This window comes from Corythoichthys intestinalis, chromosome 8, assembly GCF_030265065.1.
Source record: "Corythoichthys intestinalis isolate RoL2023-P3 chromosome 8, ASM3026506v1, whole genome shotgun sequence".
In the NCBI taxonomy this organism is placed as follows: domain Eukaryota; kingdom Metazoa; phylum Chordata; class Actinopteri; order Syngnathiformes; family Syngnathidae; genus Corythoichthys; species Corythoichthys intestinalis.
In genome coordinates this window covers 4,514,901-4,586,989 of record NC_080402.1, presented here as the reverse complement: position 1 = coordinate 4,586,989, position 72,089 = coordinate 4,514,901, and the positions used below count along the sequence as shown (strand labels likewise).

The 72,089-nt window shown below is 37.7% G+C and overlaps 1 protein-coding gene across 1 annotated transcript; it reads left to right on the top strand.

Moving 5' to 3' along the window:
* The first annotated feature begins 38,088 nt into the window (after nt 1-38,088).
* LOC130921097 (bromodomain-containing protein DDB_G0278469-like) lies at nt 38,089-71,731 on the top strand. The gene is made up of 10 exons (XM_057844748.1): nt 38,089-38,222; nt 49,603-49,782; nt 51,661-51,759; nt 51,854-51,904; nt 51,987-52,066; nt 55,484-55,580; nt 55,737-55,856; nt 62,996-63,127; nt 64,570-64,668; nt 71,518-71,731. The coding sequence occupies exons 1-9, from the start codon at nt 38,189-38,191 to the stop codon at nt 64,620-64,622; spliced, it is 846 nt and encodes a 281-aa protein (XP_057700731.1). The 5' UTR covers nt 38,089-38,188; the 3' UTR covers nt 64,623-64,668; nt 71,518-71,731.
* Nucleotides 71,732-72,089: the final 358 nt, after the last annotated feature.

Sequence of the window (72,089 nt, the reverse complement as noted above, 5' to 3'; positions counted from 1 at the left end):
ACGTTTTTACATAATAGTATCACATTTTACATAAAAATGATTACATTTTGACATAATTATATGACATTTTACTTGATTGCATCAAATTTTTCATGATAGTAATCTCATTTTTACATGATAGCATCACATTTTTACTTATCACGTTTTTATATGATAAATCGGGTTTTTACATGATGGTATCAACTTTTACATGATAATTATCACGTTTTTACTTGCTTGTATCCAAATTTTTTCATGATAGTCATCACGGTTTTACATGACAGTATCACATTTTAACATAATAATTATCATGTTTTTACATGATAGTATGACATTTTTACTTGATTGTATCACATTCTTACATAATAATTATCACGTTTTTACATGATAGTATTACATTTTCACTTGAGTTTAATCGAAATTTTTCATGATAGTTATCCCATTTTTACATGATAACTAGCATGGTTTTGCATTATTGTTATCACGTTTTACATAATAGTATCACATTTTTACATGAAAATGATTACATTTTGACATAATTATATGACATTTTACTTGATTGCATCAAATTTTTCATGATAGTAATCACATTTTTACATGATAGCATCACATTTTTACTTATCACGTTTTTATATGATAAATCGGGTTTTTACATGATGGTATCACATTTTACATGATAATTATCATGTTTTTACTTGCTTGTATCCAAATTTTTTCATGATAGTAATCGCGGTTTTACATGACAGTATCACATTTTTACATATTAGTATCACGTTTTTACATGATATCACATTTTTACATAATTATCACGTTTTTCCATGATTTTATATTTTAGTTATCGCATTTTTACATAACTATCACGTTTTTACATGATAATTATCGCATTTTTTCGTGATAGTATCACATTTTTACATCATAACTATCATGTTTTTACATGATATAGCGTTTTTACATGACAATTATCACATTTTTACATGATAATTACTACATTTTTACATGAGAGTTATCACGTTTTTACATGATCGTTATCATGTTTTTGCATGCATTATGGTGAATGTTTCCCGATGTGTTTTCTGAATTAGTGTTTTTTTTTTGTTAGGTTTAAAGCATGAAAATAATATACATTCTAATTTTTTTTTTTATGTATTTGTTTTTTTTTTATTTAAAAAGTTAATATTTTCTTGTATTATTATTCATTTCATTTGAATGTTTTGATGTTGACCTTAAAATAATCTAAGTTTTAAGAGTAAGTATTCCCTTCTTAGATTAAAATAGATCAAAATGTGTTGAATATTACACTTAAATTATACTAAAAGTTCATATTCTACTTTATTGATTTCATTTTATTTATTCAAAATATATACTCTAAATTAAAAATCATAAGCTTAAACAAATTGGTCATTTGTCGCTAGGTAGAATTTGTGGGCACAATTGTTCTAGTTGAACCAATTCGTAAAAAATAAAGTGCCTACGAATTTTTATTGACAACTCGTGACAGGAGACTACATCGCCCTATGTAGCAGCAAATTAATAATAACGAATTTAACATCATTTTTAAGATCCAAATTACAAGTTGTTCACTTACTGCAAGGTAGAACTCCATTAAAGAAAAAACACTATGAATGACATTTCCTTGGTTATTTGCCGTTTTATATGACCAGTGTTTTTGTTGCTATGGACTATAGAAACATTTAGTATCAGAAGTGCGTTTCGGGTGGTCATGGCGTGTAATAGTCTTGTCATTTTTCATCAACATTCCCGCACACGCATGAGCCAGAGCCTACCGCACCCACCAAAACATCACTTGGGGTTCGCAGGAGATGATGACAGTCAAAAGGCACCAGCCGAGGAGAGGGTGGCAGACTCTCATGTGGGAGCCCACCCTCAAACCCCCTTCCTCGGGGCCCACTTAAATGAGATTTAATCAAAGGCATCTTGGCATTGCGGATGGAAAGTAGCCACAAACGTCGTCTTCAAATGGCTCGGGGTTGCTTGTGAAGGACGCCCGCCCTTGTTGAGATGACCAGGGGCCACGGAGACCGGGACCACACAACAATCAATGAGTTCCAACACATTATCTGACCTGGTTTGTGTACTCCATTGGATTTAGAACAAATTTAAAAATGGATCGCGATACATAGACAGGTCATGAAATCAAAGGTAATTAAAACTCTTGTTTTTCAAAACGAAACTAAAATGGTTATAACTAACTAAATAGCACAATTAGCAATTAATGAAACAAATGGAACGGTAACTGAAGAAATAATTAGCAGGATTTACATCTGTAGCGCCGCAATGCATGCTGGGAGGCATGAGGCATGTTGGATGGCAACAATGTTGACATCAGGTGGCAGCAAAGGTTGCCTGTATGTGATGGTCAAATGAAGCTTCTTGAAGCAATGAAGCTTTGCAACCAATTTGTTAAAAGCTGTTTCATTTGAACTGGTTCATTCAATTTGAAATGAATAACAAATTTTGTTATGCATTTTGTTCATATAGAAAATTCATATAATTTTCTTATAAACAAATAGTTGTTGGCCCATTCAAGACCACTTGAACCATGATGAAGCGTTGAACCAAAGCTTCATTGCTTCACTTGGCCATCAGACAACCTCCGCTGCCACCTGCTTTCAACACTGTTGTCGTGCAACATGCCTCTCAGCATGCAATGCGGCGCTGAAATAACATTTCAAGTTCATGTTCTGTGCTAATTATTCCTTCAGTTGCTCTTCCAGTTGTTTCATTAATTGCTAATTATGCTACTTTGTTTGTTGTTATGTGATCTTTTTTTCGTTGTTGTTCTGAAACCGTGAGTTTGATTGATGATGTGCATCTACTTCCATAATGCAAGCGTGAACTGTCTCGTGAGTGCCACAAAATAACAGGTGGCTAATCCGATCCCGGTCATATACTGCAATTTTTTTTTTATATTTACCCTATTAAAATGTACTTGACATGCTAGAAAACATTCAGGAAGCATAGTGCGAGAAAAACCTATTTACTTCCACAAATCAATTTGACGCCCCTTCAACAAGATGGCACCTTAGGCAAACCGCCTAGCTCGTCTATGACCAGAGGTCCAATATGAAATTAAATAGAAATTAATTGAGGATTTTTTTTTGGGGGGGGGGGTCAAAAATGTGGAATTATGGCAAATAAACAAGTATCAATGACAAAATTTCATGTCAGTTTTAGCACTTTGGAACGGTGAATCGGATGTCAAATACGGGAAAAAGTGAGTAGGGGAAAAAAATGCAGTACGGGCGTCACGTCGCGTAAAAACTCTGCGGTTTATCGTGAGTGCTCGGCGTGTGTGCGCCGTGTGAGTCAGCTGATCCCGCGTCTTAGATCAAATGTGTCAGACGCACCGAGCGAGATCACCAGCAGACGGTTTTCATTTGTCTGTCGGGTGGAAAATCTTCAGCACCAGCGGCAACGTGAGATAGCGCTGACGACAATGCGAAGAATCCACTTAGCGCTTGTGTCTTCTTAAACGTGGGAGCCAGATGCGGTTGAGGTTGGCAGCAAAAAAAAAATTGTGTAGTTTGGATGTCGATGACATATACAAATTGTTAGAAAAACAGCCTTTGAACTTAGATTTTTTTTTTTTTAAACTAGCTAAAACCTTTTTATCATGATTAACCTCTTGATTTAAGAACTGTACATCAAAAAGCATTGGAGGAATACTTAAACACATAAAAATAGTAATCAGTGAGTTGTCCGACGATTATGTTTTGACCGATATCCCGATACATGCAGTCGTGCACTTAACATATTATTGGTAATTGTATTGGATGCTTAAATAATTATAATGTAACAATTTGAAGATTTTCCAAATAAAATAAACATCCTTTAAATTTTTATTTTTTTTAATAGGAAAACAACTTATGACTAAACTGATTGTAAAAGTGCTAAAATAACGTCCCGTATAAGTAAATAAAATTGGAATGATCCAAAATGTACGGAGCCTCAAAAGGGATATCGACAGAAATAAAATAAGCAATCAAACTATCTGGTAAACATTAGCATTAGATAGCATTTAAGCTAATGGACTTTTGCTATGAAAGTTAGCCAATTGTAATAAACATTAGCATTATATAGCATTTAGGCTAGTGGACTTTTGCTATGCAAGTTAGCTAATTTTTGTCAACATTAGCATTATATAGGATTTAAGTTAGCTGACTTTTACCATGCAAGTTACCCAATTGTTGTCAACATTAGCATCATGTCAATGGAAATGAATGGAAAATTTGTTCATTAGAAATGAATGGGAAATTTTGTTCATTGGAAATGAATGGGAAATTTTGTTCATTAGAAATGAATGGGAAAGTTTTTGGCAAATTTTGGCGGGACGGTATGAAAAATGATAGCCTGCTGCGCTTCAATACACTGAAATTTTTGATGTGTCACTTCCTGTTGATTTGGGGACATTTCGGGGTCAATTCCTGTTGATTTGCGGGCATTTTGGAGTCACTCTCTGTTAATAACAGCTCATTTCTTGTTAATTGGGGGCACTTCAGGGTGTTTCCAGATGATAACGGGTCACTTCCTGTTGATCGCAGGTCACTTCCTGCCAATGGAATGGCAAATAGGGCCATCAGAAATGAATGGGAAATTTTGTTCATTAGAAATGAATGGGAAATTTTTTTCATTGGAAATGAATGGGGGGTTTTGGTCAATTTTGGGGGGACCGTACGAAATAGCCTGATGCGCTTCAATATACTGTGCTTCAGAATACATATCAGGTCAGTTCTTGTTGATTTGGAGGCACTTCAGGGTGTTTCCAATTGATAACGGTTCTCTTCCTGTTGATCACAGCTCACTTTCTGTCAATGGAAATGAATGGCAAATTTTGTTCATTGGAAATGAATGGGAAAGTTTTTGGCAAATTTTGGCAGAACTGTACAAAATAGCCTGATGCGCTTTAATGTACTGAAACTTTTGATGTGTCACTTCCTGTTGATTTGGGGGCATTTCAGGGTCACTTCCTGTTTGAATCTGGTCACTTCTTGTTGATTTGGGGGCATTTTGGTGTCACTTCCTGTTCATGTCAGGTCAATTCTTGTTGATTTGGATGCACATCAGGATGTTTCCAGTTAATAACGGGTCACTTCTTGTTGATCACAGGTCACTTCCTGTCAGTGTAAATGAATGGGAAATTTTGTTAATTGGAAACGAATAGGAATTGTTCTGGAAAATTTTGTCAGAAGCGTACAAAATAGCCTGATGCCTTTTAATGTACTGAAACTTTTGATATGTTACTTCCTGCTGATTTGAAGGCATTTTGGGGTCACTTCCTGTTTGTATTGGGTCACTTATTGTTGATTTGGGGGCATTTTGGTGTCACTTTCTGTTCATGTCAGGTCTATTGTTGTTGATTTGGATGCACTTCAGGGTGTTTCCAGTTGATAACGGGTCACTTCCTGTTGATCACAGGTCACTTCCTGTCAATGTAAATGAATGGGAAATTTTGTTAATTGGAAATGAATAGGAATGTTTCTGGCAAATTTTGTCAGAACCGTACAAAATAGCCTAATGCCCTTTCATGTAGTGAAACTTTTGATGTGTCACTTCCTGTTTATTTGGGGGCATTTCGGGGTCACTTCCTCTTTGAATCGAGTCACTTCTCGTTGATTTGGGGGCATTTTGGTGTCACTTCCTGCTCATGTCAGGTCAATTCTTGTTGATTTGGATGCACTTCAGGGTGTTTCCAGTTGAACTTCCTGTCGATGGAAATGAATGGGAAATTTTGTTCATTTGAAATGAATGGGAAATTTTGTCCATTTGAATTGAATGGGAAATTTTTTGGCAAATTCAATATCCTGATTCTTTTTATGTGTAAATGATGTAATTTTGACAAAACCTGTTGGACAAGTAGCATTTTGAAAAGTGTTTTTAATTTTTTTGGGGGGGGGGGGGGGGGGGGTCGAACGAAAGACAGCCAACGTCGCGCGAAAATTCCGGCCATTTTGGTGTATAAACGGTCAAACGGTTTTGGCTGGGAAGAAACCCCATTAAAGAAATACAATAGGGAAATATAATAGTTGTTAGCTTTTGCGCTACATGCAAATCTACCATAACAACAAACGTTCATATTTCATTGCCAGATTAGAAAATCTGCAGTTTTTAATCCGTATAATTGGACACAACAGTCGGACAATCCCATCACAGCCTTTCCGTACTTTAGCTTGTTGGCTAATCACAGTTCCGATTAATTTTGTTTTACGTGAAAGCGAGCAGGCAATGGTTGCCAGCAGGCGTAAAAACAAACGCGCGTCGTAAATGGTCTCACTTCCTGACAACAGCATGCCCCTTTTCTCACCTTGTAAAACTTGTTTATCTCATTTGAACCCCCCATCGCACCGAGCAATCGTCATTTTGCTCCGCTTTTGGAGTGTCACGCCGAGGGCCCGACGTCAGAAGCTACGCTAAATCGCCGCTGACAAGTTTCAGAACAGAACTGGAGGCGGCGGAAACGTGGGACGTAAGGGGGGAAAAATGAGTGTCCGGTAATGCGTCACTGATCCCGCTTTCATCTCCCTCCGATAAGTGCCATACCTAATCAGGTTAAAGCAGCGCATGCCGTGAAAAGAGGAGAGGAAATTCCGGCCAAAACGGTAACGTATCTGTTCCGCTCTCATGCGTCGCATTCCTCCGGCTAATTAGGAGTAAATATCTGACCCCGGAGAGAGAAAATGTCCACATTAGTCCAAAGTGAGGCAGTCGGTGTGGTCCATCTGTGCTCCCGCCACGGTCGCCGGCCCCCCCTTCCTCGCGCTAATTTTGTGCACAGATGACAAAAAACATGGCAAACTTCTCATCGGGTTGTTCTCATTTTTTCCATTAGGGTTCGTCATCACCGGATGCTCGTGTCGGATTATCCGCCGCCGAAGGCTGACGGGTCACGGTGCTGCTTTGGCGTCAATCAGGAAGCTAATTCATATATGTGGCATCCTAGATAGCAAAATACAGTATTGGCCCAAATAGAAGACAGCCCTGTTTATAAGACAACCCCCTCTTTTTCAAGACTCAAGTTTGAAAAAAGACATTTTGAACACCAAATTAATTTTTATACAGACAATAATTACAGTACATCTGAAACAAATGATTATAACAATATATCTGAGAGAAAAAGCATGTTATTTTGCCTCTTTCAAATCTTGATATGGAAACATTTAAATTTGTAAACTAAAGTGCAATCACATTCGTAAATGAATGGCTTCTGGTTTTTGAAATGTAAATAAATGGGAAATGGTGTTATACTTATATAGCGCTTTTCCACCTTTCAAGGCGCTCAAAGCGCTCTACACCAATCTATTGTAATATAACAACAAAATTGCAAAAACTGCATTAACCATCAAAGTGAAGTCTAACTGTAACTGTAGTCTTGAAACTAGAGCTGAAACGAATACTCGAGCAACTCGAGTAACTCGAGTTTAAAAACTGATCCAAGTAATTTTATTCACCTCGAGTAATCGTTTATTTTGACAGCTCTAATCATCACGTTTTGCTCGGACTACTTTTAATGCGGGACAACGCGTTGATGTCACGTGCGTAGAGGAAGAAGCAAAAAAAAAAAAAAAACCTTACTGCAGCCGCCGGCCCCTACAAACGACGCCGATGTTGCTAAATACTAGCCAGCACGATGGTTGGTAGCAGGTAGCGTCTGATGAGTCTCATAGAGATCACATGTATGTTGAACTAGATGCGTATTGACAGACTCGGCCGCGTCTGGGCAACGTTAGTAAACAGCCGCCATCTTAAAGCAGTAGAGCGCTAAGCGCTAATATAGAGCGCTAAAGCGCTAATAAATAAGATTAACGTTACTGTGACAATCTCACGTAACGTTAGCCCTGCGGAGAGCTAGGTTTCTATTAATTATGACCACTTTCGATGCGTGGCTAACGTGTCTTACATACAGGCTTTAACATAACATAGCGTTGTGGAGTGATGAGGATGTAAAATAAAAACTCAATAATGCTAACAATCAATTTTAGCTCAGTAGTCATTGCTGGATAAAACACCAAGTAGCACTAGTCCCTAATGTGCTCCAATACAGCCTGTATCATACATTTATTTTGAACACTGCAAAAACTCAAAATCCTATCAGGACTTACAGTTTAGACTAACTTAAAACTTAACTAGAACTTAAAAATGGCTTGACACAAATAGAAATTCAATTGAAACACGTGGGAAAAAATCCTAACTTTTAAGTGATGTGTGTTATCAAGCGTAAAGGCATTTTTAGGTGTGTATATATATATATATATATATATTTAATAAGGTCTAAAGGTTTTTTGAGTGAAAGCAGTGAATTAGTGTTTTTTTTTTATTCTAGTTACATCTGAGATGCAATTGTTGGCTGTTTTCAACAATATACATCGAAAATAAAGACATTGATTGACTGAAAATGGTTCAAGATTAGACGAAATGTCTTGTTTTCTCATGTATATTTATAATTGCTCCTCACCTAAAAATGTATTTGTTTTATCCGATTACTCGATTAATCGATAGAATTTTCAGTCGATTACTCGATTACTAAAATATTCGATAGTTGCAGCCCTACTTGAAACAAATCTGAATAAGGAAAAACATTGCAATAAAATAATGCAAACTGGTTAAACTTGAGAGTAGTTGAGATCTGTCATGACAGAACATCGCTTCAATGATATCTGGCATCATCTAGCGTCATAAATGGGTATAACGTCTCGACCGCGAATGTAAGACGAGCCCCACTTTTTCAGTCTTATTTCAATGCAAAAACCACCGTCTTATATTCGGGCCAATACAGTATAACTGGAGCAGACGTGGGCCAGATGTACTGCAAATTTTGGCCCAATTTCGTGAAACAGATCCGACCCAGTGTCTTTTGAACAATGGGCCAAACTCAGTAGGGATTCACTTGCCGGACCCGCAACCAGTTTTGTGCCAGAACTGGGCCGAAGTAGCAGACACGACATTAACTCATTTGCCCCCAAAATCTTATAAATACATTCTATTTTTATTGTTTCAGTGTCCCAAAGACGTATTTATACGCCTTTTACGTTTTTTTTTCCACAAGATATCGCTAGGTTCTGATGCAAGCAGAAGGCTGAAAATCCATTTTAAAGCAATAAAACTGGCCACTGGAGGGCAGTAGCGCATTTGGTAAGACCCGCAACCCGAATCAACGGAACGAACGGCCGGGCCGAATGGACGTCCAGGACGCTAGGCGGCGAACGACCGAGCAGAACAACCGGGAGGACGCACGGGATGCCAGGCGCTGGACGACCGAGCAGAACGACCGGGACCACCAGTGCAGCGGACGATGCCGTTGAGTCCGTGCTGTTCGCTGGGCATAGCCTGGATATTAGGACATTTCCAGGTAATTTCCTATTAATTTCAGCATTTCTGGGTCACTTCTTCATCAGTCACTTCCTGTTGATTTGAGGGTATTTTTGGTTAACTTCCAATTGATTTTGGGTCATTTTCTGTTGATTTGAGGGGATTTCCAGGTCACATCCTGTTGATGTCAAGGCATTTCCACCTATTAATCTCGGCTCACCTTCTGTTTATTTTGGGGCATTTCCGGGTCACTTCCTATTCATCATTCACTTCCTGTTAATTTTAGGGCATTTCCGGGTCACTTCTTGTTCATCAGTCACTTCATGTTGATTTTAGGGCATTTCCGAGTAAGTTCATGTTCATCAGTCCCTTCCTGTTAATTTTAGGGTATTTATGAGTAAATAACTATTTATTTCGGGTCACTTTCTGTTGATTTGGGGGCATTTCCGGGTCACTTGTTTTTCATCAGTCACTTCATGTTGATTTTAGGGCATTTCCGAGTAAGTTCATGTTCATCAGTCCCTTCCTGTTAATTTTAGGGTATTTATGAGTAAATAACTATTGATTTCGGGTCACTTTCCGTTGATTTGGGGGCATTTACAGGTCCCTTCCTGTTAATTTTAGGGTATTTATGAGTCAATACCTATTGATTTCGGGTTACTTTCCGTTGATTTGGGGGCATTTACAGGTCACTTCCTGTTGATTTTAGGGCATTTCCGGGTCACTTCTTGTTCATCAGTCACTTCATGTTGATTTTAGGGCATTTCCAGGTAACTTCATGTTCATCGGTACCTTCCTGTTAATTTTAGGGTATTTATGAGTCAATACCTATTGATTTCGGGTCACTTTCTGTTGATTTGGGGGCATTTACAGGTCACGTCCTGTTGATTTTGGGTTACTGAACAGCAAGTGACTCGAGAATGTCCCCAAATGAATAGAATGTGGCTCAAAAGGAAGTAACCTGTAAATGCCTTAAAATGAAATAAGAAGTTACTTGTAAGACTGTACAAGACTGGCCATTGACGGCATTAGACGTGTCCAATTCAGTCGAAATTAATTGGATGTCCAGCACCTTCAATAGCAGCCTTCTAATGGAAGATTTTGGTAGCTACCTCTTGGTCCTCTTTTCAAACTATATATTGATTCTTGGCAGGAGAATATCGATAACCTTTCATGCTACAACGTATCGCGATACATCACCTTTTCGGTATAATCTCACACCCCTAGCACAAAGGAACAAGAAGTTCCCAAAATGTTGAAATCAAGTGTTAACGAAAGGTTTTACGGCGTGACAAGACAAGACACATTTCGTCAAAGTGTCGAAGCATCTGCTTTTTGAAAGCCCTCGCACACAAATCGCCCGTCGGCCATTCAATTTAAAGCCGACATTCACGGTTGGCTTTTACGGAGCCTCCGGCCTCGTTTGACGTTTACGGTCCCCACTTCATTGTTCTGACAATATTTATGTTCTGTGACTCGTCTCTTCGAGCGCTCGGCGCTTCTGATTTTACGGCCTATTCGTTTGTTTTTTGGGGATCTCACACTTTTTCGGAGAATGTGTAAAAGCTGTTTTTGTATTAGGGTGAGAGCAGGATTTAAGTGGATCCAACTCATTTGAACTGAATGGTAGTGAATGACGATGCGTCAGTGGCGTTGATGGTAGTGGACGTTAATTACGGATTAGTGAGATTTTGCAACAGGTTTGCGTAGTTTGAAAAATTGAGTAAATGATGTAATTCTAGTCATCAGGTTGTCGGTGAGTATTGACTATGGGTGTGACAATACCGATTTGGCCCGAATATAAGACGGCCCTGATTATAAGACGACCCCCCTCTTTTTCAAGACTCAAGTTTGAAAAAAAAGACTTTTAGAACACCAAATTATTTTTTACACAGAAAATAATTACAGTACATCTGAAATAAATAATTATAACAATTAGGGTTGTTCCGATCATTTATTTTTTTTTTACTCCCGATCCGATTGTTTTATTTTGAGTATCTGCCGATCCCAATATTTCCCGATCCGATTGTTTTTTTTTTGCTCCAGACTCAATTTTAATCAATCCTCATAATTTTTCCCGATCATATACATTTTGGCAATGCATTAAGAAATTGCATTAAGAAAAAAATGAATAAAACTCGGATGAATATATACATTCAACATACAGTACATAAGTACTGTATTTGTTTATTACGACAATAAATCCTCAAGATGGCATTTACATTATTAACATTCTTTCTGTGAGAGGGATCCACGGATAGAAAGACTTGTGACTGTATATTGTGACTAAATATTGCCATCTAGTGTATTTGTTGAGCTTTCAGTAAATGATACTGTAGCCATGCCCAAATGCATGATGGGAAGTGGAACCATGACTGTGCGTAGTGCTACCAATGGATATATCTTCTCTGCGTTGGGAAGTAATATAGGGTGTTAAGAAAAAGATCAACAACTATCGTTCTTCCCCACATTGCTTCCCACGATATTTCTAATTATTGAGACAGGGATATAAAAGCTTTAGCCAATTGAAACGAGGCTCCAAAGACTGCCAAAATTCTCTCTATTCATTTTACGCTGCCTGTTAGCTCTATATCAATATCAAGATCAATTGCTACATTGCTTCCCATGGTATTTGTAATCATAGGGAGAGGGATTGTAAGACTTTAGCCAATTAAAAAAAGGCTTCAAAGGCAGCCAAAATTCACTGTACTCATTTTACGCTGCCTTTTATCTCTCTATATAGGTAAAACGGCGCCATTACAGACTGAGCGCGACAATGCGTGAGTGGATCGTACAGCGCATGCATTAATTACATCAAATATTTTAACGTGATACATTTGTAAAAAAAAAATTACCGCCGGTATCGGGAAATTTGATAACCCTACCTTAAGCCTAAACTAAAGACTCTGGATGAGTGTAACATATTATGTCTGTAATGTTAAATACAATTAGAATACGATTAAAAATATATATATATATGCATATTAAAAAAATGGCCGATATTTTTTGCCGATTCCGATACTTTGAAAATGACGTGATCGGACCCGATACCTCTAATAACAATATATTTGAGAGAAAAAGTATGTTATTTTGCCTCATTCAAATCTTAATATCTGAACATTTAAACATGGAAAATAAAGTGCAATCACATTCATAAATGAATGGCTTTAACTTCCTTCTTCTTCACCTGAACATAAAATACACGACAGCACACCCTGTGGCGAAACAATGTAGAACAGTTCCAATCAGTCATACAATAACACTCAACAGCTGGTTAACAGCAAAAGCATGTCATGTTCGTCATATAAATAATGATTTCTGGAGTTAATCCCACATACTTCAGAATTAATATTATAATATGTTGAGTAAATACCACATAAGACAGATTCTACACTAAGAATAGTTTTCAAATATGATTGGCAAAGAATAATTATTATAATTATTATACTACTATTATATACAGTGCCTTGCAAAAGTATTCGGCCCCCTTGAACCTTGCAACCTTTCGCCACATTTCAGGCTTCAAACATAAAGATATAAAATTTTTATTTTTTGTCAAGACTCAACAACAAGTGGGACACAATCGTGAAGTGGAACAACATTTATTGGATGATTTAAACTTTTTTAACAAATAAAAAACTGACAAGTGGGGCGTGCAATATTATTCGGCCCCCTTGCGTTAATACTTTGTAGCGCCACCTTTTGCTCCAATTACAGCTGCAAGTCGCTTGGGGTATGTTTCTATCAGTTTTGCACATCGAGAGACTGACATTCTTGCCCATACTTCCTTGCAAAACAGCTCGAGCTCAGTGAGGTTGGATGGAGAGTGTTTGTGAACTTCAGCTCTTTCCACAGATTTTCGATTGGATTCAGGTCTGGACTTTGACTTGGCCATTCTAACACCTGGATAAGTTTATTTTTGAACCATTCCATTGTAGATTTGGCTTTATGTTTTGGATCATTGTCCTGTTGGAAGATAAATCTCCGTCCCAGTCTCAGGTCTTGTGCAGATACCAACAGGTTTTCTTCCAGAATGTTCCTCTATTTGGCTGCATCCATCTTCCCATCAATTTTAACCATCTTCCCTGTCCCTGCTGAAGAAAAGCAGGCCCAAACCATGATGCTGCCACCACCATGTTTGACAGTGGGGATGGTGTGTTCAGGGTGATGAGCTGTGTTGCTTTTACGCCAAACATATCGTTTTGCATTCTGGCCAAAAAGTTCAAATTTGGTTTCATCTGACCAGAGCACCTTCTTCCACATGTTTGGTGTGTCTCCCAGGTGGCTTGTGGCAAACTTTAAACGAGACTTTTTATGGATATCTTTGAGAAATGGCTTTCTTCTTGCCACTCTTCCATAAAGGCCAGATTTGTGCAGTGTACGACTGATTGTTGTCCTATGGACAGACTCTACCACCTCAGCTGTAGATCTCTGCAGTTCATCCAGAGTGATCATGGGCTTCTTGGCTGCATCTCTGATCAGTTTTCTCCTTGTTTGAGAAGAAAGCTTGGAAGGACGGCCGGGTCTTGGTAGATTTGCAGTGGTCTGATGCTCCTTCCATTTCAATATGATGGCTTGCACAGTGCTCCTTGAGATGTTTAAGGCTTGGGAAATCTTTTTGTATCCAAATCTGGCTTTAAACTTCTCCACAACAGTATCTCGGACCTGCCTGGTGTGTTCCTTGGTTTTCATAATGCTCTCTGCACTTTAAACAGAACCCTGAGACTATCACAGAGCAGGTGCATTTATACGGAGACTTGATTACACACAGGTGGATTCTATTTATCATCATCGGTCATTTAGGACAACACTGGATCATTCAGAGATCCTCACGGAACTTCTGGAGTGAGTTTGCTGCACTAAAAGTAAAGGGGCCGAATAATATTGCACGCCCCACTTTTCAGTTTTTTATTCGTTAAAAAAGTTTAAATTATCCAATAAATGTTGGTCCACTTCACGACTGTGTCCCACTTGACTCTTGACAAAAAAATAAATAAATTTCAGATCTTTATGTTTGAAGCCTGAAATGTGGCGAAAGGTTGCAAGATTCAAGGGGGCCAAATACTTTTGCAAGGCACTGTAGAATATAAATTAAACAATTTCAAGATTGGGTGCCCCTAGTGGTCAGGGGCCCTAAGCAGCTGCATAGTCTGCATATAGGCTGGGCCGGCCCTGACCAGACACAAAATCAAGCTCCTTCCATGGCCATCTCAGTCCCCAGACCTTGTTTTGTTGGCAAAAGGGGGTTGTACCAAGTATTAACACCAAGGGTGCTAATAATTGTGACACACATTATTTGATGTCAAATAATTTTTTCTTTATGTAGGATTTTTTCCCCCACTGAATAAATGCACTTGTATTGAAGGTTGGATTTTTCTCTTTTTTCCATTAAGTTCCCATATTATTTGAATTTTTAAAAAAATTATTAGAAGCTAAAAAACATATCTTTTTCAGGGGTGCCATTAATTATGGAGGGCACTGTAACTAATAAAAGTACATATGATTGCAATTTTTGAGTCAGGACATTGGGATAATGTCAATATCACATAGTGATTGGAGGAGGCACCTGTGACTTCGATATGTACTCCTGCACGATTCAATTGCTATCCCGGCACGTATGACATCAACCACGTTTACTGTAACCCAAATTACACGGAATTATCATATTGTTCAGAACCTTGTCAGACATCACGTACAGGAAGCGAGCTCCAGATGAATATTCTCCGACGAATTAGTTGAAACGTCAGAGGCCCACCTGTATGGAACATCTACGTGTGTGTGTGTGTCTTATGCATCCACACAATCACATTGGAAGAATCACAGAAGGTGCGCAGATGTGCAACAAGCAGAGTTTTAGCACTTATTGCTTAAAACACACGATCCCGCAGGGAAGACTGATTGTACATCGGAATATTCATGATGATACGGATATTGATAAGCGTTAGGGTCGAGCTTGACAGCGCGTGATTGATTTTGTTTGCGTTGCGTGAAGAAATTCGGAAGCGGATCAATGTGAAGACCACCTTCCTTACATGTTTGGAGACCTCCCTGAGCGTGCATAGTTTAGCCGTTGAATTGCAAGCACTGTAACCGTAGTTGCTCCTTTGGGATCAAATAATGTATTTTAAAAATGATGCGCTCATTTAAAATCGATTTCTATAGAGTCGCAGATGGTGTTGACGTTCAGTGTTGACGTTCAGGGAAGTTGTTAACTGTATTTGGGGGATTCTCATGAAATCTATGCGTTACGGTAAAGTAGGATATTTACCCAAGCTAGCTTGAAATAGCAGAATGCTAGGATGACTCAGTCATTTTTTTCCATCAACAGTTTTCCCTCCTTAATATCTTATTTATAGTAGCCTATAAAAGTCTTAAAATATGTAATATTACATATTATAGTATAGTAATGATCAGCAATGGTGGGGAAGCAGGCATACAGTGGGGCAAATAAGTATTTAGTCAACCACTAATTGTGCAAGTTCTCCCACTTGAAAATATTAGAGAGGCCTGTAATTGTCAACATGGGTAAACCTCAACCATGAGAGACAGAATGTGAAGAAGAAAAAAACAGACAATCACATTGTTTGATTTGTAAAGAATTTATTTGCAAATCATGGTGGAAAATAAGTATTTGGTCTATACCAAAAGTTCATCTCAATACTTTGTTATGTACCCTTTGTTGGCAATAACGGAGGCCAAACGTTTTCTGTAACTCTTCACAAGCTTTTCACACAATGTTGCTGGTATTTTGGCCCATTCCTCCATGCAGATCTTCTCTAGAGCAGTGATGTTTTTGGGGCCGTCGTTGGGCAACACGGACTTTCAACTCCCTCCACAGATTTTCTATGGGGTTGAGATCTGGAGACAGGTTAGGCCATTCCAGGACCTTCGAAATGCTTCTTACAAAGCCACTCCTTTGTTGCCCTGGCTGTATTTTTGGGCTCATTGTCATGCTGAAAGACCCAGCCACGTCTAGACATGTGCCGGTTACCGGTTTCACGGTTTACCGTGGTGTGAAAACGTCGCGGTTTCAAAACCACTAAAATTTTCTGTCATACCTTAGTACGGTATTCGCTATTTTTCATGTGCCAAAATGCAGCCGAAGTGGCTTGGTGCGGCACCGCTCACCCCTTCCCGTTTGTTGCCGTGAGTGTCACTAAACAGCCAGCAAACCCAAAAACAAATCCTCCAAACACAAGGCGTACTTTTCTTCAATTTATTGAGCTCTCAAATCGTGGTGAAATATACAAATAAATACATTTAAAACGTTGTACAATTGTATTTTTCCACGTGTGATTAGGTTCAACAGGATAGCAGTAGCACCATTAAAAAGTTCGCCAAAAACAAAACACACATTTTCCTTTCAAATTCAATATACAAACTAACTAAAACTTACAAAGACGAATGCTAGCCTAGGCTAAACTGGGAGAGCAGCTTCTTTTATGTCTCACAGCCGCTGAGTGAGAGAAAAGCTTGAAAGAAGGGGGGAAAGAAAAAGAATCGCGTCAAAGATCGCTAATTGAGAGAAGAGGTCTCACTCCTCACTTTTTTTTTTTTTAAATTTTATTTTATTTATTTTTTTTTTTAGATGAAACCTTTCCTCAACAATATTTACATTTTAACTAATTTATAAAACTAACTTATACATTTTTAACTAACTTATTAACTTATGAATTCTTTGTTCTTTTTAACACAAAGGCATGGCATCATGTAGACTAGAGTTGACACAGTGGCTGAAAATGGAGAAACTTCACTTGAGCTTCCCCCCTCAAAAAAAAGTCACACAGTATATATTTTTAATTTTATTTAGAAGTGTTTTTACTTTTTATAGCAATTATTTTGTTCTTACTCTAATATTGAGCAACTTGAGCTGTGGCTGTGGGTATAGTCTAGGTTCTATTTATTTTAATTTTATATAATATTTATTTTTTGTTAATTTCTTTATTTTCACATTATATTCATGTTCCAATTTGCAAATATGTTTTGAAAAAATCCTGTTCAATGGATTAAAAAAATTTTTTTTTTTAAACCCATACATCTCAAAATTTTGGAGCTATAATTGCAATACCGTGATACCGTGAAACCGCGGTATTTTTGCTCACGGTTATCGTACCGTGAAAATCTCATACCGGCACATGCCTAGCCACGTCTCATCTTCAATACCCTTGCTGATGCAAGGAGATTTTCACTCAAAATCTCTCGATACATAGCCCCATTCATTCTTTCCTTTACACAGATCAGTCGTCCTGGTCCCTTTGCAGAAAAACAGCCCCAAAACATAATGTTTCCACCCCCATGCTCCACAGTGGGTATGGTGTTCTTCGGATGCAATTCAGTATTCTTTCTCCCCCAAATACGAGAATCTGTGTTTCTACCAAAAAGTTCTATTTTGGTTTCATCTGACCATAACACATTCTCCCAGTCCTCTTCTGGATCATCCAAATGCTCTCTAGCGAACCGCAGACAGGCCTGGACGTGTACGGGCTTCAGCAGGGGGACACGTCTGGCAGTGCAGGATTTGAGTCCCTGGCGGCGTATTGTGTTACTGATAGAAACCTTTGTTACTGTGGTCCCAGCTCTCTGTAGGTCATTCACTAGGTCCCCCCCCGTGTGGTTCTGGGATTTTTGCTCACCGTTCTTGTTATCATTTTGATGCCACGCGGTGAGATCTTGCATGGAGCCCCAGATCGAGGGAGATTATCAGGGGTCTTGCATGTCTTCCATTTTCTAAAAACTGCTCCCACAGTTGATTTCTTTACACCAAGTGTTTTACCTATTGCAGATTCAGTCTTCCCAATCTGGTGCAGGTCTACAATTTTGTCTCTGGTGTCCTTCGACAGCTCTTTGGTCTTGGCCATAGTGGAGTTTGGAGTGTGACTGACTGAGATTGTGGACAGGTGTCTTTTATACCGATAATGAGTTAAAACAGGTGCCATTAATACAGGTAACGAGTGGAGCCTCGATAGACCTCGTTAGAAGAAGTTAGACCTCTTTGACAGCCAGAAATCTTGCTTGTTTGTAGGTGACCAAATACTTATTTTCCACTCTAATTTGGAAATAAATTCTTTAAAAATCAAACAATGTGATTTTCTGTTTTTTTTTTCCACATTCGGTCTCTCATGGTTGAGGTTTACCCATGTTGACAATTACAGGCCTCTCTAATCTTTTCAAGTAGGAGAACTTGCACAATTGGTGGTTGACTAAATACTTATTTGCTCCACTGTATATGTAAAATAATAATGATTTAATTTTTTTTTTCTCCATTCTCTTTTGTGCTTTTTCATTGCAAGCAAAATAAATGAAAATATTACTACCAAAGCATTTGTAATTGCAATCAGTTTCTGGGAGAAATTGAGCATTATCTGACAGAATTGCAGAGCTGCCATGACTTTTGGCCAGCACTTTATGGGCAGATCCTCAAAAGCAGGGATCGGTGTAATATACAGTGCTTAAAGAACGAGACAACGTGCTTTAATGTCTACTCTTTCCATTTCAGTGCGTCTCCACCTGAAGTGTCGTGCGAGTGTTTGTGGCGTTACGGGCCAAGCGACCATATTTGGCAAGTGGAAATGGACACCGCACACACACACACATACAAGCTATTGATGTGGGTCTTCTCATGTGAGGTTTAAAGAGAAGTTGTGGGGGGAGTCGCTTCAAGGTGAAGTGAAGGTCGAGACGTTATTTTTTTGCTTTTGATCATATCTGGACGGCTTTCAAAAGTCGAATGCGCAAATGATAGAGAGACGTCAAAAATGCATGTGTGTGGTCGCTTGCACAGCTGCTTAGACGCACGCAAACTACTCGGTGATTGGAGTCTTTCGTCCTCATCAGGTCAATTAGTGGACTTTTTTTTAATCAAAAAAAAAAAAGACCTGTAGGGTTGTTTCTGTTAATGGTAAGCAAATGCAGACCTTTACAAAAAAAAAAAAAAATCTTGTTTATAAACCAGGTCTACAAATTGATTTTCAGGATTAATTTTAGTTACTGCAAACGATTTTTTTTCTCATTTTCTTTGCCATAAAGGAATTTTAGCAATCAGCTATTCAGTAGATCATTGGTCAATATATAAATTGACTATTGAATATAGGATATATCGGGCTGATATATGGACGTATTGCTAATCTCGTTTTCAAAGTATTGCTAACCCAATTTAACTCGTAGCGTTAGCATTTGCGTTCTTATTAGCATTAAGCTAATACTAACAGCAAGCCTAAACATTAGCATTATATAGCATTTAAGCTAGTGCCCTTTTGCTATGCAACCTAGCCAATTGTTGCAATGGCGTACCGCAAGCAACACGTGACCTCTGCTCTTATTCATATTCATGATGTCAGCTTAGGGTAACCAAACGTCCTTTTTTGCCCAGACAAGTCCTACTTCCACGTTGTATCCTCGTCGTCCGGGCGGGTTTTATAAATTCATATATGTCAATGTCTAGAGTCATTTCTACAAGTTCCATAGCAGCAGTGTTTGATCGGCATGTTCTTTTTTGAAAGATTCCCAGAGAAAACAAGCAGAAATAACATGGATTGTATGCGAGAGCGTGTCTATAATGTCCCACTTCCGCATTACGATGGCGACGTCACGGTCTAAAAATAGCATTCGTGCGGTACGCTATTGGCTAACTAACATCGCAAAAGCCAGCTAGCTTAAATACTATATAATGCTAAACATTAGCATTATATAGTATTTAAGCTAGCACACTTTTGCTGTGCAAGTTAGCCAATTGTTGCATTGTTGCAATTGCAATGTCCACTAGCTTAAATGCTATATAATGCTAATGTTTACCAGATAGTTTCTGGTGCACACTAGAAACAATCTGGTGCGCACCAGATTTCTATCGAACTGGTAGACATTAGCATTATATAGCATTTAAGCTAGCGGACTTTTGCTATGTAAAGTAGCCAATTGTTGCACTGTTGCAATTGGCTAACTTGCATAGCGAAAGTCCACTATCTTAAATGCTATATAATGCTAATTTTTAGCATTATATAGCATTTAAGCTAGTGGACTTAAATGCTGTATAATACTTTAGCATTATATAGCATTTAACCTAGCGGGCTTTTGCTATGTAAAGTAACCAATTGTTGAACTGTTGCAATTGGCTAACTTGCATAGCAAAAGTCCGCTAGGTGTTGGGAAAATAGGGCAGGAACTTCGGCCCATGAAAAATATTACAGAGTATGAAAAATATTACCGAGTAAGCTGAGTGCAGTAAGCTAGTGCTAATGTTTTATATAGCTATATATATATATATATATATATATATATATATATATAATGCTAAACATTAGCATTATATAGCATTTAAGCTAGTGGGCTGTATAATGCTAATATTTAACATTATATAGCATTTAAGCTAGCGGGCTTTTGCTATGTAAGTTAGCCAGTAGCGTACCTCAAGAATGCTATCTTTAAACCGCGACGTCGCCATCGTAACGCGGAAGTGGGACATTATAGACACGCCCTCGTATACTTTTGCTATGTAAGGAAGCCAATTGTTGCACTGTTGCAATTGGCTAACTTGCATCGCATAAGTCCGCTAGCTTAAATGCTATGCAATGCTAATGTTTACCAGATAGTTTCTAGTGCACACCAGATTGCTTAAATGTATTTTATTACTGTCGATGTCCCTTTAGGAGCTCCTTACTCTACTAATCATATTTATATATTTCTTTTTAAAAAAAAAACATTTGACTTCAGTAAAATCAGCCCCCCGCCCTTCCACCTTTTTTTTTCCCACGGCTACATACGCCGATGTCTCGCTTGCCCATCAAACATGCACTCAATACCAAGAGCGGCTGCTTCATCTGCCAAGCGCACCGGTGATAAATCCTGCCGATAGCGCACGCGTGGGTGGTACGTATCCTGCCATTTCCTTGGGTGGTCAACTTCGGAATGATGTGTAAATTTGAAAAGGGCATTTTCATGAAGACTAGAAAAAATGTACATGTGGAGGGAAAAGTGCCAGATAGTACGTTACAGGAATTTTCTCTGATGTTTTTCAGGAGAAAAATATCCATCGCTTTACTCATGGGCTGAGTGTAAATCTGTGAGTGTCTTGACGCCACGATACGATATGATTTGCGATACGAGGCTCACGATAACGAAGATCTCGCGAAATGGCGATACATTTTTTGATTGATACGTGTCAGGAATTCATTCTAGGATACTCTACAAAACAACTAATAAACAGAAAAACAAGTTATTTTCATCTTTCTGCTGTGAATTGGAAAGACTATAATATAGTATAATACTATAATAGTTGGCGTCCAATTCGCTAGAAGTGGGAGGGATGGCAGCGATAGTTGGCCGTCAATGGCAGCCAATGCAAGGCAATGAGTTCATTTTGGACATTTCACGTCATTTCCTGTTGATTTTCGGTCACTTCCTTCTCCTTTTGGGGCATTTACGGGTCACTTCCTTAATACCTTTTTTATCGTACTGTGATTCCATAATACACAGTCAGAAACAGCAGATGAAATAAATAGAGATGAAATAAATAAAGGTCAAGTCCTTGGCATTCCCCAACCTTTGACCCTCCATGTCGGCAAGGAAAAACTCCAAAACTCTTTGGGAGAAATGAGAAACCTTGGGGAGTACCACAGTTAGGAGAAAACCACTCCCAGGACGGATAGACAAGATGCACCAGGACTGCTAATGGGAATTAGCAGACGGAGTTACAGTTTGTAAAGATGCAATAGAGTAAGGAAACAAGGAGAGGTCCATCTAGCCAGATGCGACGGGGGGCAACGAGGACGTCCATCTAGCCAGTGGTCCTGATCGTCAGGAGGCTACAGCTGAAAATAGCCCCTCCCCAGAAGGGAGGGGGAGAAGGGGTGACTAGTGATGAAGAGACTAGTCAACTAGATATTAAAATTAGAAAATAGAAATAAATAAGACAAGAGGTAGGTAGAGTAAGAAAAAGGAGATAGGACTCAGTGGCTGTACCTCCCCCAGCATTATAGCTCAGGGCCGGCCCAGCCTATACGCAGACTATGCAGCTGCTTAGGGCCCCTGACCACTAGGGGGCCCAGATAGGGGGCAATCTGGCAATTGTTTAAATTATATTCTATTTTGTTTACTACAGTTTGCTTTATTTGACTTTTGTGAGTTTTGATACTTGATTACAAGCTTAAAAAATTCTTTCCTCTTTTAGAAAAAGGTTTGGCATTATCTACTGTAAGTACTGACAATCATTTGGGGTGAGAAGTTTGAAGAATTCAGTGCAACAAAATATGATTAATATACAAAATATGGACATATAGGTTGGATTGCATGTATGGGTTTCACAGTACACTGTGACGAAATGGTGGCCCAAAAATATGGGCCCCTTGGCATTATTTTGCTTAGGGCCCCCAAATGGCCTAGGCTAGCCCTATTATAGCTTCTAGTGCAGCTTAGACTGAACTGTGAGTCTAGTCCAATTTCAACTAGCCTGACCATGAGCTTTGTCGAATAGGAACATTTTTTAGTCTAATCTTAAATGTACAGACTGTCTCGGCTTCTTTAATACTAGCTGGAAGCTGATTCCATAAAACAGGAGCTTGGTGGCTAAAGGCTCTAGCTCCGACTGTACTTTTAGAAACCCTGGGAACTACCAGTAGACCTGCATTCTGAGAACGGAGTGTTCTGTTGGGGCAGTATGGAACCAGAACATCGGTGAGATAAGATGGCCCCAACCCGTTAATGGTCTTAAAAATAAGAAGGAGGATTTTAAAGTTAATTCTAAACTCCTAAATTTAATTCTAAACCTCTTGTGTAGCGCCTTTCTGTGGTTTGAAAAGTGCTCTAGAAACAAAATGTATTATTATTATTATTATTATTATTATTACTTCCTGTTGATTTCGACTCACTTCATGTACATTTACTGTCGACATTGGGGCATTTCCGGGTCACTTCCTGTTCATCGGTCACTTCCTGCTGATTTTAGGGCATTTTCGTGTGACTTCCTATTACTTTTTGGGTCACTTTCTGTTGATTTTGGGGCATGTCACTCAATGTTCATCGGTCGCTTCCTGTTAAATTTGGTGGTATTTGTAAGTCGGTCTGCAGCTATTGATTATTTTAGTAGTCGATTATTAATGAACTAGTTAGTTCGAAGAATTGAGTAAGGATAAGGAACATAAAATTTAGAGCTGGACCTCAAACTGTATGAAAAAAAAATAAAGAAATGAGGATCTAAGTACAACAAAAGAACATTTGGCTAACTTACATTGCAAAAATCCGTTAGCTTAAATGCTATAAAATGCTAATTATTATGATTATTATTTTTTTTACAATGCTCTTAACAATTGGTTCAAACACATATTGCCACAAAAAAAAAAAAAAAAAAAAAAAAAAAAAAAAACGGCAAAATATACCAATAAGCTAAATTACGAATGCATTAAAAAAAACATTAGCTCAAACAAAAACTTAGCTTACATTGGTCTTCACAGGGAGCAGCTGGATTCAGCCATGTGAAATCAATAAATCTAATCAAAAAAACTAAATACAAACACTTTCAAGGCAAACCATTACAATGCCACTTTAATTAAACGCATACTCCAAGCCGCAAAATTTAATTCGATTTATTTTTTTCTAATTGAATTACTCAAGTTAATCGATTAATCATTTTCGCACTGTTAGTGAGACACTACCTATTGATTTCAGATCACTTTCTGTTGATTTTGGGGCACTTCCGGGCCACTTCTTGTTCGTCAGTCACTTCCTGTTGATTTTAAAATATTTCCAGGTAATTTCCTATTCATTTCGGGTCATTTTCTATTGATTTTGGGGCATTTCCGGGTGACTTTCAATTCATTGATCCCTTCCTGTTGATTTTGGGGCATTTCCGGATAACATTTCATTAATTTTGGGCTCAGTTTCTATTGGTTTTGGGGCATTTCTGTGTCACTTCCTGTTCATCGGTCACTTCCTGTTGAGTTTAGGGCATTTCTGGGTAAATTCCTATTAATTTTGGATCCGTTTTTATTGATTTTGGGGCATTTCTGGGTCACTACATGTTCATCAGTCACTTCCTGTTGATTTTAGAATATTTCCCGGTAATTTCCTATTGATTTTGGGTCACTTTCTGTTCATTTATGGGCATTTGCGGGTCACTTCTTGTTCATCAGTCACTTCCCGTTGATTTTACAGTATTTTGGGTTAACTTCCTAGTGATTTCAGGTCACCTTCTGATTTTGGGGAAATTTCCATGTCGCTTCCTTGTTCATCGGTCTCGTCCTGTTGATTTAAGCATATTTCTGGGTAACTTCCTATTGATTTCCGGTCACCTTCTGTTGATTTTGGGGCATTTCCAGGTAACTTCCTATTAATTTTGGGTCACCTTCTGCTGATTTTAGGAGATTTCTGGGTAATGTCCTATTAATTTTTGGGTCCGTTTCTGTTGTTTTTGGGGCATTTCTGGGTCACTTCTTGTTCATCAGTCACTTCCTGTTGATTTTTCAGTATTTTTGGGTAACTTCCTATTGATTTCGGGTCACTTTCTGATTTTGGGGAATTTCCATGTCACTTCCTTGTTCATCGGTCACCTTCTGCTGATTTTAGGAGATTTCTGGGTAACGCCCTATTAATTTTTGGGTCCGTTTCTGTTGTTTTTGGGGCATTTCTGGGTCACTTCTTGTTCGTCGGTCACTTCCTGTTGATTTTAAAGCATTTCCGGGTAACTTCCTATTGATTTTCGGGTCACATTCTGTTGATTTTTGGGTGTTTCCGGGTCAATTCATGTTCAGGTTCTGTTGATTTTAGGGCAGTTTCAGATAACTTCTTGTTTCGGGCACTTTCTATTGATTTTGGGGCATTCTCGGGTAACTTCCTGTTCATCGGTCACTTCCTGTTGATTTTAGGGCATTCCCCGGTAACATCCTATTAATTTCGCGTCACTTTCTGCTGATTTTGGGGCATTTCTGGGTCCATTCCTATTCATCGGTCACTTCCTGTCGATTTTACAGTTTTTTGTGTAACTTCCTATTGTTTTCGGGTCACCCTTTGATTTTGGGGAATTTCCATGTTACTTCTTTGTTCATCGGTCACTTCCTGTTGATTTTAGAGTATTTCCGGGTAACTTCCTCTTGAGTTTAGGTCACCTTCTGCTGATTTTGGGACATTTCTGGGTCACTTCCTGTTCATCGGTCACTTCCTGTTGATTTTAGGGCATTTTCGGGTAACTTCATTTTCATTTTGGGTCAGTTTTTGTTCATTTTGGGGCATTTCCAGGTCACTTCATGTTCGTCGGTATTTATGAGTCACAACCTTTTGAATTTGGGTCACTTCCTGTTGATTCTGGGTTACTGAAGACGAAATGACTCAAGAATGTCCCCTAATAAATAGGAAGCGGCTCAAAAATCAACAGAAAGTAAACAGTAAATTACCTAAAATGAAAAAATGCCTATAAGACTGGCTGTGAATGCTCTGGTTTCAATGCTAATGACGGAGCTAGACGTCCAATTCAGTCAAAAAGAATTGGATGCCTAACGCCGTCAATGGCAGCCAGTGAGCTCACGTAGACACTATTCTAATGGAAGACTTTAGTGGCAACCTGTTGGATCCTATTTAACACATTTTACCTTTTAGGCTACAAAGTATCAAAACCTTTTCGATATATTGTCACACCCCTAGTGGGCAAGGGGTCAGGGGCGTCCTGGTGGGGTTCTGGAGCCTGTGGGCCCTCACTATTGTTCATCTGGGACTGGAAGGAGCCTTGGAGGGCTGATGCCCACGTTTTGCTTGATAGTAAAAGCTTCTCAATATGTGTGAGTGCGGACCCCACAAGGGGGCGGGTAAGGAAAAGTAATTACAGATGATATAAGGCCAAAAGGGAGGAAATTGATTAAAGGGAACGAGTGACCAGGAAGCATGTCAAGGATCTTTGTTTCCACTTCAATTAAAGTGAAATGTCTCAGTGGTTTCACTGCATTCTGTGTGTGTGTGGGGGGGGGGGGGGGGGGGGTGGACCGTGGCTAGTAGTGAGAGACGCATGCGGCTATTTTGTAGATTAGCCAGTGTGATGTCATGGCCATCAAAATATAGTTCTGGCCAAATTGGACAGAGAGAAAAAATAGCGATAACACTTTATTTGAATGTTTTTTTAGGATTGTGTTAGAAGCCTGACATATCGGGGACGTGAATTAATGCTTAGTAAAGATGTTATTATGTGTTTTGACCTTAACACACAGACAGTTAAAACAAGGTCAACTTTGTAAAGTGTCATAATTTACTGAATGGGACGTGAATAAATGAAGAGAATATTGAATGCATTATTTTTCAATGAATTATTTTATTTAATAAAAAAATAAATTTAAAAAAAGGCAAAATTTTTATATATATTTATTGATTTTTCACGATTCACCTTTGTTTAATTACATAATTTTTTTTCTTTTCAAAATTTTTCTTTTCTTTTTCTTTTCAAAAATTAAAGAAAACGGTAAGATTCTCTTTAATTTTTGAAAATTGTAATGAAATTTTATATATATGTATATATATATATATATATATATATATATATAATTTTTTTTTTTTTTTAATAAGAGTTTTTGAAATTTGAAATCCATTTTATAAAATTTAAATTTGATTTTTCTTTTTTTATCGCAAAAAACGTGCCATGATTTACTTTTACGGGCCGCACAAAATGATTTGGCGGGCCGTATTCTCTTGATTTTTTTAAATTGTGATTTTTTTTTTTTTTTTTAAAACGTGAAAATCTCAGATTTTTGTTGACGAAAATTTGACACCCACTTTTTAAAATTTAAATTTGAAAAGTTAAAAAAATGACATGATTTACTTTGATGGGCCACACAAAATGACAGTCTCTCTAATTTAAAAAAAAAAAATTTGTAATTACATTATATTTATTCATATTTTTTTGGAAAGAGAAAATGTTAGATTTTTGTCAACGAAAATTTGGCATCCATTTTTTAAAACTGAAATTTGAAAAGCAAAAAAATGTTTTTTCACAAAAAACGTGACATGATTTATTTTGATGGGCCACATAAAATGATTTGGCAGGCCAGATTTTCTTTATTTAATTTTCAAAAATTGTAATTAATTTTTTATTTTAAAGAGAAAATCTCAGATGTCTACAAAAATTTGATGTACCTTTTTTTAAAATTTAAATTTGAAAACTTAAAAAAACGTTTTTTTTTTGCAAGAAATGTGACGTTATTTACTTTGACGGGCTGCGCAAAAGGATTTGGCGTGCCAGATTTGGCCCCCGGGCCACCATTTTGACACTGTTGAAGTAATTGGACATATTACGCAATTATTAAATACAATGAAACTATGCAAATTTTCATTAGCGCGTCAATGGCATTTTCCAACATATATTAGCATGGAGCTAATAGAATTTTGGGGGAACAAATGATTTTGAAGTATGTTCTGCATTTTAATTTTTTTTGTTTTACAAAACTAAAGAAAACAGTAAATACTGTATTCTCTTAATGATTAAAATTTGTAATTCAATTTAAAAAAATTAAATAATTGACATTTCATAAAATATAAATTTGAAAACTTAAAAAAAAAAAAAAAACAATTTGCGAAAAATAGGACATGATTTACTTTGACGGGCCGCGTAAAATGATTTGCCGGGCCAGAGTTGGCCCCCGGATCGCAAGTTTGATACCAGTGAACTAGAGTGCAGTTGAACGTATGACGCAGTTATTAAATTCAACAAAACGATGCAAAGTTTCGTTAGCGCATCAATGTTATTTTCCAACCTATATTAGCAGAGAGCTAACAGGTGTTTTGGGAACAAATACATTTGAAGCATATTCTGTATTTTAATTTTCTTTGTTATAAATGTTTACTATTACAGTAGAAGAAGAACGAGAGATTTTCATAAGTGAATATTCATTGTTTTGATAGTGAAGTGCAACAACGCCATGCAAATTTTCGTTAGCGCGACAATGGCATGTTTCAATGTCTATTAGCATGTAGCTAACAGGTTTTCGCAAAAGATAAAAATAAAAAAAACAACGCGATGTACAGTGGGGTAAATAAGTATTTAGTCAACCACTAATTGTGCAAGTTCTTCCACTTGAAAATATTAGAGAGGCCTATAATTGTCAACGTGGGTAAACCTCAACCAGGAGAGACAGAATGTGGGAAAAAAACAGAAAATATCATTGTTTGATTTTTAAAGAATTTATTTGCAAATCATGGTGGAAAATAAGTATTTGGTCAATACCAAAAGTTCATCTCAATACTTTGTTATGTACCCTTTGTTGGCAATAACGGAGGCCAAACGTTTTCTGTGACTCTTCACAAGCTTTTCACACACTGTTGCTGGTATTTTGGCCCATTCCTCCATGCAGATCTCCTCTAGAGCAGTGATGTTTTGGGGCTGTCGTTGGCAGTGTTGTTAATAACGGCGTTACAATATAACGGCGTTACTAACGGCGTTATTTTTTTCAGTAATGAGTAATCTAATTAATTACTTTTCTCATCTTGGCAACGCCGTTACCATTACTGAGGCGGGAAAGGCGTGCGTTACTATGCGTTACTAAGTTGGTTGAATAAAAAAAAAAGTCTGAGAGAAACGGACTCACGGGGACGAGAGCAGAGCAGGAGTGGGGAAGACGCCGTTGCAACCGCGATGCTAGGTGGCTCCAATAATACCTGACTGCAGCCATAGCCGACAAACTACACCCACATGACACGGTAGATATCATATTATAGAACTAGATTCAAATGACAGACACTGCTGCATTGCCAACATGTTTTAAGGACTACATTCGTTTGTAAACACCCGCCATCTTAAAGCAGTAGACCTCTCAGGAAGGCCCTGATGTAGAGATCCTTCCTAGCGAACCTAAGTATTTTTTTTAAAATCTAAAATGCTCCTAAATCGGCAAAATCTTAACTTAAATCTATCTTTAAATGATGAAACAATTTTAAAACTTACACATGTTTAAAGTAGACAGAAGGGAACTAATGCAATAACGGGAGAAATTTTAACAACTTTAACGATTGATTCACAACTTTAAATGACTTCCACACATAGCAAAGGTTACTAGCTAGTTATCGCAATACCCTTGTGTCTAGTTAAGTGGAGGGTAAAGAATTGGGCTAGGGCCAATTGTCCCCCAAACCCTTTAAGCTTCACATTGTGTGACCTGTTTTTTGTTTTTTGTTTTTTTTTTTTTTTTGAGGAAAAAAAAAATATCACTAGTTACTTTGCCAAGTAACTAATTACTCTTACATTCAGGTAACTGAGTTACTAACGCAATTACTTTTTGGGAGAAGTAATTGGTAACTGTAATTAATTACTTTTTTAAAGTAAATTAACAACACTGCATGGCACTAAATGCGTTAGTAGACAGCCGCCATCTTAAAGCAGTAGACTTTTTAGGACGGCTCTGTTGTAGAGAACCTTCCTAGCGAACCTAAGTAACTTTTTATCTAAAATACTTCTAAATCGGCAAAATCTTGACTTGAATATATCTTTAAATGATGAAACAGTTTTAAAACTTTCATATGTCGAAAGTAGAGAGACGGGAACAAATGCAATAATGGGAGCAATTTTAACAACTTTTAACAGTTGATTCAGGGTAAAGGGTAAATTAGGGTAAAGAATTGGGCTCGGGCCAATTGTACCAAAAACCTTCACAAAAAACTTCACATAGTGTGGCCAATGTTTTTTTTTTTTTTTTTTTTTTTTTTTTTTTTTGAAGGAAAAAAAAAAAAGTAATTATCACCAATTACTTTGCCAAGTAACTAATTACTCTTACATTCAGGTAATTGAGTTACTAACGCAATTACTTTTTGGGAGAAGTAATTTGTAACTATAATTAATTACTTTTTTTCAGTAAGATTAACAACACTGGTCGTTGGGCAAAATGGACTTTCCAACTCCCTCCACAGTTTTTCCATGGGGTTGAGATCTGGAGACTGGCTAGGCCACTCCAGGACCTTGAAATGCTTCTTACGAAGCCACTCCTTTGTTGCTCTGGCTGTGTGTCCAGAATTATTGTGAAGTTGTAAGACCCAGCCACGTCTCATCTTCAATACCCTTGCTGATGGAAGGAGATTTTCACTCAAAATCTCTCGATACATGGCCCCATTCATTCTTTCCTTTACACAGATCAGTCGTCCTGGTCCCTTTGCAGAAAAACAGCCCCAACGCATGATGTTTCCACCCCCATGCTTCACAGTGGGTATGGTGTTCTTCGGATGCAATTCAATATTCTTTCTCCTCCAAACATGAGAACCTGCGTTTCTACCAAAAAGTTCTATTTTGGTTTCATCTGACCATAACACATTCTCCCAGTCCTCTTCTGGATCATCCAAATGCTCTCTAGCGAATCACAGACGGGCCTGGACGTGTACTGTCTTCAGCAGGGGGACACGTCTGGCAGTGCAGGATTTGAGTCCCTGGCGGCGCATTGTGTTACTGATAGTACCCTTTGTTACTGTGGCCCAAACTCTCTGTAGGTCATTCACCAGGTCCCTCCGTGTGGTTCTGGGATTTTTGCTCACCGTTCTTGCTATCATTTTGACGCCACGGGGTGAGATCTTGCATGGAGCCCAAGATTGAGTGAGATTATCAGTGGTAATAATTGCTCCCACAGTTGATCTCTTTACACCAAGCGTTTTACCTATTGCAGATTCAGTCTTCCCAGCCTGATGTAGGTCTAAAATTTTGTCTCTGGTGTCCTTCGACAGCTCTTTGGTCTTGGCCAGGGGTGAAAGTGGGCCAGACCGGTCAGGAACGCAGTTCCGGTATAAGATTCAGGGCCAGAACGCAGTTCCGGTCTAAGATTCAGGGCCCGAATGCTGTTCTGGTATAATATTCAGGGCCGGAATGCTGTTCCGGTACACGATGCTTTGATTCCGAAAATATGACGGCAACTGTCAAAACGCTATGTAAAAAAAAAAAATTAATTAATGCTAAGTGTAAGTATGCTGAGTGAGCATGGTGTAATTATTGACATCAACAATGGCGAGCTATTAGTTTATTTTTTGATTGAACATTTTTGCAAATTTTAATAAAACGAAAATTTCTATAACATGTACTAACATTTATCTTATCTTTTAAGAACTACAAGTCTTTCTATCCATGGATCGCTTTAAGAGAATGTTAATAATGTTAATGCCATCTTGTTGATTTATTGTTATAATAAACTAATACAGTACTTATGTACCGTATGTTGAATGTATATATCCAACTTGTGTCTTATCTTTCCATTCCAACAATAATTTACAGAAAAATATGGCATATTTTATATATGGTTTGAATTGCGATTAATCAGGATTAATTAATTTTGAAGCTGTAATTAACTCGATTAAAAAAAGTTTGATAGCCCTAAAATGTTTACATTAACTTCAATTTTATTATACATCCTATGTTCTTAAGTAGTTAAGCTTGAGATTTGGCATTTAGTATATGAGGAAATGAGGGAAAATAAAAATTAGGAGATGGAGGTTGGGGTTATTGGTGTTTTTGTTAACTTTTATTTTGCAAATCATTGAAAAAATTTCTAAAGAAAATCAGCTTTTGTATGTATTATAGAAATAACTGTGCTAAAACAGTTTTCTTTGCATTTCAATAGTTTAAGAGGCTTAACCCCACCCCCCCCCCAAAAAAAAATTGAAAGAAAATAAATAAATAAATAAATAAATTTTCTGGCTCAGTGGCGACCTTCACGTCGGAGAGTTCCGGCAAGAAATTCTCGCCACTTTCACCCCTGGTCTTGGCCATAGTGGAGTTTGGAGTGTGACTGACTGAGATTGTGGACAGGTGTCTTTTCTACCGATAATGAGTTAAAACAGGTGCCATTAATACAGGTAACGAGTGGAGCCTCGTTAGACCTTGTTAGAAGAAGTTAGACCTCTTTGACAGCCAGAAATCTTGCTTGTTTGTAGGAGACCAAATACTTATTTTCCACTCTAATTTGAAAATAAATTCTTTACAAATCAAACAATGTGATTTTCTGTTTTTTTTTCCCCACATTCTGTCTCTCATGGTTGAGGTTTACCCATGTTGACAATTACAGGCCTCTCTAATATTTTCAAGTAGGAGAACTTCCAAAATTGGTGGTTGACTAAATACTTATTTGCCCCACAGTATATTCTGTATTTAAATTTAAGGTACTGGGAACGGTTCGCTATCTGCCGAACTAGCGAAGCTGCTTTTCCACCATGTTTTTAAAGAAATATATAGCATCTAATCAATTTAATTGGTTAAGCTAATTAATCTAATTTTTCACGATCAACCAACAGTTTGAGTTTTGCATCATTTTCCCCTCCGATACAAGAAGCGGCATCAACGAGACCGTGATTTCTCTGAGCAGATGTTTCATTCAGGCCGGCGGGAGGTCCGCTCCACAAGTGCTCCTCTAGCGACACAATTCCGACGCCTTTTGTGCGGCCGTAGGGTAGAAACGCAGCCCGCCGCCGGGGGCTCCTCGGAAACAATCGGGGAGGGTCTCGCCCAGAGCCAGGTCAACAGAATGGGCTGTGAATCCTGTGCCTCTGAATCCGCCGGGTGGGTGGTCCGGCTCGCTCGCTCGCACACATAGAAACACTCTCCTCCTCCTCCTTCTCTACTCGATTAGCTCATCTACTGCTCCGGCGCAACCTGCCCGAGGGTCTCGCTCTGAAGAACGGACATTCGCTGGAAGTGAAATGTGTCACGCGGGAAAATGATCATTCCGGATTATGCTAGGAATGATATTTGTGATATTCAGATAAACAGCGTGATTGTCAAGCAGCGTATATACTCGTGTATAAGTCACATTTTTTAAATGAAATTGTCATTCAAAAATGCAGGTGCGACCTATACAGCAAATATGTTGTTCTCGCTCAGTCAGGCAGAAAATTGATCATACCGGATTATCCCAAAGAATGAACCACCGATTTTTGCATTATTCAGATGAACAATGTGACTGAGAAGTAGCGTATACAGTGAAGAAAATAAGTATATGAGAGAAAGAGAGAGGGGGGGGGGGTCTAGAAGGTAAGTGACTGGGAGGGGTGGTGTGTACACAAATCAGCCCTCTGACCTAGAACACAGTAATCGTATGAATCCCATGTAAGTGTGAGCCCGTTGGCAACCGACCCTACGCCGCCCCATCGCTAAGATCCACCACTCGAGCGTGCCCAATCCAGCCATGCACGAATACCATTAAACATGCGATAGCCACGCAGAAGAGCGTAGACACTGCACAGGCGCCACCCCAGGGCCACGGACCCCATCCAGCAAATCGGGGGCGGGGGGCAGCGCAGCCAATTCCTTCTCCCGCAGCCCAGCAAAGGGGCCATCGTCACCTCCCAGGGATCCACGGTGGTGCCCCAGCCACCCGCGTTCCCATCAACCGGCCCTCAGGGATGGGAAGAGGGGACGCACCACCATCCTGCCGTGAGGAGGTAACCGTGATGTCACCTCCTCCCAACAGGTCCCATCCATCCCACAACCTTGGTGTGTGATGCAATGAAATCAAGGCGGAGCCGGGCTGAGACTGTATGGGCCCCGTCCCGGCTCTCCCCGGAGGCATGAATGAGTATGTAGGTGCGGGTGTGAAAGATATTTACAGTGCAAAGTAAGGAGTGTGTGAATTGTGAGGCAAGCTTCCGCAGGCGTGGCGCCGTCCGCCAGAACCATCGGGCAGGGAAAGCACCAGGGCCCCGATCAAACCCCGCCCCAGACCCCCCCCCGTATCTGCCCACGCCTCACCCCGCCACCCGAGCGCCGGAGACCAGGGGATATCCACCCCACCAGCGGGGGACAACAAGCCCAACCCCAGGTCTCATGGGCCCCAGGAGGCCCCGCCAACGATCCCGGCAACAGAAGGGCACTGCCAGCTGCCGCGGTCCCGGAGAGGTGATCAGGGCCGGAGACAGACAAAGGGGAAGGAGGCGCGACGCCCCACCCCCGGGCGGGAGGGGCGCACAGTATGACACCAGGGAGCACCTCTCCGGTAACCAGTACGAGCAGACATGCCCCCGGGGCGGCACTCGCGCGGTGCCCCCTCCCGCCCACGGGACCACCACACGCCCGACGGGACCCACGCACCCACCTTGTTATGCTTCTTACAGAGCCACTCCTTGGTTTTCCTGGCTGTGTGCTTCCGGTCATTGTCATGTTGGAAGACCCAGGCACGACCCATCTTCAATGCTCTGAATGAAGGATGGGGGTTGTTCCCCAAAATCTCACAATAAGGGGGCCCCAGTCATCCTCTCTTTGATACAGTGCACTCGTCCTATCTCATGCGCAAAAAACACCCCAAAAGCATGATACTACCACCCCCATGCTTCACAGTAGGGGTGGTGTTCTTGAGATAGTACTCATCATTGTTCTTCCTCCAAACAAAGTTAGTGGAATTATGACGAAAAAGTTTTATTTTACTCTCATCTGACCTAAAAACTTGCCCCCACGAGTACTCTGCATCATCCAAATGGTCATAAGCAAACTTAAGATGGGCCTTGATATGTGCTGGTTTAAGCAGGGGAACCTTCCGTGCCATAGATGATTTCAAACCATGACGTCTTACTGTATTACCAACAGTAACCTTGGAAACGTTGGTCCCAGCTTTTTCAGGTCATTGACCAACTCTTGTCGTGTAGTTCTGGGCTAATTCCTCACCTTTCTTAGATCATTGAGACCCTAGGAGCTGATGTCTTATATGGGGCTCCACTCCAATTGAGACTGACCGTCATGTTTAGCTTCTTCCACTTTGTAATGATTGCTCCAACAGTGGACTTTTTTTCACCAAGCTGCTTGGCAATTGTAAAAGTAGCCCTTGCCAGCCTTGTGGAAGTGAACAATTTTGTCTTTGGTGTCTTTGGACAGCTCTTTGGTCTTGACATGGAAAAACTTATGCATGCATTCATTTTCAGCAGATTGGACTACTGCAACGGTATATTTACAGGTCTTGATAAAAAAAATCAGTCAGGAAGCTGCAGCTAGTACAGAATGATGCAGCCAGAGTCCTCACAAATACAAGGAAGCTGGACCACATTACACCGGTTTTGAAATCGCTACACTGGCTTCCAGTGAGTCAAAGGATAGACTATAAAATACTACAAAACACTTAATGGCCAAAATACATGCTTGACTTGTTAGATTCCTATGAGACATCTAGACCCCTAAGGTCGTCTGGAACCGGTCTTCTGCATGTTCCAAGAACAAGAACCAAGCAGGGTGAGGCAGCATTTAGTTATTATGCTCCTCACCTCTGGAACAAGTTACCTGAACGTCTGAAGTATGCTCAAACTGTTAGCTCTTTTAAATCAGGGCTAAAAACGCTTTTGTTTAGCACTGCATATCCATAACTGTCTATATATTTCAATCTACCTGCTTTCTATTCCTCTTGTGCTTATCTCCATTGCTGATTTCAATTATTATTAGTAGTAGTAGTTTTTTGTTTTATTTTTATTTATTTATTTTTAATTCTATTTGTGATTAAATGCGATCTTTTGTCTTGGTTTTTACGTTGTATTGATTTAAATGTGATTTTTATAATCTTCATGTGATATATAAATAAATTTGCCTTGTCTTGCCTTGACCATGTCACAATTTTGAGTCTTACTGATTGTATGGGGTGGACAGGTTTCTTTATGCTGCTATCGACCTCAAACAAGTGTATCTGATTCAGGATAATACATGGAGCGGAGGTGGACTTTTAATAGGCGGACTAACAGGTCTTTCAGGGTCAGAATTCTAGCTAAATACTTATTTGCAGGTGTGTCAGACAAATTGTTATAAAATCATGCATGGTGATTTTTCTTTTTAGATTATTTCTCTCACAGTGGACATGCACCTACGATGAAAATTTCAGACTCCTCCATGATTTCTAAGCGGGAGATTTTGCAAAATAGCAAAGTGGACTTATTTTCTTCACTGTATACTCATGTATAAGTGAGTGACAATTCATTGTGTGTGTGGTTAAGTGAGCAGCATGAGTGGATTTGAATGGACTGACTCAATGAAGCATTTAATAACTATTTTTCTTTGTCATTCTTGTTTAAAAATAATTCAGTGGGATAGTAACATGTAAAACTTTTCTTTTTCCGGAACATTTTTTTTCCTGTATTGGATCAGGACTAATAAATCATAAAATGTGCAGTGTTTTAAATAGTTTTTGTTCTATTTTGCACAGGAACAGTTGCTGCAACAGTTAATGTGCCTTTTTTAAAAATAAATCCATCCATCCATCCATCCATCCATCCGAATGTCTAAATGTCGCTGTCTGGCTAGGACAGTACAATGACGTATAATACATGTTTTTGGATAGTTATTTTGAGATTTGGGGGGTTTATAGGGGTACTCAAAGGGTTAATTGCAACTTTCGTGGAAATTTGGGTTACGTCGCCAGTTTACAAATGGAACGTGGGGAGTACCTGTATATAATTAATATTTAAATAGCATTATAACAATAATATATAAATATGTAAATTATATTTAATATATATGTACATATATGTATATATTTATATATATAGTAAAATATAACATATCTTGATTATATTTATAAATAATATATACTGTATTAATAGTTATATATAAATATATACAACTACTTTTAAATATACAGATATTTATTTTAGGGCTGTCAAAATTATCGCGTTAACGGGCGGTAATTAATTTTTTAAATTAATCACGTTAAAATATTTGACGCAATTAACGCACATGCCCCGCTCAGACAGATTTAAATGACAGTACAGTGAAATGCCCACTTGTTAATTTCGTTTTATGGAGTTTTGCTGCCCTCTGTTGGCGCTTGGGTGTGACTGATTTTATAGGCTTCAGCACCCATGTGCATTGTGTAAGTAATTATTGACATCAACAATGGCGGGCTACTAGTTTATTTTTGATTGAAAATTTTACAAATTTTATGAAAACGAAAACATTAAAAGGGGTTTTAATATAACATTTCTATAACATTTATCTTTTAAGAACTACAAGTCTTTCTATCCATGGATCGCTTAAACAGAATGTTAATAATGTTAATGCCGTCTTGTTGATTTATTGTTATAATAAACAAATACAGTCCTTATGTACCGTATGTTGAATGTATATATCCATCTTGTGTCTTATCTTTCCATTCCAACAATACTTTACAGAAAAATATGGCATATTTTATAGATGGTTTGAATTGCGATTAATTGCGATTAATTACGATTAACTAATCTTTAAGCTGTAATTAACTCGATTAAAAATTTTAATCGTTTGACAGCCCTAATTTATTTATTTATTTTCAATAAGTAATGATCAAACAGAAAACCTCAATAGTTGCAGTTAAAGTTATATACTAATTAATGGTCTAAACTTATATATATATATATTTGTATAATATAACACATAGTTGAAAAAAATAAAAATTGAATAAAGATATAGTAAATATTTTTTTTTTTTAATTAATGATTGTACAGAAAACCTCAATAGTTACAGTTATAGTATACAGTACAGTGTTAGTATACTACAACACATAGTAGAATAATCAAATATTGAATAAAGATATAGTAAATAAATAAATTTTAAAAATTCAAATTAACTATATAATGCTAAATTCCAAAACCTGAAATTAAAATCAAATCAATTCTTGTGATTCAATCCTTACCCTAAACTAGAGCGACATCTAGCGAGCACTAGCGGGAAAAACCCAGTATTTTCAAACAAATTTTAACACACTCAGAAAAGCTGATCCAGTCTTGAAATTGCGTCTGAATACATTTGGACTCTATCAATAGAATCAAATGAAATAGTGACTTGACGATTGCCACTGGTTTCATCCGGTTTCACGCTGTCAAATATTGTCGCAAGAAAACAGGCAGCATCCTGTTGCGTTCGCCGGCGACCTTCATCCTCTTTTTGACTTCCGTCTGTTAAGCACCTTCGACTCTACGCTTCTAAATATATTTTTAGTTTTTTTTCATTCTTTTCAGCATGTTGGCATTTACACCGTACTTCGTCATGTTCGGTGAGTGAAAAAAGTTTTCAATGTCAATGTCACTTTTAAAATGTTTTATTTAATACTTATGTTTTTTTTTTTTTTTTTTTTTTTTTTTTTTTAAAGTGATGAATATCAAGTTAGACCGCACTTCTATATTAAAAAAACTCCTTTATTTAGGATATTTACATTTTTTATTTCTATTTACTCCATTAAATGTATTTTCTAATTAATTTTCTGTATTTTTTATCATATTAATTCTTCTAAAATGAATTTTTAATTGAATTTAGGATATGAAATGAACCGATATCATCACATAGTTTACATCCATTTACATTGATTGCATGCTAGACGTCCAATCCATTTTACATGGTTATTACAAGGTACGTACACCTTTATTACATGTTTATAACTAAAATTTTACAGTAAACTTAAATATGTCTGATAAGAACAGTCACAAATTAACTTAATCGTAAACAAAAGTTCATCCGCACCTCTGAGTCAAACTGTATTGGACGTCTAGCGCTGTCAATGGTGCCCATTGAGTTAAATGAGAGCCCTTTAGGAGTTTAAAAGAAATATTTTGTGCATTAAAGGGTTAGAAAATATGAAGTTATTTTCTAAACTCAGTCATTGCCACTTCCATTGACAAGAGTTGGCTGTGAATGCTCATATTTCAATGCTATTGACGGCACGAGAAGTCCAATCCATTTTGCAAGGTTATTGATTGAAAAATATATAATGTATAAAATCTTGTAATAGAATAGTGTCGACATTAGCTCACTTGACGGCGCAAGACATCCAATTCATATTAACTGAATGGGGCGTCAATGGCATTGAAACCAGAGCATCACAGCCAGTCGTTTGTGGGCATTCACAGGTCATTTCCTGTTTATTTTAGGGCATTTACAAGTTACTTTCTATTGATTTTGAGTCATTTCCTATTCATTTGGGGACATTCTTGAGTCACTTGCCTTTTCAGTAACACAAAATCAACAGGAAGTGACCTGTAAATGTCCTAAGCTCAACAGGAAGTGAGCGATGAATAGGAAGTGACCCGTAAATGCCCCAGAATAAACAGTAAATGACACAAAATGCACAGGAAATGAGCTGAAATCAATAGGAAGTTACCAGGAAATGCCCAAAAATTAACAGAAAGTGACCGACGAACAGAGAGTGACATAGAAATGCCCAAAATTTAATAGGAAATGACCCAAAATGTACTAGGAGTGAGATAAAATAAGTAGGAAGTGACTCGTAAATACTCAGATGTCAACAGAATGTGACTGATGAACAATTAGTGACTTGGAAATGCCCCAAAATCAATAAGAAATGACCCAGATGTGCAGCGAGTGAGCCAAAATCAACAGAAAGTGACCCAAATTCAATAGGAAGTGACTCATAAATACTCCGAATTCAACAGGAAGTGACCGATGACCAGAAAGTGACCCAGAAATTCACCAAAGTCAACAGAAAATGACCCAAAATGTACAGAAAGTGAGCCAAAGTGACTCATAATTACCCCAAAATCAACAGGAAAAAAACCTAAAATGTCGACAAAGTTAGCTGAAATCATTTGAGAATGCCTCGGAAATGCCCCAGAATCCGCAGGAAATGACCCAAAATGTACAGGAAGTGAGCTGAAATCAATAGGAAGTGACCAATCAACAGGAAGTCTCACGGTAATGCCCCAAAATCAACAGGAAATGACCCAAAATGTAGGCGAAGTGAGCCAAAATCATTTGGGAGTGACTCGGAAATGCCACAAAATCAACAGGAAGTGACCTGTAAATGTCCTAAGATCAACAGGAAGTGACCGATGAACAGGAAGTGACCCGTAAATGCCCCAGAATAAACAGGAAATGACCCAAAATGCACAGGAAATGAGCTGAAATCAATAGGAAGTTACCAGGAAATGCCCAAAAATTAGCAGGAAGTGACTCGTAAATACTCAGATATCAACAGAATGTGACTGATGAACAATAAGTGACTTGGAAATGCCCCAAAATCAATAAGAAATGACCCAGATGTGCAGCGAGTGAGCCAAAATCAACAGAAAGTGACCAAAATTCAATAGGAAGTTACCCAGAAATGCCTCAGAAAAAAAAACGGGAAATGATCCAAAACGTACAGGAAGCCAAAATCAATAGGAAGTGACTCATAAATACTCCGAATTCAACAGGAAGTGACCGATGACCAGAAAGTGACCCAGAAATTCCCCAAAGTCAACAGAAAATGACCCAAAATGTACAGGAAGTGAGCCAAAGTCAAGAGGAAGTGACTCATAATTACCCCAAAATCAACAGGAAATGACCTAAAATGTAGACAAAGTTAGCTGAAATCATTTGGGAGTGCCTCGGAAATGCCCCGGAATCTGCAGGAAATGACCCAAAATGTACAGGAAGTGAGCTGCAATCAATAGGAAGTGACCAATCAACAGGAAGTCTTACGGTAATGCCCCAAAATCAACAGGAAATGACCCAAAATGTAGACGAAGTGAGCCGAAATCATTTGGGAGTGACTCGGAAATGCCCCGGAATCAACAGGAAATGACCGAAAATGTACGGGAAGTGAAATGAAATCAACAGGAAGTGACCCATGAACAGAAAATGACCCAAAAATGCCGTAAAATTAACAGGAAGTTACCAAAATTGTACAGGAAGTAAGCCAAAATCATAAGGAAGTGACTCGTAAATACCCCGAAATCAACAGGAAGAGACCAATGCGCCCCCGTCCCCTTGGTCTGTCCGCCTCTCTGGACCGCGGTGGCTGCCACTGCCCTCCTGTCGGCGGCGGGGCCTCTTGGGGCCCGCGTGGCCTTGGGTGGGGCTTGCCGTCCCTTGCCGGTGGGGTGGACATCCACTGGTCTCAGGCGCAATGCATCACACACCAAGGTTGTGGAATGGTTGGGACCTGTTGGGGGTGGGGGGGGTTGCCTCACGGTTACCTCCTCACGGCAGCCCCCGCCATCCCTGCACCTTTTTTAACACACCACACACATCATACTCCATATGAGAGCTCCGGCAAAGGGCGGTGGGACGGGCGGCTGGGTAGAAATTCCATGCTGCGGTCCAACTGCCCCAAGCCAACCTCTCCTATTTTAATGCATACATTGCACTACGCTCCCCTCACAATCCCATCACGGTGCTGGGTAATGGCTGCCAGCTGGGAACCTGGCAGCCACAGTAATAGGGCGGTAGGTGGGTCCCACACTTTTTCTCTATGGCGTGGCTCCCGGGGCATGGCCTCCCCTCTGACTGGGCTGCCGGCCGCGGGAGTGGGGGGAGGTTGGGGCTCTGATCTCGCGTCACCCCGGCATTCTCCTGCCTCCGCCTTCCCCTCTCTTCTCCGACTGGGTATCCGCCTTGCGCTTCGTCACGGATCGCTGGCTGGGTGCCGGTGCATCGGCTGGATGTTGCTTTCTCCGGCGGGAGACCCTGCCCTACCCTGGGCTTGGTGGGCCGCTGGGGGTCCCGTGGCGTACAGTGTCAGTTGGGGGGCTGCGGCTGTGGGTCGCGGGCCGGGTGGGCGGATGGGGATGGGTGTGGACGTGGAGTTGGTGGTGTGTCCCCTCTTGCCATCCCTGAAGGCCGGTGCCGGTCTGCACTGGTCGCCCGGGGGGGGACCACCCGGGATCCCGGGCGGGGACGATGGCTCCTTTGCTGGGCTGCGGCTGGATGTGATTGGGCGCGCTTGGGTGGGGGGGTCCCGGTGCCGGGACTGGCGGTGGGGCAGCGTAGGGTCGGTTGCCATCAGGCTTACACCCACAAGGGATTCACACGATTACTGGGTTCTAAATCACCGAGCTTATTTGTGTACACTCTACCGCTCCCAATCACTTGGCTTATAGACTTCCTCACACCCCTCCCCTTCTTTCCCTGGTCAACAGGCCCCTCACATGGTGTCAACCGGTAATACATCTAGCTGACAATAACACCAACATATTCATACTTAGTGTAGGTGATCAATGTATTTCTTGTTCTTGTTGTTTTTGTTTTCTTTCTTCTCTTGTGGTTCTTTTCTTTTGTTCCCCATAACCCCTTCCTGTTCGCTGCTTTGTCATAATAAACGAAGGTATGTTGAATGATCACAATGGGAGTATGTCATACTCTCAATATGAAACATTAAAACTGTTCAGACCAACCGGACACTAAGGGCCCAAATACACCAGATGCATGATTGTTGCGGTTCCCGTCCGACTCCGTTAAAAAAAATAGCGCCGGAGCCAATCCGTTCCCATTATATCCTATTGTTCAACGTATACCGGCCGCGTCAGTGCTCCGGATTGACTGCGGACCATCTCCGGCGTGCCGCAGCCCGCCGGATGGTATAGGTTATTTTAGGGTGACCAAACGTCCTCTTTTGCCCGGACAAGTCCTACTTTCACGTTATATCGTGGTCCGGGCAGGTTTTATAAATTCATAAAAATGTCCGGTTTTTATGATTTTTCACGGGACCAATTTGAAGAGAATCCCTCCGGCCGCTGGGTGGTAGCAGTTGATATGGCTCCAACTAGAAGGGAGGGAAGGAGGAGTTCTTGTTTTTGTTGGCAGTTTACCCCTATCATGAGGCATTACCGCCATCTACTGGGTTGACGATTTGGCCACAATGCCTAACCAGTTAAGTTTTTTACGATAAATACGTATATAATGGCAACTGTTGACTTCTGTCGGAGCTTTGATTGTAAAATCTCGTTTGGTGTCGCATCGTTGCGCTGCCGATGATTGTAAACTTTTATAGCAAAGTTTGATTTTTGCTGCAGCTAGCTATCAGTAAGCTAAAACGCGCTAGGCATTATGGGAAACGTAGTTTTTAAATGCTACGTTTGGAAACATGCTGGTTGAATAGTTAGTCAGTTTATTTCGGTTTTTGTTTGTGTGCAATCTAGAACATTGAATGAGAATATCAATTGAATGGGAATAACAATTTGTCAAGGGCAATTGTCGTGATAGTAATTTATAAAAATGTTTAGTTGGCACATAGCCCACTGTGTGTATGTGTATTTACTTGACTACATTTCTATGAGTCTACATTATACATGTAATATATATATATATATATATATATATATATATATTTTTTATTTTTATTTTATTTTAAAGTCATTATATTTTTATTTTTTTTCCAAAGTGCATTTTTCCATCCAGAGTGAGGGGGCTTCTTTGAGTGAATTTCGAGTAATATATATATATATATATTTTTTTTAAATTTAAATTTTAAGTCATTATTTATTTTTTTTTTTTCCAAAGTGCATTTTTCCATCCAGAGTGAGGGGGCTTCTTTGAGTGAATTTCGAGTAAAATTCAAGTATCTTGAGGCCGGGCTGAGTGTCCTCTTTTTTGGAAATCAAAATATAGTCACCCTAGGTTATTTTCTATTTTTGCCGGACACGCATCCGACAAAATGGGCGGAGCTGGGCCTGGACAAACACCAGCGAACATGGACGAAGAACGTTTCATCATGGAGGTGGAAAGTCACAAAGTGATATACGATGCAGCAGATCGTCATTATAAGGACAGCATTAAAAGCTGCAAGGTGTCCTATTATGTGTGTTTTTCTGGCAATGGTATCAAACACGCAACGTGCTGACAACTTTGGCGGAGACAAAAAAAAAAAAAAAAAAAAAAAAAAAAGCCGTGTATCTGGAAGTGGTTCCACCGCAGAAATTCTTGTGCCTGGCGCACACACGATGTCGGTTTGTATATAGAGTCGAGGGGGAAAAGTCACCCACAAGTTTCGACCTGGTGGTCTATTCAAGACGTTTCTCTTTCTTTCCTGTATTTTACTTGACTTTTCATAGAAAAACCAACAGTTTGCGCTGGGCACCGGAATCTGCAGTGTTGAGACACCAATTCCAAGTACGCTGTTTTTTAGTTCGTGTAGTTCACTATCCATTTTATAAATATTACAGATTATTTAACAGTTGTTTATAACAGCTCTATGAGATATTATGTGCCATAAAATTTAAATGTGCACAAAGATATAAACCCACCGACACAACCAAGTAATATGAAACTTGAACTATAAACAAGAAATTAATATACAGTATAAGTACAATGTAATAACCATGTATAATAGATTGGCGGTTGAGCGCTGTCATTGACATTGAAAGATGAGCATTCATAGGCAATTCTATTCAATGGCAGTGAATGAGTTTACAAGACTATAATATTTTTTAACCCTTTGATGCACAAATTATCATTTTAAAACCCTTACAGGGCACTCATTTAAAGTGCAAATGAATGTTCGCCCTTCCCAGTCAAAATTGATTGGACATCTAGCGCCATCAGGGCAGCCAATGAGTTAAGATTGACCTCATGAGTTTATTTGTGACTGTTATTGTAGGACATATTTAATTTCACAGGGCAAATTGAGTTATAAACAGATAATAACTATATACGTAACATGTAATAACCACGTAAACTGGACTGAAGTTTTAGTGCCGTCAATGGCATTGAAAGATGATCAGTCACAGGTAATTCACAATGGCAGTGAATGTGTTTACAAGAATAATTTCATATTTTTAACCCTTAAATGTACGAGTTTTTTTTTTTTCTTTTTTTTTTTTTTTAATGCGCAGTGGGTGGGACCCAAAAAAGCTGAACTTATTCCTTCCACTTTTCGAGCTACATACTGTGTATATACTGTATATATACAAGGGCTGTCAAAATTATCGCGTTAACGGGCATTTTTTTAAAAAATTAATCACGTTAAAATATTTGACGCAATTAACGCAGATGCCCCACTCAGACAGATTTAAATGACGGTACTGTGAAACGCTCACTTGTTAATTGTGTTTTATGGAGTTTTGCCGCCCTCTGCTGGCGCTTTGGTGCGACTCATTTTATAGGCTTCAGCACCCATGAGCATTGTGTAAGTAATTATTGACATCAACAATAGCGGGCTACTAGTTTATTTTTTTAATGAAAATTTTACAAATTTCATTAAAACGAAAACATTAAGAGGGGTTTAATATAAAATTTCAATAAATTGTACTAACATTTTTCTTTTAAGAACAACAAGTCTTTCTATCCATGGATCGCTTTAACAGAATGTTAATAATGTTAATGCCATCTTGTTGATTTATTGTTATAATAAACAAATACAGTCCTTATGTACCGTATGTTTAATGTATATATCCATCTTGTGTCTTATCTTGTGTAATTAACTCGATTAAAATTTTTAATCGTTTGACAGCCCTAATATATACACATGTATATATATATATTACTTTACATATATATGTAAACATATTCGGGCTGTCAAACAATTAAAATTTTTAATCGAGTTAATCACAGCTTAAAAATTAATTAATCGTAATTAATCGCAATTCAAACCATCTCTAAAATACGCCATATTATGGCATAATAGGGCCCCGCCCCCCTACACATGGAGCCCTGATCTCATCATGATGCAATCAATCTGGAATTAAGAGACAGACATAACTAAAATATCAATATGCAACGAAAATATGTGCTCTCTCTCTCTGCTTCTCTGATGAGTATGGACTCACGTGTGTTTTTCGTTGTTTTAAATGGCACATTATAGCGCGCGATCATATATATTCTTAAATACTCCAAAATTAAGAGGAAGTGACTGATGAGCATGAAGTGGCCCTAAAATGCCCCAAAATCAATAGAAAGTGACCCAAAACTATTAGGAAGTTGCCCGGAAATGCCCTAAAATAAACAAAAACGGACCCAAAACTAATACTAAGTTACCTGGAAATGCCCTAAAATAAACAGGAAGTGACCGAGGAACAGCAAGTGACCCGGAAATGCCCCAAAATCAACAGAAAGTGACCAGAAGGTAATAGAAAGTTACCTGACACTCCCCTAAAATGACCAGGAAGTGACCTGGAAATGCCCCACAATCAGCAGAAAGTGACCAGAAATTAACAGGAAGTTACCCGGAAATGCCCTAAAAATCAAGAAAAACGGACCCAAAATGAATAGTAAGTTACCCGGAAATGCCCTAAAATAAACAGGAAGTGACCGAGGAACAGCAAGTGACCCGGAAATGCCCCAAAATCAACAGAAAGTGACCAGAAGGTAATAGAACGTTACCTGACACTGCCCTAAAATGACCAGGAAGTTACCCGGAAATGCCATAAAAATCAACAAAAACTGTATAATCATAATTATGTATGCCAAAATATATCATATGTACATACAATATATATAATTAATACATATATTTGGGCCCTTAGGCTTCCATTCTCCGTTTAAAACAGCTGAACAGGACAGGTTTTAAAAAAATAAATAAATACAAATGATGAACAGGAAACGACCCAAAAATACCATGAAATCAACAGGAAGCGAACGATGAGCAGAAAGTGACCCAGAAATGCCCTAAATCAACTGGTAGTGACCCAAAATATTCAAGAAGTGAGCCAAAATCAATAGGAAGTGATTTGTAAATAGCCCGAAATCAACAGGAAGTGACCAATGAACAGGAAAAGACCCATAAAATGACCAGGAAGTTACCCGTAAATGCCCCTAAATGCAGCGGTGCCTCCAGAAATTTTTCATAGGGGTGGCCAGATGGGGCCACTTAAAATCTTGGGGTGGCCAAAACTAAAAGCCATAATTTCAGGTTTTCATTACATTATTGCAGTAAAAAGATCAGGGGAAAACTATCAGAAAGACTTAAGGACACGGCTACTGATATACTTTGGTGTATTGTGTAATATTTCATGTTACTAATGATTTAATGTGCATAGTCCATAACTGTCCAGTCAACATTTTGAGTTCCACAACAATTCTGTTATGTATATATTAGGCATAAGGTGTACATTTAACTAGGGCTGTCAAACGATTAACATTTTTAATCGAAAATTTTAAAAAATAATAATTTATTGTAATTAATCGCAATTCAAACCATCTCTAAAATATGCTATATTTTTCTGTAAATTATTGTTGGAATGGAAAGATAAGACAAGACGGATATATACATTCAACATAGTGTACATAAGTACTGTATTAGTTTATTATAACAACAAATCCACAAAATGGCATTAACATTATTAACAATCTTTCTGTGAAAGGGATCCACGGGTAGAAAGACTTGTAATTCTTAAAGGATAAATGTGAGTTTGTATATTGTGACTAAATATTGCCATCTAGTGTATTTGTTGAGCTTTCAGTAAATGATACAAGTATAACAAGTATGAGCCGTGTTAGAGCACCACTGAGGTGACAAAATAGTGGGCAAATCAGGACGATCTAGTTCGGCTACTAGAGGGCAGCGGCAATGAATAAAGACAGACAGAGTTGGTTTGAGTGAAATATGTATTTTACAAAAAATAAACAGAATATTTACAAAATACCAGTGTGTACACAAGTTAACAGTTGATCAACAGGGAGACAAAAACCCAGTTCACTTTCCCCACCCCAACGTTTGTAAGTTACAAACAGTCAAGAGTACAAATGAATGGCTTCAGTTTATGGCGATACAAGGTGAGTGTCCATTAGCGCTGCTTGATTAATCACAGGTTGAACGGGTATTGGAAATGCTTGACTTGAGTAGTGGGGAGAGAAAAACAGGCTGCAGAGCCTCCTACCAGACCCTGACTTGTTTTGAAGACAAGGAAAAAGAGGACCGTCAGGCTCCTGGCCTGTATGGACCAACCTACCCAATTGAACAATTGAAATGACTAAAAATGCAATACTATGTTAGCATTAGCACATTAGCCCCAGAATGCTAACATAACAAAATACAATCATAAAGCACCAAGAGACATGAAAATGCAGAAGTTTTCACATGGTAGCATTATCATGTTAGCATTAGCATGCTAACATACAGAAATACAAAAATAAAGCACCAACGGGCACAGAAAATCACATAAACTAACCTAATTTAGCATGGTGGCTAATTCGCTAACAACAGATGGAAAAAATTCAGACTCACCAGTTCACTTGGATGTAGTTGAGCACTCACACTAACAGGTCCCCAACACAACTAAAAGGTCTGGTTCTATAAGTTATAAACAGCCGTTAACAAGTTTGAAAAACAATTGGTTGGATGCATTAAAAAGTGTTCAAGACTGACCTGCAGCTGTTGCTCATTGGCTTCTCTCCCACACGACTGAAGGGAGAGGAGCCAAGGAAGCTTATATAGTGCCTAGGTGATTGGATAATTGGTGTAATGTGACTTGTCATGTGCTGTGGTGCATTCAGGGAGTGTGGGAAAAACAAATACTGGCTAAAAATAGGTCATCTTAACCCATGTTACAGACTTAACTGTTCTGCCCAAATGTATGATGGGAAGTGGGGCAACCATGACTGTGTGTGGTGGCTGCAAATGCTATATCTTCTCTGTGTTGGGTACACTACAGGGTGTTAAGAAAAAGATCAACTCCTGTCATTCTTCCCCACGTCGCTTCCCACAATATTTACAGTTGCTGTGGGAGAGATGGCAAAGCTTTTGCCAATTAAAAGCACGACCCCGATGAATGCTTGTATCTACTCCACTCACTTGACTCTGCCTCTTATCTCTGTATATAAGCAAAACGGCGCCATTGTAGGCTGTTTGCGACAATGCGTGAATGAGTCGTACCGCGAATGCGTTTATTGCGATAAATATTTTCACGTGATTAATTTTAACGCGATAAATTTGACAGCCGTACATTTAACAAAACAAAATAAATGCATTCATTTGGGATGAAATGCATAACTAATGCTACAAACATCTAACGATATACTGGCAAGTGGGGTGGCCGTGGCCACCCCTGGCCACCCCCTGGTGGCGCCACTGATTGGCGGACCGCAGCCGTGCGCAGCCGGTATGATTTGCCTGTTTTTGACGTACTGCGCGGCACGCAGTCAACACTGAGCCGGACTGGAACCGGAACGATCATGCATCTGGTATATTTGAGCCCTTAGACTTCCATTCTCCGTTTAAAACAGCTGAACAGGACAGGTTTGAAAAAAAATGGAAAAAAAAAAAACAGATGATGAACAGGAAACGACCCAGAAATACCCTGAAATCAACAGGAAGTGAACGATGAGCAGAACACGACCTAGAAATGCCCTAAATCAACAGGAAGTGACCCAAAATATTCAAGAAGTGAGCTAAAATCAATAGGAAGTGATTTGTAAATAGCCCGAAATCAACAGGAAGTGACCAATGAACAGGAAAAGACCCGAAAATGACCTAAAATGAACAGGAAGTGACCTGTAAATGCCCCCAAATGAACAGGATGAACCCCAATATGTACAGGAATGAGCCGAAATCAACAGGAAGTGACCAATGAACAGAAGTCTCACGGAAATGCCCCAAAATCAACAGGAAGTGATCAAAAAGCAACAGGAAATGAGGTGAAATGAAATACCCCAAAATGAACCTATTACATTGTACTTATGTTTTACTTAACGTAAAAAAGCTAACTACATTCTTCACCTTCCCGCAGGCGTCGCTTTAGTCTCGTTGGCGGCAGCGCAAACGCCTCCAGGCATGACGATGAATACCAGCTTCACCACAAATGGCATGCAGACAGAAAACAATACCATGTCGGGAACGACCCAAAACGACAACACCACCCGGAATGACACCGATGTTCCCGTTACGACCCGGAGTAACGATCAAAAAGGTTTGCAACTTGGAGAAAGCGTTACTTTCGAGAACCTAAAGTAGCAGTCGAGCAAAATTTGATTTGAAATGATCAAATTCATTTTTTGGAGCCTCTTAACTGCAAATATTGTCGTTAATTGTCTTTTATTTATCTATTTTTATTTATTTACATATATATTATTATTTATATATATATATATATATATATATATATATATATATATATATATATATATATATATATATATATATATAAAGAAAAAAGGGGGGGGTTGAAATGTGTGCTATTTATTTATTTATTTATTTTTTTAAGTTTTTCAAAATTATTTTAAAAACCGCAAAATGGGGGGATTGTATTTTCAAGTTCTTTGTTTTATTCATTTATTTTACTTTTTGAATATAAAATATTCAAAAATAAGTAAATATTCTATAAATTTTTTTTATTTTCAATTTTAAATTAAATAAAAATTAAAAAAGGGAAAAATGGCATTATTTACTCCAACTAATTAATTTTTAAAAATATATATATATATATAAATATATTTTACCTATTTCAATTATATAAAAATAAAGCCAAACGGGAGAAAAAAAAAAAAAGTATTTACTGTACTCAATTTTGTATTCATATGTATCTTTATGACATTTTTTAAAATGACAAAAATCAACAAAATATGAAAAACAAAGATTCATTATTAGTTATTATTATCTTGAAAATGATTTTTAAACATATTAAAAAAGCGGGGGAAAAAATGCATTTCCTCTCATTTTTATTTACATTTTTTTTAACTTAAAAAAAAAAATAAAAGAATCAATAAATATTCTTTAATTTTCTTTTTTTTTTAGGTTTTAGGTTTTAAATTTTAATGAAAAAAGCGCGCCCCCCATTATTTGCATTATTTGCTCCTATTTATTCATTTTTAAAATATGTTAATCAATTTATTTCTTTTTTTTTTTCAAAAAATTATCTTTTTTTTAATTTATTAATTGATTACATTTTTGAAAAATAATTTAAAAAAACAATAAATATTTATCTTATTTTTTTCTAACTTAAAAAAGAATCCGTAAATATTATTTATACACACACACACACACAGATATACAGTATAATATATATATTTATTTATTTTAATTTTAAATTTTTAAAAAAGCCACCAGAAAGGGGAAAATTGCAATATTTCCTTCTATTTATTTTTTAAAAAATACATATTTATAAATAGATTTTCTATTTTTTACTTTAAAAAAGCCAAAAAGGAGAAAAAAAAAATCGACTTTATTTTCTAGTTTTCATATATTTATTTATTCATCTATCTATTCTCATTTTAATTCATTTATTTATTACATTTTTAAAATAAAAATAAAAGATGGAAAAATGAGATATTTGCTATTAATTTTTTAAATGATTAAAAAATAGATTTTAAAAAATGTGTACTTCCTCCATTTTTATTTATTTATATTACATTTTTTAACATAAAAAAATAGCAGAATCATAAATATTATTTCCATCTTAATCATATTATATTTAATGAATCACCCTGTATTATATTAGTGCAAAAAAAAAAAAAAAAAAAAAAAAAAAAAAAACGATCGACAATGTTTTTTTTTCCACAAAATTAAAGGGGATAAAAACAAAACATGAATATTTACACAAAAACTATACAAACAGGGTGAAACAAAAATTTACTCCAAATAACTTTGCCTCATACCAAGTCGAGTCAAACTTCCACCGAGCAAACCACTTTTTTTCTCCTCCCGTTAGAGAGCGGGTTAGCAGTTTGGTATACTTTGTACTATACTTTGGTGTACTTTAGTATCGTTTTTTAAGACACGGCCACTTAAATTTTGGTCCGACTTTTGATTTTTGCATGTGTTGACGCAGCGAATGCTCTCCTTGATTCAGGTAACAAAACAGTAGGCACAACTTCTGTGACCACGCCTCCACCTATCACTATATTATCCATCTCCACCACCAAATTGAAGGGAAATCGCATGGATCCAAGTAAGTATTTTCATCCTGAAATTGTGATTTTTTTTTTTTTTTTTAATGAATTGTTATAGTTCTACATTTGTTATCTGGAATTCTCTACCAATAGCTACCACCACAGCAAAGCCGTACACTAAAGACAAACGCTATGACACCACCGGTGAATGGCTTTTCATTTCTTCAATTTTTCCACTTGAAATGAAATAGTACATTACTTACGAAAAACGTCTGATTCCTTGAAGGCATCATCATCCTGATTTTGATCATCGTGGTCGCCATCGGATTCGTAATGGCTTGCTACATCTCCAAGAGGCGAGCAAGGGTTAGTACAGGAGACAAAATTAGAAAAGTCTACACACCCTGCTACAAATGATAGCATTAGGTTGCCCGACTCATCGGCTGCCGTTGACGGCGCTAGACCTCCAATCCATTCTGACTGGGAGAGGGCAAATTAACGTCCGCAGCTTTATAGGCCTGGTGGACCGCCAGGTGAAAACAGTGCTACGAAAAAAAAATATATATATAAGAACTATACATAATTTAACCGCATTGTGATGATATACTTAAAAGTGCATCTTATGACCGATATGTGAGCGACAACAAACCTTCATAAGCTTTTCCCAGTTAAAGTGGATTGGACGTCTAGCGCCGTCAATGGCAGCCAATGAGTTAAGATGAACCTAATGAGTTCATTTGTGACTATTATTGTAGCATATCTAATTTCACAAACTTGTAACATGAAACTTGAGTTATAAACAAGTAATTAATATATAAGTACAATGTAATAACGATATAAAATGGATAGGACGTCTAGCACCGTCAATGGCAAATTATGAGTTAAATTTACCGAATGAGTTCATTTGTGACAGTTATTGTAGGACATCTAATTTCACAAATTTGTAACTTGAAACCTGAGCTAAAAACAAGGAATTAATATATAAGTACAATGTAATAACCATGTATAATAGATTGGCGGTTGAGCACTGTCAATGGCATTGAAAGATGAGCATTCATAGGCAATTCTATTCAATGGCAGTGAATGAGTTTACAAGAATATAATATTTTTTAACCCTTTGATGCACAAATTATAATTTTAAAACCCTTACAGGGCACTCATTTAAAGTGCAAATGAACGTTCGCCCTTCCCAGTCAAAATTGATTGGACATCTAGCGCCAATGAGTTAAAATTGACCTAATGAGTTTATTTGTGACTGTTATTGTAGGACATATTTAATTTCACTGCGCAAATTGAGTTATAAACAGATAATAACTATATAAGTAACATGTAATAACCACATAAAATGGACTGAAATTTTAGTGCCGTCAATGGCATTGAAAGATGATCAGTCACAGGTAATTCACAATGGCAGTGAATGTGTTTACAAGAATAATTTCATATCTTTAACCCTTAAATGTACAAGTTTTTTTTTTTTTTCTTTTTTTTTTAATGCGCAGTGGGTGGGACCCAAAAAAGCTGAACTTATTCCTTCCACTTTTCGAGCTACATACTGTGTATATACTGTATATATACAAGGGCTGTCAAAATTATCGCGTTAACGGGCATTTTAAAAAAAAATTAATCACGTTAAAATATTTGACGCAATTAACGCAGATGCCCCACTCAGACAGATTTAAATGACGGTACTGTGAAACGCTCACTTCTTAATTGTTTTGCCGCCCTCTGACTGATTTTATAGACTTCAGCACCCATGAGCATTGTGTAAGTAATTATTAACATCAACAATGGCGGCCTACTAGTTTATTTTTTGATTGAAAATTTTACAAATTTCATCAAAACGAAAACATTAAGAGGGGTTTTAATATAAAATTTCTATAAATTGTACTAACATTTTTCTTTTAAGGAAACAAGTCTTTCTATCCATGGATCGCTTTAACAGAATATTAATAATGTTAATGCCATCTTGTTGATTTATTGTTACAATAAACAAATACAGTCCTTATGTACCGTATGTTGAATGTATATATCCATCTTGTGTCTTATCTTTCCATTCCAACAATAATTTACACAAAAATTTGGCATATTTTATAGATGGTTTGAATTGCGATTAATTGCGATTAATGACGATTAATTAATTTTTAAGCTGTAATTAACTCGATTAAAAATTTTAATCGTTTGACAGCCCTAATATATACACATGTATACATACATATACTTTACATATATATGTATATGTAAACATATTCGGGCTGTCAAACAATTACAATTTTAATCGAGTTAATCACAGCTTAAAAATTAATTAATCGTAATTAATCGCAATTTAAACCATCTATATAAGATGCTATATTTTTCTGTAAATTATTGTTGGGATGGAAAGATAAGACACAAGACGGATATATACATTCAACATACTGTACATTAGTACTGTATTTGTTTATTATAACAATAAATCAACAAGATGGTATTAACATTACTAACATTCTGTTAAAGCGATCCATGGATAGACTTGTAGTTCTTAAAAGATAAATGTTAGTACAATTTATAGAAATTTTATATTAAAACCGTGCTTTATGTTTTCACTATAATAAATTTTGTAAAATTTTCAATCAAAAAAAAAACTAGTAGCTCCCCATTGTTGATGTCAATAATTACACAATGCTCATGGTGCTTAAACCCATAAAATCAGTCACACCCAAGCGCCAGCAGAGGGCGACAAAACACCAGAAACACAAGTAAAAAGTGGACATGACACTGTGCTGTCATTTTAATCTGTTTGAGCGGGGCATGTGCGTTAAATGCATCAAATATTTTAACGTGATTGATTTTAAAAATTAATTACCGCCCGTTAACACGATGATTTTGACAGCCCTAAAACATATACATACATATATGTAGATATACATATTTGCATACTGTATATACAGTATATACGTGTAAATACAGTACATACATTTGCACCCCTTGTGATTTTGCAAGTTTGCCCAATTAGAAAATAGATAGAGGTCCGAAATTTCAATAATAGATGCATTTCCACATTTAGTGACATCATCTAAAAAAAAAAATCTGCTACTTACATTGTTTTTAATTTTCTAGGGTTCATAAGTATTTGTACCCTTCATAAAATCGGTGATAATATTTAGTGCAGAAGCCTTTGTTTGCAATTACAGAAGTCAGACGATTTCTGTAATTCTTCAACAGGTTTTTACATATGGAAACCAATTCGTTTGTTTGTTTCAATTATACAGTACAAGATTCCGGTGGTATACCTACAATCAGGGCCATTTGGGGGCCCTAAGCAAAATAATGCAAAGGGGCCCATATTTTTGGCCCACCATTTCGTCACAGTGTACTGTGAAACCCATACATGCAATCCAAGCCATACGTCCATATTTTGTATATTAATCAGATTTTGTTGCACTGCATACTTCAAACTTCTCACCCCAAATGATTGTCAGTACCTACAGTAGATAGCGCCAAACCTTTTTCTAAAAGAGGAAAGAAAGAAGTTAAGGAAGAACTTGTATTTTTTTAAGCTTGTAATCAAGTATCAAAACTCACAAAGGTCAAATAAAGCAAACTGTATTAAAGAAAATAGAATATAAATTAAACAATTGCCCAATTGGGGCCCCATAGTGGTCAGGGGCCCTAAGCAGCTGCATAGTCTGCGTATAGGCTGGGCCGGCCCTGCCTACGATGACTGCATTTTTTTGGTTTTATTAGGGAAAAATGAACATCATCCCATCCTAAAAGTAAGTTTTTTTGTTTTTCTTTATCTTTTAGCGCCACGCCATGGACTTTACGACAAGGGCGGATGAAGCCAACGTCCCTCTTAGCGCCGTGGAGCCCGTGTTAGCCATTGACAACACGCCAAAGAATGGTGGTTTTCCAAATACTCAATTTTTCTAAAAGTCTACGCACCCCTGCTTTTTGTGTTTAAAAAAAAAAAAAAAAAAAAACAATAGTTTGAAATCATTTTATAAATAGACAAATCTCGTTTGCAAAATGTTCCCACAGTAACACATTAACATTGCAGGTTTGCAGACCTTTGAAAATGGGGAAAAAATGGCCAAAGAACAAGAAGAAGAAGAAGAAAAAGAAGAAGAAAAAGAAGAAGAAAAAGAAGCAAAAACGGAGGCGGAAAGTGAGCCAAAAGGTACAAAAGTCACTTTTGTGATGTATTAACTTCCTCTTTCTTAAGATGGAATCTTAAGAAAAAGGGAAGTGCAGGTTACTGTAAAACAGCTGCACCAATTTCTGCACGTAAATGTTTTGCATTTACGTTTCTTGTTCCTATTTCCTCCCTAAATGCTAACACTATCAGGAAACCTAAAAATAACAACTGTACAGAGGGTAAAACTAAAAATGAAAATGGAAATATTCTGGAGTTGTTGTTTTTTTGTACTGTAACTAACTGTATTCATACAATTATAACTTTACTTTTTTTCTTCTATTTTGACTTAACCCCAATACACAGAACCTGCTATAAAATATTTAAAACTGTTCAGTCATAACTAAAGATGTCCCGATCGATCAATCAAAAAAATGTTGGACATACCCTTTTTTAATATATATTAGGGCTGTCAAACGATTAAAATTTTTAATCGAGTTAATTACAGCTTAAAAATTAATTAATCGTAATTAATCGCAATTAATCGCAATTCAAACCATCTATAAAATATGCCATATTTTTAAGTAAATTATTGTTGGAATGGAAAGATAACACACCAGATGGATATATACATTCAACATACGGTACATAAGGACTGTATTTGTTTATTATAACAATAAATCAACAAGATGGCATTAACATTATTAACATTCTGTTAAAGCGATCCATGGATAGAAAGACTTGTAGTTCTTAAAAGAAAAATGTTAGTACAAGTTATAGAAATTTTATATTAAAACCCCTCTTAATGTTTTCGTTTTAATAAAATTTGTAAAAATTTCAATCAAAAAATAAACTAGTAGCCCGCCATTGTTGATGTCAATAATTACTTACACAATGCTCATGGGCGCTGAAGCCTGTAAAATCAGTCACACCCAAGCGCCAGCAGAGTGCGGCAAAAATCCATAAACACAACAAGCGAGCGTTTCACTGTACTGTCATTTAAATCTGTCTGAGCGGGTCATCTGCGTTAATTGCGTCAAATATTTTAATGAGATTAATTTTAAAAATTTATTAACGTCCGTTAACGCGATAATTTTGACAGCCCCTAATAGGGCTGGCTGTCAAATGATTACAATTTTTAATTGAGTTAATTACAGCTTAAAAATTAATTAATCGCAATTATTCGCATTTCAAACCATCTATAAAATATGCCATATTTTTCTGTAAATTATATATAAATTCTGTAAAATAAATTGTTGGAATGGAAAGATAAGACACAAGATGGATATATACATTCAACATACGCTACATAAGGACTGTAGTGGGCATTTCACTCTACTGTCATTTAAATCTGTCTATGCTGTCCTCACTCCGAAGCGTCTACTTTTTCCAAAGCTAGACAGCTAGTGAACAACGCCTTAATAATTAGACTTCTTCATTTTTCATCTGATTTATTAATAAAATGGCCCCAAACCATTGTCCTTTTTAGACCGTCGTAAAACTACAAAATAAAAGTACACAAGCATTGCATTAGCAACAACGTTAGCTTAGCACGCTATACAGGTTCACTCAACATAAACAAAAAGCGTCTCATACAAAAAATAGAACATTTCGCTTACTAACATAGTATGTACATTCTTTACAACAACCATACTTACGGACAAATCTTGTCCAAGGATCATATAAGCACAACATTATCAGCCCGAGACGTCGTGCAGCCAATAATGAACTGGCAAGAAAACAAGAAACCATGTCGCAAAGCGACCACAAGAGTTCGCTGTTGGACAGCACAAAAAGCCTTGCTGTAAGACTTACCAAAAGGCAGAATACTTTCTGAGCGGGACATGTGCGTTAATTGCGTCAAATATTTTAACGTGATTAATTTAAAAAATTAATTACCGTGCGTTAACGCGATAATTTTGAGAGCCCTAATATATTTATTTATTTTTTATTATTTTTTTTTAATTAAATCGTTTTCTAATTGTATTTAACGTTACAGACAAAATGTCTTACATTCATCCAGAGTCTTTAGTTTTGGCTTAAAGTAGGGCTATCAAATTTATCGCGTAAACGGCGGTAATTAACTTTTTTTAAATTAATCACGTTAAAATATTTAATGCAATTAAAGCATGTGCTGCACAACCTACTCACGCATTGTCGCGTTCAATCTATAATGGCGCCGTTTTACCTAGTATATATAGAGCTAACAGGCAGCGTAAAATGAGTAGAGAGAATTTTGGCAGTCTTTGGAGCCTCTTTTTAATTGGCTAAAGCCTTAAAATCCCTCTCTCAACAGTTAGAAATATCGTGGGAAGCAATGTGGGGAAGAACGGCAGTGGTTGATCTTTTCCTTAACACCCTATATTACTTCCCAACGCAGAGAAGATATATCACTTGGTGCCACTACGCACGGTTATGGTTGCACTTCCCATCATGCATTTGGGCAGAACAGTTAAATGGCTACAGTATCATTTACTGAAAGCTCAACAAATACACTAGACGGAAATATTTAGTCACAATATACAAAGTCACATTTATCCTTTAAGAATTACAAGTCTTTCTATCCATAGATCCCTCTCACAGAAAGAATGTTAATACTGTAAATGCCATCTTGAGGATTTATTGTCATAATAAACAAATACAGTACTTATGTACTGTATGTTGAATGTATATATTCGTCGGAGTTTTATTCATTTTTTTCCTGATGCATTGCCAAAATGTATATGATCGGGAAAAATTATCGGGAATGACTGGAATTGAATCGGGAGCAGAAAAAAAAGCAATCAGATCGGGAAATATCGGGATCGGCAGATACTCAAACTAAAACGATCGGGAGCAAAAAAACATGATCGGAACAACCCTACTCATAATATTTCGACCCTCCCTCTGATATACATGATGATCTCATATATATAATATGATATGTTGGGAAGAAACATGCACCCTTATGCACTTCACAGTATAGCACATCGGCAATGCCTAAAGTGACCTCTAGATGTCTCTAAACATTACATTCAACCAACTCAGACAGACAGAAATCAATCAAAAATCAAATGTCATTTAAATTAATAGTTTTAAAAGAAAACTACAATTAAAAACAAACGAAATAGCGTAACTAGAAAGCAATGAAACAACTTGAACAGTAACTGAAGAAATGATTATCACAGAACATGAACTTTGAACGTTACATTTAGGGTTGTTCCGATCATGTTTTTTTGCTCCCGGTCCGATCCCGATCGTTTTAGTTTGAGTATCTGCCGATCCCGATATTTCCCGATCCGATTGCTTTTTTTTTGCTCCCGATTCAATTCCAGTCATTCCCGATAATTTTTCCCAATCATATACATTTTGGCAATGCATTAAGAAAAAAATGAATAAAACTCGGACGAATATATACATTCAACATACAGTACATAAGTACTGTATTGTTTATTATGACAATAAATCCTCAAGATGGCATTTACATTATTAACATTCTTTCTGTGAGAGGGATCCACGGATAGAAAGACTTGTAATTCTTAAAGGATAGGTGTGATTTTGTATATTGTGACTAAATATTGCCATCTAGTGTATTTGTTGAGCTTTCAGTATATGATACTGTAGCCATTTAACTGTTCTGCTAAATGCATGATGGGAAGTGCAACCATGACTGTGCATAGTGGCACCAATTGATATATCTTCTCTGCGTTGGGAAGTAATATAGGGTGTTAAGGAAAAGATCAACCACTACCGTTCTTCCCCACATTGCTTCCCACGATATGTCTAATTATTGAGACAGGGATTTAAAAGCTTTAGCCAATTGAAACGAGGCTCCAAAGAGTGCCAAAATTCTCTCTATTCATTTTACGCTGCCTGTTAGCTCTCTATATTGGTAAAACGGCGCTGTATAGATTGAACGCGACATTGTGTGAGTGGGTCGTTCAGCGCATGCGTTAATTGCATTAAATATTTTAACGTGATTAATTTTTAAAAAATCAATTACCGCCGTTTACGCGATAAATTTGATAGCCCTACTTTAAGCCAAAACTAAAGACTCCGGATGAATGTAAGACATTTTGTCTGTAACATTAAAAACAATTAGAAAACAATTTAATTTAAAAAAATATATATATTAAAAAAAGGCATATCCGATATTTTTTTGCCGATTCCGATACTTTGAAAATGACGTGATCGGATGCCGATCGATCGGGACATCTTTAGTTACATTTTACAATATTGTTTACATATTTTTTGCTTTGAGGCAAAGTGGGTCAAAGGTTCATGTAGGTTCATTTGCTATATGGCGCCACCAAGTGGTCATGAAGCCAAATTGTTGAGAAATTTGTTTAGAGAATGACATGAATATACTTGTGCTACTTCATGGTAATAATAGCTTTCCCAAAAAATTGTTGACTTTAAAATGTCCCTTTTTTTTTTTTTTTTTTTTTTTTTTTTTTTTTGCGAAATATCTTGTTCACCTGCCTAATCTTGCTTGTACTCGTGTTGCTGCCTCCAGTGCTCAATTATGGTATGGTTGCACAAGGCTTATCGATTGTGTCTGAGACATAAAAACAAAACCATCAATTCAAAATCAGAAAAAACAAACAAACAAACAAAAATAACGTGTTAAGCAGGTGACAATTTCAAAAGTAGTGGAGTAAAAAGTAGAGATACGTGCTGTAAAATGTAGTGGAGTAAAAAGTACCACTTCAATTTTGTACTCAAGTAAATTAGATATACAAAAAATGTACTTAAGTCCAGTAACGATGTACGTTTGCTACATTCCAACACTGTAAGCAAGATTTTTTTCATCAAATGGTTACAAAAAAAATACATGATTTCATGGCATGTCGCTATAATGATATGTAAAAAAGCCCATTTTGTGATAGAGGATTTTTCCAATACTGCACACCACAGTCATCACCAAATATTTTCAGTGTTTCTGCCACTCTTTTGTGCAGTAATCCTGATAACCACAAGAGGGGACTTTCATTCTGTCTTTCTCTTTCAGTCTTCATGGTTATCTTTTTTTACTTCCCATGCTGAGTTTGCCTGCCTCCATTGTCATGTCAGAGCTTGCCTTACAGCCTAAAGGCAAAACCTTTAGTTTAAGCGTCCAGTGTTTTTAAGGGAGAAGGCGAAGTTGTTCCTCTCATGGGAAAAAAGTCATGAAACTACTAAGGCACAGGTGTCAAAGAGCCAGGTCATTTTTCACCCAAATTAAATAGAAATATAATTTCTGTAGTTCTCAATGAAATATTGAGGACTACAAGGAATTGGAGAATATTTACAGTTTTTCTTTGTATTAAAAAATCAATCAAAAATACAAAAAAGATAGAATAGTTGTTGTATTTTTTTGCTCAAAACAGAAAATTAACCAAATTTGTGTCTTTTAAATGAAACATGTAAATAAATATAGAAAATTAACCAAATTTGTGTCTTTTAAATGAAACATGTAAATAAATGTAGAAAATAATTAAACAAAGAGAATTTTTTTAAATGAAAAAGCATTCAATTATAAATACAAATGAATTAAAAATATTATTTTTTTTAAAAAGTGCAAATTGCTTGTTTTTTTTTAAATCTACCAGGTTTTTTTTTTCAGACTTTGAGGCGCACGAAAAAAAAATCTTTTATTTTCCTAAAAAATTGACAGTGCGCCTTACAATACTACGGAGCCTCTAAGGTGACATGGAAAAAGGAAAGTAGACAGAGAAGAAAAAAAAAAAAAAAAAAAAAAGTGCCCAGAAAGGTAAACGGAAGATTTTGTTGTTGTTGTTGAAGCAAAAAAAAAAAAAAAAAAATGACACGGAAGTTTAAAAAAAAAAAAAGACACGGAAGTTTGAAAAAAAAAAAAAAAAAAAAAACAAAGGTCGGAGCAAAAAAATAATGTTTTTTTTTTTTTTTACATTGAAGCAAAAAAATAAAAATAAAAAGTTGAGGTCGTGCAAAAAAAATATAATTAAAAACACCTAATTCCACCTAATTGTGTGATTTATGGTTGTGCTTAATGACCTGACTGCTAATTAATAAAACAACAATGAATAAAATTGTCCGACAATATTGGCCGGTGAAAGCATTTAAAACATAAAATATAAGACAAATCATCAATTTTGTGCCAGTATGTATGCCAAGTTAAAAATTAATGTACAAACCTGCAGGCTACAGCTTAGCATAGCAATTGTGCTTAAAGTGACATCAAGATGTCTCCAATTTAAGATGCTTGGAATTTTTTAACTGAGCAAAAGACCCTAATCAAATAAATGAACAATAAATTAAAAATAATGCATTATAAACTCATCACATTTTAACTACTGTGTCAGCAGAAAGAAATAGTCACTAAGAAAAGTAATAAAACACATCATTATAATAAGAAATCTGTGCAAGAACCCCACAAAATGCATCTTGGGAATTGTCATTTCATTGGCATGTCCTATGATTCCCTACCTGTATTTGTATTGGTCTGTCACCTCCGAGTTTTACTTTGGAGTCAGTAATGTCAACGTGATTTATTTGTAAATTATTCATTTTATCTATTAACAGACATTTTGGCTTATTTCCATTTATTTTATTTACATGGGACATTATTTGGCCACTATTTTTTATAGCTTCAGTTGAAGTTGTTCTCTTAATTTTCAGAGAATGTTTATTTTATTTGGGAAACGTTAGTATAAGTTGTTATATTTATCATTATTAAAGCATCCAGCAGGGCATCGCAATACAATTAGTAATAATATATCAAGTCCACGACCGCATATTGCGTTATCGGTTTGATATCGATAATGCATTTTTGGAGTTGGACAACATAGGAATATCGGTTAAAAAATTATTATCGGAAAATGAATAATGATAATGCACATTGATGTACTCATCCGGTGTGTTTCACAGTTTTACTTAATTATATATACGTATTTTACTTGATATTTCGGTCAACACATCTATACAAAACGAATCGATAAATTGCAACAGTTAGATGTTGATCAAAGATGACTTCACACACCTTCTCTGCCCTGTCAATGGCGGCGAATGACTTAACAGAGATTAGTTTTAGCGTAATGACGGTGGCCCTAATCTCTGCTTTCCCTTCACCTCGTTCACCTCATGACTTTCCCACAGCATCCAACAGCTGTTGACTAATTAGACGTCTCACGAGCAGCACACAGACTTGCAACGTTAAGCCATTGGTTTTTCTTGTCCCCTCACAGCTGAAGCTGAAGCCCCACCCGTGGATGAATCACAGAAGAAAGACCAAGACGCCGAACCGGTGAAATCGGACCAACCGGCCGAGAGTCCGAAGAATGAGAACAACAGCAACAATGACGTGACGTCTGGGAAAGGTCGGGTGTTTAATTAAAAACGCGCAGTGCAGCTTTACACTCTTGCCATCTTCCGAATTTGCCTTGTTAAGGCATCAGGAAAAATTCATTTGATGCATCTGATATCATGGACAAATTTTCACAAATTTCACAATTAGATTTCACCTAAAGAAATAAATACTGCAGAGCAATTTGGTAGTTTTTGAGCCGATAAGTTGACTCATCGCAAAATTAATCAATTAATGTTAGCTATTTGGCCGTCCAATTACACAGTTATTACACATTTGTTACCGGTTCATAACTAATTTACACTGTAAAATAAAATGCGTCCTAATATAAAAGTCACAAAGTATGGAGTCCGAGATATTAAAGAAATCCTTAAGATACAATACCCACAGCATGTTAGCCATTTGGCCATCCAATTACATGGTTATTACACATTTATTACCTGTTTATAACTAATTTGCACTGTAATATAAAATTTGTCCTAATATAAAAGTCACAAAGTGAGGAGTCCTAGATTTTATAGAAATCCGTGAGACACAATACCGCACGCAGCATGTTAGCCATTTGGCCGTCCTATTACACAGTTATTACACATTTGTTAACTATTCATGACGCACTATAAAAACAAAAACGCGTTCTAATATAACAGTCACAAAGTAAGGAGGCAGAGATATTTTAGAAAAGCGTGAGAAACTACCCGCAGCATGTTAGGCATTTGGCTGTCCTATTTCACAGTTATTACACATTTATTAAGCATTCATAACGCCCTATAAAAACAAACGCGTTCTACTATAACAGTCACAAAGTAAGGAGGCAGAGATATTTTAGAAAAGCGTGAGAAACAATACCCGCAGCATGTGAGCTATTTGGCCATCCAATTACACAGTTATTACACATTTATTACTGGTTTATAACTAATTTACACTGTAAAATAAGATGCGTCCTAATATAAAAGTCAAAAAGTGAGTAGTCCGAGATATTTTAGAAAAGTGTGAGACACAACACCGACGGCATGTTAGCTATTTGGCCGTCCTATTACATGGTTGTTACACATTTATTAACTATTCATAACGAATCTAATATAAGCGTTCTAATTTAACAGTCACAAAGTGAGGAGTCCGAGATATTTTAGAAAAGCGTGAGATGCCGTCCTACAGGGTTATTACACCTTTATTACCTGTTTTTTGCACTGTAAAATAATATGTGTGCTTTAAAAAAAACAGTCACATATAGGTTAATCTTAACTCAGTGGATGCCACCGGCAACACTAAATATCCAATCTATTTAGTTTAGACTGGGCGGGGCGAATGAGTCCTGCCAGTCAAAATGGATTGGATTGAACCGGCAGCTAAAGGTTTAGTTAGCTAGCCAGCTAAAACTCTTAAACGGGCCTACTTTCAACCCCTCAAACGCCACACAGTTTAACCTCATTTTTTTGTCTGTCACCACCAAAACAGATCCCAACTCACCCGACGTCTTTCGGGAGATTTCCTTGGACAGCCAGGTGTGAGATCCGACGCACCGCCCAGCAGCTTTGAGCATCTTCCTAAAACACGGTAAATTGCACGTTAAATCTAATTCGGCAGGTACAAACATGACTTTCCTGTACGTAAATGCTGACTGAACTAAGTGCTGTTACCGATTATGGATGCTAAAATATATCGAGCCAATGAATCTTTCAGCAATAGATTTTGAATTGGCTCGGTGTAAAACCAGGTGAGCTGTCAAAGCAACAGGTGGTGCGAAAATCACAACTGTACGCCCTCCGAAGTCAATTAGAGGCCCGATTTCCGAACGCCGCCCGAACCATGAGCTCTTAAACCAAATTCTAACTTGACCCTACACCATCTGCAGTGCTAATGTGTCCAATTACTTGCTGACATTCCATAACTATAGGGTAATAATCATTGTTGATTTTATTTGGAAGAGCTTTACAAGGTCACCTAACAGGAGTATGAAGTTAAAAACAAATACCGTATCTACTCGCGTATAGGTTGCACCCCTAGTTTGTGGTATTTTGGGTTGACCGTTGTATAGGTCGCACCACAATATGGCAGATTTTTGGGCAAATTTTTGGGACTAATTTTCGAACACACAACTTGCAAATCCTACAATTTTTAGCCAAATCCCATCATGAAATTCGCTAAAGGGTATAAAAGTGCTGTACAGTGTTTGCTTAAACATACAGTTTGCCCAAACTTGCCAAAAATATACCCATTCATTTCTAATGTGCAAAATTTCCTATTCATTTCCACGGCTCTATTCACCATTCATTTCAATAGCACAAAAACTTCCATTCACTGCTATTGCTTTCCCACCCAAGGGACTCAATATGAACAGGAAGCTACCCATAAATACCCCCAAATAAACAGGAAATTACCCAATATCAACAGGAAGTATCCCTGAAATGACCCCAAATCAACAGGAAGTGACCCAATATGAGCAGGTGGTGACCTTGAAATGCCCCAAAATCAACAAGAAGGAACCGCCCAACAGCTGCACGACGTGACACCAGAATGGCTCAAAATCAACTGAAAGTGACCCTGAAATGCCCCGAAACCTAAAAGAAGTGAACCTGGAATTCCTCCAAATCAAGAAGTACCCAATATGAACAGGAAGTGAACCATGAATTCTTCAAAATCAGCAGGAGTGACCCACGCGACATCTCCACGAAGTGACCCCGAAATGGCTCAAAATCAACAGAAACTGATCGCGAAATGCCCCAAAAACTAAAGGAAGTGACCCTGGAATGCCTCAAAATCAACAAGTACCCAATATGCACAGGAAGTGACCCAAGAATGCCTCAAAATCAACAGGAAGTGAAGCTGAAATCCCCCCATATCAACAGGAAGTGACGCAACCATGAAAATGAAATGAACCCGAAATGCCCCAAAATCAGTGAACCTGAAATGCCTCACAATCAACAATAAGTGACCCTGAAATGCTCCAAAATGACAAGGAAGTGACCCGATATCTAAAGGAAAATACCCTGTATATCTCAAAATCAACAGGAAGTGACCCTGAAATGCCTCAAAATCAATAGTAAGTCATACAATATGTACAACAAGTTAGCCCTAAATACCCCCAAATCAACAGGAAGTGACCTGATATCTATAGAAAGACTGAGATGGTTCTGCAGGAGGAGCAGTGTGGCTTTCGGAACAGTGGACCAGCTCTACACCATCTGCAAGGTCCTCAAGGGTGCATGGGAGTTCGCCCAATCAGTCTACATGCGTTTTGTGGATCTGGAGAAGGCGTTCAACCTTGTGCCTCGGGGAGTCCTGTCGGGGGTGCTCCGGGAGTACAGGGCACCAAGCCCCTTGGTAATGGCTGTTCGGTCCCTGTACGACCGGTGTCAGAGTTTGGCCCGCATTGTCGAATTGGTTCCCAGTGAGGGTTGGACTCTGCCAAGGCTGCCCTTTGTCACCGATTCTGTTCATAATTTTTATGGACAGAAATTCTAGGTGCAGCCGAAGCGTTGAGGGGGTCCGGTTTGGGGACCGCAGCTTTGAATCTCTGCTTTTTGCAGATGATGTGGTGCTGTTGGCTTCATCAAGCTGTGACTTCCAACTTTCACTGGAGCGGTTCAGTCGAGTGTGAAGCGGTCGGGATGAAGATCAGCATCTCCAAATCCGAGACCATAGTCCTCAGTGGGAAAAGGGTGGAGTGCCCTCTCCGAGTCGGGGATGAGATCCTGCCCCAAGTGAAGGAGTTCAAGTATCTTGGGGTCTTGGTCATGAGTGAGGGTAGGAGGGAGCGGGAGATCGACAGGCAGATCGGTGCAGCATCTACAGTAATGCGGACTCTGCACTGCTCTGTAGTGGTGAAGAAGGAGCTGAGCCGAAAGGCAAAGCTCTCGATTTACCAGTCGATCTATGTTCCTACCCTCACCTATGATCACGAGCTGTTGGTCGTGACCGAAAGAACAAGATCCCGGGTGCAAGCGGCCGAAATGAGTTTCCTCCGCAGGGTGTCTGGGCTCTCGCGTAGAGATAGGGTGAGAAGCTCGGTCATCTGGGAAGGACTCGGCGTTGAGTCGCTTCTTCTCCGCACCTCCCTGGAGAGGTGTTCCGGGCATGTCCCACCGGCGGGAGGCCCTGGGGACGACCCAGGACACGCTGGAGAGACTCTCGGCTGGCCTGGGAACTTCTTGGGATCCAACCGGAGAAGCTGGTTGAAGTGGCTGAGGAGAGGGAAGTCTGGGCTTCCCTGTTAAAGCTGCTGCCCCCGTGACCCGACCCCGGAGAAAGTGGAAGTGTGTGAAGCGGTTGGGATGAATATCAGCACCTCCAAATCCGAGACCATGGTCCTCAGTCGGAAAAGGGTGTATTGCCCTCTCCGGGTCGGGATGAGATCCTGCCCCAAGTGGAGGAGTTCCTTAAGTGTCTTGGGGTCTGAGGGTGAGAGGGACTGGGAGATCGACAGGCGGATCGGTGCTGCGTCTGCAGTAATGCGGACTCTGCACCAGTCCGTAGTGGTGAAGAAGGAGATGAGCCGAAAGGCGAAGCTCTCGATTTACCAGTCGATCTACGTTCCTACCCTCACATATGATCACGAGATGTTGGTTGTGACCGAAAGAACAAGATCCCGGGTATAAGCGGCCGAAATGAGTTTCCTCCGCATGGTGTCTGGGCTCTCGCGTAGAGATAGGGTGAGAAGCTCGGTCATCCGGGAGGGACTCGGCGTCGAGCCGCTACTCCTCCGCGGTGAGAGGAGCCAGCTGAGGTGGCTCGGGCATCTGCTTCGGATGCCTCCTGGACGCCTCCCTGTTCCGGGCATGTCCCACTGTCAGGGGGCCCCGGGGACAACACAGGACACGCTGGAGGGACTATGTCTATTGGCTGGCCTGGGAACTTCTTGGGATCCCGCCGGAGGCGCTGGTTGAAGTGGCTGGGAGAGGGAAGTCTGGGCTTTTATGTTAAAGCTGCTGCCCCCGTGACCCGACCCCGGAGCAAGCAGAAGATGGATGGGTGGCTGGGTGGCTGGGTGGATGGATGGATGGATGGATGGATGGATGGATGGATGGATGGATGGATGGATGGATGGATGGATGGATGGATGGATGGATGGATGGATGGATGGATGGATGGATGGATGGATGGATGGATGGATGGATGCATAGACAGAGATGCTACAAAGTCAACAGGAAGTGACCCAATATCTACAGGAAACGACCCTGGAATACCTAAAAATCAACAGGAAGTGACCGTGAAATGCTTCAAAATCAGCAAGAAGTGACTCAGTATGTACAAGAAGTCAGCCCAAAATGCCCCCAAATCAACAGGAAGTGACCCGATATCTAAAAATCAACAAGTAGTGACCCAATATGAACCGGAAGTGAACCTGGAATGCCCCAAAATCAACAGGAAGTGACCCGATATACCAACCATCAGAGCAAAGCTACCATCACAATTTCTCCAGAAGCATTCTGTAGTCTATTCTAATAGCTCCTTCCCTTTTAACAACTGCTCGCTTTTAACGTTTTTTTTACCCTCAACAAGTGGTTTGGGAAAGGTAGTCGACGAGCAGCTGTTCCCTAGCAAGGGGTGGGCACTTCCCGACCTTCCATCCCAGCTGTGCCGCATTATTAAGCGTCGTATCCTGCAATCGCGTGGCTTGTTTCTCAGTGTTTTATACGCTAACAAAAACATTTGTTCGCTTTAAACTGATCAGTAAAAGCAAAGATCCTTTGACCTATCTGCAAAGCAAAAACAAGACCCCCCCCCCCAACAATGCTCCAGTCCATCCATAGTTTTCCCTCGCCGTCAAACATGAAAGCCCGGCGGCGCTGACGGGAAAATAACACACTGCGCTTCCCTAATTACGCCGCTGTAGTTTATGACTTGTCAGCGGACGAAAATTACTCGACAGCGCCCCGATGACGAACGGGCTTTCAAGTTGGTTTCTTCTAAAACCAGGTGGCCGATCCCAGAAATGATTCCGCCGGTTCTCTCACGGATCTGTCCGATAATCCCTGCTCTTGTAAATCATATAAATCAGCTGGGTTTTTGGAAAAGTTAGTCTTTAACCCTTTTTAGGGGCAGTCATTTTAGTCATAGGCTGTCAATTTATTTTACACTGTTATTACATGGTTATTACACATTTATTACTTGTTTAAGAATGATTTGCACTATAAAATAGAATATGTCCTTTGTCCTCAATCTTAAATCTTTAACTTAAATCATTGGCTGCCATTGACGACACAAGACGTCCATTTCGACTGGGATGGGGCGAATGAACATTCGTTCTCAGTCAAAATGGATGACATGTAATTTTTCTTTTACTAATCATGACATCACTCAATACGCACAATACTCCATAATACTAAGTGAATACTACATAGTACTTATATGTGGGCTAGCAATGAATGACTTGATAGGAAATATTTTATTTATTTATTAATCTATTTTTAGATTTTATTTTTTTTACACATTTTTAAATGTGAAAAAAGGGCATATAATGTGAAAATTACATTTTTATTTGTATTTATTTCATTTTAATTTTAAAATTCTCATATTGACTGATTTATTTAGTGTTTTTTTGTTTTTAATATTTGTTTTTAAAAGTAAAATGGGATATGTTGTAAAAAAATATATTTTTTCATAATTTATATTTATTTTATTTTATTTAAATATGCTCACATTTAATTATTTTTATGATTTTTTTATTTTTAAATTTAAAAAGGGATATAAACAATTAAATAATTTGCATTATTTGTTTCAATGTATTTTAAATATTCTCTTTTAATTTCAATAATCTCTTATCTATGTATTTAATTATTTTTATGTGTTTTATTTTTCCACGTTTTTAAATTTATGAAATGGATATGATGTGAAAATGATAAATTTTATTTGTATTTATTTTATTTTCATTTTAAAATTCTCTTATTATTTTTTAAAAATGTTTTTTAATGTAAACTGGCATATAAGAAATATTTTTAATAATTTGCATTATTTTTTTAAATACATTTAAATATGTTTTTTTTATTTTTTATTTTTGCATGATATTAAATGTAAAAAAGGGATATGATTTATTAATATGTATTTATTATTTTTAATTTAGTTGAAATAGTCTCTTTCAATTTAAATACTCTCTTATTTATGTATTTATTTTTATGTGTTTTATTTTTACACGTTTTTAAATAACAAAAATATGATGTGAAAATTATATTGTATTATATATATATATTTTTAATTTTCTTATTTTTTCATTTGTTTTTGTTTTTTATTTTGATGTTTTTTTTATTTTTATACATTTGTAAATGTAAAATAGGATATGTTGTAAGAAATATTTTTTAATCATTTGTATTTCTTTTAAAAATACTCACATAGTTTTGTTTTTTAATTTTTGCATGATTTTAAATGTAAAAAAGGGATATGATTAAATAATTTGTAGTTATTATTATTAATTTCGTGTAAATATTCCTTTTTAAATTTAAATACTCTTATTCCCGTATTTTTATGTGTTTTATTTTTACGTGTTTTAAGTGTAAGAAAGGAATATGATATTGCATTTTTTTAAAATAATTTGTATTTACTATTTTAATTTATTTTAACTATGATCCAATTTTGTATTTTTTTTTTTTTTATTTCAATATTTTGAACATGAAGGGGAATTTAAATATTCAGTTTTATTCCTGTAATTTATTGTTTTTTGTTAGAAATGAATAAAACCTGAAAATACAAATAAAACAAAATTCAATCTATTTATTCTATATACTTTTAAAATCTATTGAGTATAAAAAGCAATTTTTTAAATGGGGAAAAAAGGAGAAATATTAATTATATAAAAATAAATTATAATTATATATAAAAATATATTTTTTATATTATATTTTTATATTGTGTAAAAATATTTTTAAAATTATCAGATAAAAGACTATTCTGTTTTCTAATATATGTTATTATTATTATATTTATTTATTTGACTTTTTTTAATTAAAAAAAAAAAAAAACACTTTCTAAAAATTCTAAAAATGATTCAAATAAAAAAATAACAGAAAAAGGAATGAAAAATATAAACGTGACCAAATATTACATTACTACTCTCAGTTGGAATCTCTAACTATAAACTCTTAAAACTAGAATTTTCCACAAAACAATTTTTAACTGAATCAACGAAAACATTAATTGATGACGATCTTTATGAATAAACATCTCTGCATATCCCAACCAACACCTCCAAGTGGAATGTTCCGATTCTTAGATTCTTCCTGCTAAGACGCGTAAATCACGTCAATGTTGCCGCGGTAGGATTATGTCAGCTAGCTTCTTGCTCAAACAGCTGTTTCTGCGTGGAGGTTAAAGTTCACGGCGAGGCCACATAAACTTGACCAAAGTAGAAGTTCCAAGTAGGCAAAAAAAGCAGGTGACATTCACTCACTCGTTCTTTTTTTCTCCTCCCAGGGTAAGAGATCGACGACTCCAGAAACCAAGCAAGTTACTTGTATTAATAATGAATGTAAAGAAGCTAAAGAGGTGAATAAGATATTTTAGTGCCAAATGAGTTTTTGTAATTGTAAAATATTGGAGATCATTTGTATAAGATATGATGAAGGCTAGATCATGATATTTGTTTATCACTGTCCAATAAACTCAAGACGTAACTCAAAATTCCTTTTCTGACCTCTGTGACCTTTGACTTTATGACCTCAATTCATATGAGTCGACAAATATCTTACAAGAATCCTGTTATTCGTTCTTGAGTTATCTTGAACACTGAAAGAATCTGACGTTCTAGCCATACCGCCAGAATCACGCTAGCCGAACCGCTAGACCCACGCTGGCGCAGCTCCAACTGCACTGGCCGGCGGGATCCCGGCAATTTAGCAAGAAGGCCAAACTCCGCGCATTGGTCTTAACCCTTTGTACTGACTCCCTCTTGAAAGGTTCAAAGAAGGCTCACCGAAAACAAGTTGACAATTTAATTAGGTCGACAGAAATCAGAACGGCAAGGTGAAACAGAAACACTCTGAACG

Coding starts and splice junctions, on each gene's coding strand:
- LOC130921097 (XM_057844748.1), top strand. CDS start 38,189: ATGTTGGCATTTACACCGTACTTCGTCATGTTCG. Junction 51,905..51,986: donor CAAACGCTATGACACCACCG/GTGAATGGCTTT, acceptor GATTCCTTGAAG/GCATCATCATCCTGATTTTG. Junction 52,067..55,483: donor TCTCCAAGAGGCGAGCAAGG/GTTAGTACAGGA, acceptor TTTATCTTTTAG/CGCCACGCCATGGACTTTAC.